The sequence below is a fragment of the Syngnathus leptorhynchus genome, chromosome 9 (assembly GCF_054491065.1).
Source record: "Syngnathus leptorhynchus isolate UIUO chromosome 9, UIUO_Slep, whole genome shotgun sequence".
Classification (NCBI taxonomy): domain Eukaryota; kingdom Metazoa; phylum Chordata; class Actinopteri; order Syngnathiformes; family Syngnathidae; genus Syngnathus; species Syngnathus leptorhynchus.
The window spans coordinates 1,910,825-1,982,913 of NC_141203.1; the positions used below are offsets into that span (position 1 = coordinate 1,910,825).

General features: G+C 42.8%; 1 long non-coding RNA gene across 1 annotated transcript; it reads right to left on the minus strand.

Moving 5' to 3' along the window:
• Positions 1–12,169: 12,169 nt before the first annotated feature.
• LOC147050584 (uncharacterized) lies at positions 12,170–20,559 on the minus strand. The gene is made up of 3 exons (XR_015067289.1): positions 19,907–20,559; positions 15,933–16,005; positions 12,170–12,485 (listed from the first exon to the last, which is right to left on the minus strand). It is a non-coding gene; the product is annotated as an uncharacterized LOC147050584 (long non-coding RNA).
• Between the last annotated feature and the right edge of the window lie 51,530 nt (positions 20,560–72,089).

A 72,089-nucleotide genomic window follows, 5' to 3' on the forward strand; every position in this document is an offset into this window, starting at 1 on the left:
ATAATGCCCAAGTCCCTAGGGTCCACTAAATCTGCGGGTTGACACTCCAGCTGACATGCCAAGCACACTTCCCAGTGTTGAAGATCCCATGAGGAAACCCTGGAATTAAACTTAAAAGGACTAAAAGAGCTTAGGATAGGAAAAATAAACTCAAGAACAATATCAAATTCAGTAAAATAGGATAGAAATCAACAAACAATTGAGTAGATAAATAAGGGTAAGAATTTAATAAATTGAAAAATTATTGAGTAGTTGAGGATGCAGAAAAATACTTAAGTAGATAACGAATAAATAAGTATATATCTAAATAGATAATAAAAAAATTGGTTCAAAGCAAAGCTAAACAGTTGAGTCTTGAGCCTCTTTTTAAAAGTATCAATGGACGCTAGCTTTAATAATCAAAAGGCCAGTACCAGAGAAGCTCAGATATGATTAAAGCATTTGTGTTAGAAAGTTTGTCAAATGATTAGAAGAAGTGGTTTTAAGGAAACAAAACTTGCTGATTTAAATTCTGGGTATTCTTCATTCTTTAAAAAGCAAAGCCCAAGACCACAATAGCTCTTTTTTCTAAATAAGAAGAAACAAATGCTTAAGATAAAACAGATCATCAAAATGCCCTCTGCGAAGAAAATGTGTCTGACTGACGATCAAATAGCTTATAGTGCTATGGTTTGGGAAAGGCAACACTAAACCAATTTCAAGCCACATGGTTTCAGGCTATTAACACACTCAGGCCTTTAGGGTGGGTCACAATATAGCCTCTCACAAACTGTCACCAAATCTGATTAATGTGTTTGACCTTTTGAACTAACTGTCAGGCCCCTCCTTATGCATTCACCCATCCATTAAAGTAATTTATCCTCCAAGACATCCAACAAATTAATTGTTTTATGCTCATTTTGTCACCTCATTCAATCCATTCCATCTCTATCCATGCAGTATTTCTTCAGCTATGCTCTCCGACATTTCTAATACTCCCATTTATTTTCTTGTCAAGCTGATACAGACATTTTGTTCCATTCAACCTAAAACTCTAACAGTATTGTAGTAAAATAAGAGTGCAGCACAGGGTTTGGTTAGATTAGGTATCCATCCATTTCCTATAGCGCTTGTCCCCACAGGGGTCGCCGACGTGCTGGAGCCAATCCCAGCAGTCATGATAATGTAAATTGTTTAATTTTAATTCCCGACAGAAAAATCTTAAAATGATGGTGTAAAATGAACCCCAACATTTAGGGCAGGAGCAGAATCAACAGGAGTTAGCTTTAAGATAGATAATTTACCATATGTTTGACAAAAATAATCTCCAAAATAATTTGCTATCAATATTACGAATAGTAACGAAAGAGTAAAAATCAAGGGACAGAGATACACACTGACTTTTTAGGTTAAAACAACTACAATACACACAAGGACAATATGCTGAAATAGGCTCGTACACACTGTAACTAATTTCTGTAAATTTACGGTGATTTTACAACAGTATCTTACTTGTTTTAACGTAGATTCAAGAATTTTTACTGGCCATGTTTGAGCATGCCAAACAAGGAATTTGACTTCCGTACATCTCAGCCTCTGGACAATATTTAGATTCAAGATTCAAGAAGATTCAAGAATTTTTATTGGCCATGTTTGAGCATGCCAAACAAGGAATTTGACTTGGGTACATCTCAGCCTCTGTTCAACATTTAGGTGACTAACAACACTCAGGAAATGTGTGAAATTGACAAATATTCTCAAACATCCCCTGATCTTAAACTCCCAGGAGGGCAAGGAAAAACTCAAAACACTTACTAGGGGAAATGAGAAACCTTGAGAAGAGACCAAAGATGGGAGGATCCCTCTTCCAGGATGACCAGGCTGCAATGGATGCAGAGTGGACACATAATATAGACAATTCAAAAATTAAGCGTCGAGAGCAGGATGTTATTGCACAGAAATGTCTCTGAGACTCTAAGAGTGGTGTGACTTCATCAGAGCGACAGCCTGGGGGAGGAAGCTGTCTCTGTGTCTGCTGGTTTTGGCGTGCAGTGCTCTGTAACGCCGTCCAGAGGGGAGTAGTTCGAACAGACTACAACCTGGGTAAGAAAGGTCTGTAGAGATGTTACTTGCATGTTTCCTGGTCCTGGACAGGTACAAGTCCTCGATAGATGGGAGGTTGGTTCTGATTATCTTTTCTCCAGTCCTGATTGTCCGTTGCAGTCTGTGCTTGTCTTGTTTGGTGGCCGATCCAAACCAGACAGTGATGGAGGTGCAGAGGATAGACTGGATGATGGCAGTATAGAAGGTCTTGAGCAGCTCCTGTGGCAGGTTTAACCTCCAGAGATGTCTCAGAAAGTACAGCCTCTGCTGGGCCTTCTTCAGGACAGAGTCAATGTGGCTGGTCCATTTCAGGTCCCGAGAGATTGTGGATCCCAGGAACTTGAAGGTGTCTGTGGAGAGAATAGTATTACTGTGGATAGTCAAGGGTGAAAGTGGTGAAGGGTCTCGCCAGAAGTCTACTGTCATCTCCACGATTTTGAATGGGTTCAGCTCCAGGTGGTTTAGGCTACACCAGTGGACCAGCCGCCCCACCTCCTGGCTGGACACAATCTCGTCACCATCCCGGATAAGTCCGATGACAGTGGTGTCGTAGTATACTTTAGGAGCTTCACAGAAGAGTCGCCTGAGGAGCAATTGTTAGTGTAGAGCAGTGCTTCTCAAATAGTGGGGCAGTGCGATACACGCGTGTGACACCAAGGAACATGCTTTTCTTTTGGCTGTACTAGATTAGACATCCTCTGCAGTAGGTGGGAGTGGCGGTATCACTGGAAGAGTGTGCGCAAGGAGTAGTCGCTCTACAGCAGGGGTGTCCAAACGTTTTGCAAGGAGGGCCAGATTTGATAAAGTGAAGGGGCCCGGGGGCCAGTAGTTTTTTCGGACATTTTTTTAACTACAATTTCATCCAAATAAACACTGTTATAAAACAAATTTCATTCTCCCAATTGTCTTTATTTTTTAAATGACAAAATAACCAAATATAAGCCACTCAGGCAGATGTGAACAACTCTAAAAACACAAATTCTGCCTTTCATTCATATCTGAAGAGTCCGATAACATTGAACAAACTGTATGAAATACCTTAAATTTACATGAGTTTAAAATTATTTTCGCCTCATGAACATTTTAAACAGGAGTTATAAGTAATACATAAAATACGATAACATTGAACAAACTGTATGAAATACCTTAAATTTACATGAGTTTAAAATTATTTTCGCCTCATGAACATTTCCCACAGGGTTCACGCAGCCGGTTCGCGCGTACCCTTTTTACAACGGGTTTATTTCCGCATTTGACTTGCGCATGCTCCGCATAGCAGGACAGCTGGAGTCATGTTCTCGCTGTGAAATCACGCCGGGTCGCGCGAGATTACATTTCTGCGGCATAAATATAAAATAGCTTTGGTACGTGTGTATTAAAGTGCTGGTCAACAATGGCGGCGGGCCACATACTAAAGATTTTATCACAGAGGCTGCGGGCCTGATGAAATTTGACCACGGGCCGCAATTGGCCCGCGGGCCGGACTTTGGACATAGCTGCTCTACAGTGTAGAGCGCACGGAACGTACGCACACAGCACAGAGCAGGCAATAAAAAGTGCAGCGGGGCACCATGGAAAATATTGAACAGGGTTGAAAAGAATGGCGGAGAGAGACGGAGATAAGAGAATTGAGAGTCACACGAAAGCTAAGACAAGGAAATATGACGAAGCGTACGTCGTGCTCCACTTCAGTATCACTACAGTGGGAGACGAGGAAAGACCGGTGTGTTTACTGTGCCTTACAATTTTGGCAGCAGAAAGTATGAAGCCAAATAAATTAAGGCGGCACTTATGAAGTCATTGCACCCCAATCACGCTGATATCTGCTTCAGGTTTTTCAGCGAAAACGGGCTGAATATTGCCAACAATCATCCCACTTTGTGAATGGTACTTCAGTGAATCAGCAAGCACTGTAAGCATCATATAAAGCAGCGTACCATATTGCTCAGTGCAAAAAAAAAACAAAAAAAACCCCACCATTGCAGATGAGCTGATCTGCAGCCGTGGAATGCTGCCTCATTTTGATTGAACAGCACAAATTGTTTTATTCATTTTTGTTTTGTAGGTTAAAATGTTTTATATATTGTGCTCCTGAGTTAATGTTGCTGATTAGTTTGAATTGAATATTATTTATTGCTGTTATTTAATATTATGTATGTTTATTATTATTTTATTGTATTCTTTTCAGCATAAAATGGTAGTTGGTCAAGAATGTTTGTAAGTTCAAAAAATTATAATTTATTTTTTATTTTAAGGAAAAGTGGTGCACTTTGAGGGGCGGCTCGGTGGAGCACTGGGTAGCACGTCCGTCTCACAGTTAGGAGGGTGCGGGTTCGATTCCACCTCCGGCCCTCCCTGTGTGGAGTTTGCATGTTCTCCCCGTGTCCGCGTGGGTTATCTCCGGGCACTCCGGTTTCCTCCCACATCCCAAAAACATGCTTGATAGGCCGATTGAGCACTCCAAATTGTCCCTAGGTATGAGTGCGAGTGCGAATGGTTGTTCGTCTCTGTGTGGCCTGCGATTGGTTAGCAACCAGTTCAGGGTGTCCTCCGCCTACTGCCCGATGACGGCTGGGATAGGCTCCAGCACGCCCGCGACCCCCGTGGAGACTAAGCGGTTCAGAAAATGGATGGATGGATGGATGGATGGATGGATGGTGCACTTTGAATCTGTTCTGTTACAGACTAAAAACACAATGTTATTTATAAAGTTATACTTTATTGTAAGTTGATCTTTCTTTTTCATTTATTTTTATGTTTCTTTTATTGTTAATAACATGGGGGGGCGCGAAATGTTTTCTTCTCCCTAGGGGGGTATCACAAAAATTCATTAAGAACTGGTGTAGAGAGAGAAGAGCAGTGGGGAGAGGACGGACCCCTGGGGGGGCCCCAGTATTGGTGGTCCAGGTATCGGATGTGATGGTCCCCAAACTCACACCCTATCTCCTGTTGGTCAGGAAGCTGGTGATCCACTGACAAGTGGAGGCAGGCACCGCAAGCTGGATGAGCTTCTGGTGGAGGATGTCAGGAGCGATGGTGTTGAACGCCGAGCTGAAGTCCACAAGCAGGATCCTGGCATACATTCCTGCGGTGTCCAGGTGGTGTAGGATGTAGTGCAGTCCCATGTTGACCGCATCATCCACCGACCTGTTTGCCCCTTAGGCAAACTACAGGGGGTCAAGCAGGGGACCCGTGACGTCCTTCAGATGGTTCAACACTAACCTCTCGAAAGATTTCATGACCACAGATGTCAGGGCGACAGGTCTAGTCATTCAAACCTGTGATGGCAGGCGTCTTGGCCACAGGTACGATGATGGAGCTCTTGAAGCACGAGGGCACCTCACACAGCTCCAGGGAATGGTTGAAGATCCGTGCAAAGGTGGGTGCCAGTTATTCAGCACAGACTTTCAAGCAGGAGGAGGACACGCTGTCTGGGCCTCGTGCCTTCCTGACCTTTTGTCTCCGGAACATCTGACACACCTCCTCCTCGCGGATCTGGAGTGCGGGCGCGTTTTCTGTAGGAGAGAGAGTAGGTGATAACGATGATGGAGGTGTGGACATATCGGTTGTGGGGGGAGGTGTGTATGTTGATAGTGCTGCAGGAGGTCCTGTTGTGTGGGTGGACTGTTCAAACCTACAGTAGAACCTGTTTAGCTGGTTTGCAAGTCTTGGGCTCTCCACAGGACTGGTTTCTTGAAGCCCATGATGCTCTGCAGACCTTTTCACACTGTTGAGGGATCAGGATTGGCAGAGAGGTGTCTCTCCAGGCTCTCCCCTTAACACCTTTCCTGATTTCTCGCTTCAGTGTGTTCCTGGTCTGCTTGAACAGGTCCTGGTCACCACTCCTGTAGGCCTCCTCCTTGGCTTTGCACAGCATCCTGAGGTTTGGTGTAAACCAAGGTTTGTTATTGTTGTAGGTAAAGAGGGTTTTAGTCTGCACACACAAATCCTCACAAAAACTGATGTATGATGTGACAGTATCAGTGAGTTTGTGCACGTCTGAAGTTGCAGCTTCAAAACCTCCCCAATAGGTGCAATCAAAGCAGGCTTGGAGGTCCTGCTTTGACTCCACTGTCCACTTCCTCACAGTCCTCACCACAGGCTTAGAAGATTTTAATCAGATCAGATGAACTAGACAGTGGTCCGAGAGTCCTAAAGCTGCACGAGGCACAGAGCAGTATGCATCCTTTATTACGGTTTAGCAGTGGTCCAGTGTCTGTGCCCCTCTGGTGGGACAGTTATGTGCTGTCTGTATTCAGGGAGTTCGTGTGCGAGGTTCGCTCTGTTACAATCACCCAGAACAATGATTCGTGAGTTTGGTAGTATTTTCTCCATGTCTATTACCTGATCAGCCAGCAGCTGCGTGACTTCGCTCGCACATGCGTGTGGTTGAATGTAAACAGCCGCCATGACGATCGAGGAGAACTCCAGTGGTGAATAAAACGGCCAGTAGTGATGTGAATTCCAGTTGTTTTAGGTGAACTGAATCTTTAGAATCAGTTCACTCAAAAGATTCGTTCAAACTAATCGTTCAACGAATCCAATTATTTGATAGGTGTTGACAATATTGTTAAATTTCTAGTTAATACTTCAGGTAATCAGGAGTGTTTTTGAAGTAAATCTCATGTGTTTAAGATGTGTGTTTTGCCATGCGTTTTAGGGCTTAATGCGTTAATAAATATCAATACACAGATTTTGACCATTTGCGAGCTAGCCCAGTCTCAATACCCCGCAAATAATGGGGGTTCATTGAATACAAATCTATATTTTATCAATGATTTTATTTTTCATCATTAGCATATTTAGTGGGAGTGACCCACAAGTAATCAAGTTACATTAGTTTAAAATTATAGTACTTCCTACGAACCGTATCGGGATACAGTTCAAAGCAACCCTTCCCAACCCTGTAAATGATGGAGCTGTGCAATATCTAAGGTTTTGGTATTGATCAATACCAAGTAGTAAATACAGACTACAGTATCGCAGATACTAAAACTGAAACGAAGTACTTTTTGATTAAAAGAATGTTACGCCATTTTAAATTGCTTGTCCTATTAAAGAGCATGTTTTGTGCAAATTAAACGTTCTTGTTGTTCTTAACCGTGCCATACTATCTTCAATGGAAACATAGCTGGATTTTTGTTTTAAATTGCAATGTAAAAAGTATTAATTTGTATATTCTTAGTCTCTGCCTCTCTTAAATTCATTTTTGTCCAGACACCATCAACTATCTTGTTTTGATTGGATTCATTAAATAAGATAATCAGTGCAATCTTATTCACCATTGTTTTGGTTTCCTTTCTGCTGGCCTTCAACTGCCAATCAGAGAGAACACATGAGGGAAAACTGTGGACTGTGCTTGGGATAGCTTGCTTGCAGTTAACGTCAAACTAATGTCACTTAAACAATAATAAACAGCTACCATGCTACTTGGATTGAGCTAAACAGCCCTAGTTGGCGATCAAGCGTCACTTCGCATCGTTGCCCTCGTTGCTCCATTCTGCGGTCCCGCTGCTGTTTTTATGAATCAAGTGGTGCTTTTTACTTTCTACATAATCACAACATCCTGTATAAGCTGCGGTTGTTAAGGTGATAAGTCATCTGATTCTGAAGCGTAGGGGAGGAAAATAAAGAAAAAAGATCAAGTAAAAAACCCAAAATAAATCGAACTTGTGAAGCAAAAAGTACATTATGTTTATGCTGTGTGAGATAAAGAATAACTGAGCCAACCAAAGGAATATGTTAAAAATTGTGTTCAAAAAAACAAATTATCCATGAACTGAGATTTCACTGTACGGGGCTTTTTTTCCTCCTGCTTCCAAGAAGAAAAATACCTTTTTCTCGCAGCCAGATGCTGGGGTTCTTAAAGCTCGCTCTTAACTCAACACCTCTCGGCGACACGACTCACTCGGCAGCAGAATTTACTTTGTTTACACCAGTACCATAGACTTGAATTTGCTATTTGGAACCACAATAAATTCATTGATTAATTTCAAACAAGTTTATCTTCAAAATATTTAAATTTAATTATAATTAAATTATATTATTATTTACTACATAATAAAGTGTCTTTTCTACGACATAAAGTGTACAGAGTGTAAATTTTAACGTAATACAAAAACTACTGATAAAATATAGTGTTGCCTTTTAAAAATACTATTTGTCACAGTCATAACATAGGTTATAACAGTTATAAGGATATATAAGACCATGACAATTATTGTTCTGCAATCAGGCATCAGCCACCAGAAACCACTCTCCATTTAAAGAATTTTTTTTTTAAAATGCTATATTGTCATCTCTTTAGTCACTAAAGTTTAGTGTCAATAAATATATAAGGAACAAGATTAAAGCAGAGAGAATATTAAAAGTAATGTGAATAATTAATAAGCCCTAAAATTGACTGACATAGAGATGTATGTATATTAGTGAAGAAAAGAATGACTGCATACACTGCTGAAGTCACTGTGTGTGTGTGTGTGTGTGTGTGTGTGTGTGTGTGCGTGCGTGCGTGCGTGCACGTTCGTGCGGGTAAGAGCTTTTATAGATGCAGACAGACAGAGACAGATGAAGACTCAGACTGAGCTGACAGGTGTAATTGGAATCCAAATAGCTCAGATTGACATTGACTGACAGCATCTTCAACCTTCGTGGTGACACCCCTCATGCCAAGTCTGTTACTTACCAAGATACATAGCACTGTCAGTTTCTACCACTAACATAGCAGTAAAGTCAGACAATACAACGCATGCTTCCAGAATTTGAACCTAGCCTGAAGCTATGAACTTACGTTTGTATGTGAACCTTGAGCATGTTTTAAAGGTTGTGTAAGTATGTATACAGAATTCTTCTGTATTTGGTAACTCACATTTTACAGAGAGATGACTAGAGTAAGTCATACATTTGCCAGCATGTTGTGAGCGTATAAAAGGTGACAAGTAGTTAGCGTTCTGTTAGCGGGGTACTGGAGGGAGGCTATTGCTATGGCAACTGGGATAGCACAGACACAGGCACTGTAGTCATCGAACCTAATAAGCCCGAAAGCTGACAAGGATGTTGATGCCGATAATATCTGGATGTCAAAGAAACAGAAAGTTTGAAAATGGTAACCTTGATCATTTATTTTTATTAAATTTCCTTTTCAATAAAATATTGAAAAAAAGGAAAAACTATAATAAAAACTCATTATTTTTATAATTAAGTCTTTACTTAATTATTAAGACTTAATAATTAAGTAAATTATGCAAATAGTTTTAGCCTCACACCCACTTTTTATCCTTCTACAATTACAACTGCAATCTTATAGTGTAATAATGAAAAAGATTAAATAAATAATCCATCACACAGAGAGAGCAGCACCTGGAGAGTAGTTTTTCCTTTTTTTTTTTCAATGTGCCTCATCTTCCTCACACATCTACATTCTTCATACCTGTCGGTGCAGGCCCAACACAACACTAAACATGGATGTTATAAAATACAGTCTAGCCTCGGTTTCCGAACACAATCCGTTCCAAAAGGCTGTTCGAGAAGTGACTCGGATTTGGAGATGCTGACCCTCATCCCGAACCGCTCCAGTGAGAGCTGTAGATCATGGGCTGAAGAAGCCAACAACACCACGTCATCTGCAAAAAGCAGAGATGCGATGCTAAGGTCCCCAAACCGGACCCCCTCAATGCCTCGGCTGCGTCTAGAAATTCTGTCTATAAAAATTATGAACAGAATCGGTGACAAAGGTTAGCCTTGGCGGAGTCCAACCCTCACTGGGAACGAATCCGACTTACTGCCGGAAATGCGGACCAAATTCTGGCATCGGTGATACAGGGACCGAACCGCCCTTATCAGTTGGCTCGGCACCCCGTACTCCCGAAGCACCCTCCACAGAACCTCCCGAGGGACACAGTCGAACGCCTTCTCCAAGTCCACAAAACACAAGTGGACTAGGCGAACTCCCATGCACCATCGAGGATCATGCTGAGGGTGTAGAGCTGGTCCACTGTTCCACGACCAGGACAAAAGCCACACTGCTCCTCTTGAATCCGAGGTTCGACCTCCCAACGGACCTTCCTCTTCAGCACCCCTGAATAGACCTTACCAGGGAGGCTGAGGAGTGTGATTGCTCTGTAATTGGAACACACCCTCTGATCCCCCTTCTTAAAGAGGGGAACCACCACCCCAGTCTGCCAATCCAGAGGCATCGTCCCCGGTGTCCACGCAATGCTGTAGAGGCGTGTCAGCCATGACAGCCCCACAACATCCAGAGCCTTTAAGAACTCCGGGCAGCTCTCATCCACCCCGGGGCCCTGCCACCGAGAAGTTTTTTTAACTACCTCAGTGACTTTGACCCCAGAGATTGGAGAGTCCGCCTCAGAGTCTCCAGGCCCTGCTTCCATAATGGAAGGCATGTCGGTGGAATTGAGGAGGTCTTCAAAGTATTCTCCTCACCGACTCACGATGTCCCGAGTCAAGGTCAGCAGCACGCCATCCCCACTGTAAACAGTGTTGACTGTGCACAGCTTTCCCCTCCTGAGACGCCGGATCATGAACCAGAATTTCCTCGAAGCCGTCCGAAGTGTTTCTCCATGGCCTCGCCAAACTCCTCCCACGCGGGTTTTTATCTCAGCAACCGCCAAAGCCCCGTTCTGCTTGGCCATCTGGTACCCGTCAGCTGCCTCCGGAGTCCCACAGGCCAAAACTGCCCGTTAGGACTCCTTCTTACCAGTTTCCATCAGCGGGTTCGGTGATTGCCGCCACGACAGGCACCAACGACCTTACAGCCACACCTCCGGTCGGCTGCCTCAACAATGGAGGCGCGAAACATGGTCCACTCGGACTCAATGTCCCCCGCCTCCCCCGGGACGTGGGAAAAGCTCTTCCGGAGGTGGGAGCTGAAGCTCTTCCTGACAGGGGATTCTGCTAGACGTTCGCAGCAGACCCTCACAGAGCGTTTGGGTCTGCCAGGTCAGACCGGCATCTTCCCCCACCATCGGAGCCAACCCACCACCAGATGGTGATCAGTTGACAGCTCCGCCCCTCTCTTCACCCAAGAGTCCAAAACATGTGGCCGCAAATCCGATGACACGACTACAAAGTCTATCATCGAACCGCGGCCTAGGGTGTCCTGGTGCCAAGTGCACACATGGGCACCCTTATGTTTGAACATGGTGTTCATTATAGAAAATCTGTGTCGAGCACAGAAGTCCAACAATAGAACACCGGTCGGGTTCAGATCGCGGGTGCCGTTCCTCCCAATCACGCCCTTCCAGGTCTCACTGTCATTGCCCACGTGAGCATTGAAGTCACCCAGTGGAACGATGGAGTCCCCAGAAAGAGCGCTCTCCAGTAATTCCTCCAGGGACTCCAAGAAGGGTGGGTACTCTGAGATGCCGTTTGGTGCATCGACACGAACAACAGTCAGAACTGCAGCGGATTACCCTCCTCGAAGACACTGCCAGGACAATCGAGGGCACCTCCGACAGCTCTTCGCTTTGGCCTGGACATCCACTTTTTGATTTCCATATTATGTATTTTATGTGCCCTCTTTGCATCCATTGCAGCCTGGTGATCCTGAAAGGTGATCCTTCCATCTGTGGTTCCTTCTCAAGGTTTCTCATTTTTCCCCTGGTAGGGTTTTTTTGAATTTTTCCTTGCCCTTTTTGGAGCTCAAGATCTGGGGATGTCAATTGTTTTTCTTTGTGAAGCCCTTTGAGACTGCTTGTGATTTAGGGCTATACAAATAAACTTGACTTCACTTGAAATAAAAAAAAATCAATAAAAAAATTATATTGCCTTTGACTTTTTCAATGCTATAATCATGTCATGTGAGATTAAAATTAGATTTTTGTTTTACTTCCTGCCAACGCGCACGGGCTGGCCAACTGTTTCCTGGAGGGAAAGACCAAGTTCCAGCTCTGGTCCAACCGACTTGACGTATGGTGTCGCGGTACAATCGTAGATTCCCTTCCTTAATATGTGTGTATATATATATATATATATATATATATATATATATATATATATATATATATATATATATATATAATTTACAATTTACAAATTTACCAATTGTTTATTCCTAACAAAGGGCACTAATACAGGCCTGGGTCCCGGGTCCCTCACACTAAAACTCGTGTGTTTTTGTGACCACCAAAAGACGACACATTCTTCCGGGTTGCCTAGTTTTAAAGATACACAATATGAATATTAAAACATGCAAAACATTGTGCGATGATTGGTCAATGGCCATCTCCTCCCCGTCGAGGTGTTATCACTGTAGTCAGGCGGTTGGTTTTTTTCCTCTCGAAGCCCAACCACCTGGACGTAGTGTTGTTCTTTGTTCTCGTCTCTCACCAACCTTGAGGGGTTATCGTCCGGTACTCCCTTCGTCCGGTACTCCCTGTCTGGGCCTGTTCCACAACACAGTTCATGAACAATTAGCCGCAACGTCACTAATGGCGTTCCAAAATAGAATTGCGTTGGACCTGCTAAGGAACATGGTGTGTGTGGAATGTTTGGTGATGCATGTTGTACTTTCATCCCAAACAACACGGCACCAGGGGGCCGACTGACCAAGGCGTTGGAAGGACTAAGGACACTGAACAAAAAAATCTAGTGTGTGGATTGGGACATAGCAACTTGTGTTAAGTGTTGATCGCAAATTGGAGTCAGATCAATAGCTAAAATCCGTATCCTAACACTTAGAAAACAACAAATTTCATTACTAAATGTTGTCTGAAGAATTGATTTTAATTTTAGCCTATACCAAAATGTAGTTTTACATTTACATATGAAACTGTTTTATTACAATGGTCAAACATTTTAAACACAGAATAAAACCAAAGAATAACAAAAAAAATATCAAAGTGTCGTGTTATTTAATTTGAGGTCAAATTTTTAATTATTTTTTTATGTATTCGTCATTGACTGTTTTGACTTCTGAGACCTTGCTTTCTCTCATTTTTCTCTTTTCACACATTGTATTTTAGGGGGAATATTCCTGGGTTTCCCCAATGAGGACATTCGGCTTTGCCTTAAGATTCAAAATTATTCCGTTTTCCCAAAGATGTCACACATGTATGTATCTCTGACATATTTAAGGTAGGCTGCTTAATATTAGAAAACATTCACTAAGAATATTGCATATTGCAATATCGATATTATTGCCATATTTAACATGCATGAAGAAATGACATCTTTATTAGGTGCAAGAAATATATTTATATTTATTAAATAAGACGGCTCTATCTGTTCTTATCCGATTAAGTTATTTAGTGTTAGTGATGACGCTGGATACTGTTCTCTTTCAACATGGAGATTTCACATAGTATTTCAGGTTTCACATGACTGGTCAGTTAGATTAATGCATGCAAACCCATGTGAACTTATTACACATCTTTTACGTTCTGCATTGCATGTATCGGTCTCACAATTTTTTTATGTACATTATGCAACCCCAATTAAAGTCTTTCCTCTGTAGTAGTAGTAATTACTTGATAAATACATGAATACATGACAATGTAAATAGTACCTCTTTTGTAGAATTTTTTTCTCAAAGAAAATATTTGTTAATGTCTTTTTAATGTGACAATGTAAATAATAAAACAGGATTAAGGATATTAAGGCAACAAAGAAAAAAAAAACTTCAGTCTTAATTTTCTTCATTGTCATTGTTTTCTTCTCCATACTGTGTTCTCGGATCCAACAATTAATAAACTCAGCCACATTCGCAAGTGAACTCTGTCATCATACAACGTTTTGGTGTTTAACTGTGTCCATATGAGCTTTGAGTTTGTCAACCAGTACCTTTATTATGAGACACTGAAACATGTACATGTGAACTTTCCACAACAGTTAACTTTTCCGTGTGTCGTCACTGTCCTCAGCTCCAAATTGTAGAACGGGGCGAAGTGACTGCAGTTGTCTTTGGTTTGTTTAACTGGTAAACCTACAGCACATTTTCAGCGGTGAAACACAGAAGAATGAACGGAATATCGTATTGATCGCTTATTCAACTTGGGCTTAATTCCATGCCATTTTGGCACCAAACACTCATCCCAATTTCCACGACAGTAGCAACTTGCGTTCTCTTCTGGGTTCTCCCCCTGCAGTGTCCACATCACACACGCCGGTAGCATCTAGGTGCACTCCACCTTTCATTTGCCAGTCAAATTAAACACGTGCATATTGATCCAGTGAACAACAAAGCCGGACATTTTCAGGAACATTTCACCCCCCAAGAACTAACCCCCCCATCCCCCGGGCACCCAGATTGGGTGTAAAAAAGAGGACATGTCTGGGCTAAAGAGGACGTTTGGTCACTCTCGCTGGCACATTGACTGCAATCAGGAGTGACTTTGTGGCCTCCGATATACTAGTCAAAATCAAAACTTTGTAGACAAAATAGATGAGGTTTGCATTCATTTTCTATTTATGAGGTATGCAGTCTGATGAGAACAGTCTTAAGTCTTAGAAAGTCACAGAACCTACATTAACTATTTAAGTGATGTGCACAAGAGGAATGGCACCAGTGTAAACCTGTGTGCTCTTGGACACACGCTTCTCGGCCAGTCAGTCGGCATAAGTGTCAACCAACCCATGCTATCAAGTATTTGGTACAGAAAATGGATGGATGTTTGCCAGATTGAAAACTTAAAAGAAAATTATATTATTAATATATGAAATTACCTCAGGATATTGTTCAATTATTGTTGCTCCAGTATAAATCCAGCCTTTGCTCTTGCTGTATAATCTATGTTGTCCTAGTGTTTGTATTTATTTTTCTTCCTGCTTTTTTCATATACTTCTGCCTGGTTCTCTACATTTGATTCCTGCTTCATAAACCCTGTGGGACAGTGATTTGGGTCTAAATCTAGACATAATAGCAAACAGAAGTGGTGAAAAGCATTAGATGGATATGGTAGAACGTGAGTTGAGGTACGAACTTGTGTTATAAATATTGAACAAAAATGTTCCTGCTGTATAGTGGGTCCGAATGGGTTCATCCGAATTCACCTAATCAAAGCCCTCCTTAAATTCCCTGCTGATTGGTCGAAAAGGGGATTGAAGGAATTAGACTTTTTGAATACAAAAATGTGGCAATTTATGATGAGTGCAATATGCCTTTTTTTTTTTTCATTCCTTTTCTTTGTTTCTAAGACAATGCTTAATGTATCAATATTGTTCTCTGCCAAAATCCTCTGACAATCAATCATAATCCTGCATACCTTTGCAAAAGACAAAACAAAATATATAATACCCATTATATTTCTTTCACATGCATTGTGTATGCAAATCCCCACTGTTGCACACACTGGCTAAGTCATTATGGTGGTGTGTGCTGGCAAGGAATCAAACGTACACGCAAGCACATACAGACTCACACAGAGACAGACAGACAGACAGACAGACAGACAGACAGACAGACAGACACACACACACACACACACACACACACACACACACACATACTGTCTTGCATGCTCACACCTCTTAATAAGCTGTCTGCTTTCTCATCGAGTTTGTTTCCTCGCTCGTCATGCTAATTCAGGTGTCATCATTGGAGAAAATCATGTGCCCTATTTTTTCTACAAATTATCACATCTATCTTTTAGTTTAATGGCAAAAAATAGGGTCTAAATTTTTGTTTTTGCTGACAATTTTAAACATGTTTCATCTCCAGTGTACTGCATCAAGTTTGTCAGTTGATAATGGATTGCAAAGGCCTATTTACACAGGCATTTTCGAACAATACATCCATCAATACATTATCTACTGCTTATCTGGAGTTGGGAAGCAACAGCTTTCACAGGGAATAGCAAATTTCCCTCTCCCCAGCCTCTTCTTCCAGTTCTTACAGAAGGTATTCTCAGGCCAGCCAGACGACATAGTCCCTCCAGCACGTCCTGGGTCGTTCCCGGAGTCTTCTGCCTGTAGGATATACCATAATATTTTTCCATTGAAATATAGAAAACTCCGTGACATCTAGGCCTTTACTTCCCCTCGGCAGGTCAAGAGTGTTCTCAGGGAAAACCTATTCTTTTTGCTCAGTGGAAGATAGATCTGACATCACCCCTATACAGTAACTAGCTGCCATTTAAAGTTTAAATATCAAAAACAAAACACTTCACGAGACTATTCAGACCCAATATAGTATAATTTCAATTTCTTTTCATCAGCCACTTGAGTTTTAATGACAAACTGACCCACAGTTGTTTGCAATTAATCGCCAATAGTTATTTACTTTGAAAATTCATAAATCCATAACTTGCTAAGAGTACCAGTGCTGTTTTTCTTTTTCCATTTTCTCTTGCCTAAGCAGGCACTCGTTTAGATTACTGAAACAAGGCTTCTTCCAGGACCAATGGCGTTGTTGGTGTTCCTTTATAGACAGCTTTTTGCCCATAAAATTAAAGCAGAACAAGTACATTTACGGGTTCTTTTCAAGTTAAGCTTACATTTTAATTTCATCCATGTTCCTCATTATTTCTTCTGTTTTTCTCATTTTCAGGTAGACGGTGGAAATTTTGGATTCCCACAACAGTCTTTTTTTGTCTTTGTTCACAACATTGTTCTTTTAGCCGCAGATTCAACATCTTCTGCTTCTTAGGACAACCGCAAAAAGCACAACCAATTCCCAAGTTGCACAAGAAATTTTTAAATATTTTAGGGGTGTACGATCACATAGAAATAACAAAAAGCATTCAAAAAAACTGCTCTGGGAAATTATAACTGCTAATAACAAATTGTTCACTGCTACGTCCATTAATGTTCTTGTTCAAATGATCTGATCAATGGATTGAGATTTGGACAAATATCAAATCAATCAAAAACTTTCTCCAAAGCATTTTCAGGTGATACGAGAGTTGTTCCACCAGGTACTCTTTCTTTCTCAACTGAATTGGAATCCAATCAACTCAATGGATGTCAAGTGAAACAAAACTTTCTCAAGTCTCAAGCTCATGCATGGCGACAATGGAAAAAGGCCACCATATAATTATTTGGAAGTACAGTGGAGCCTCGATTTTCGAACACAATCCATTCCAGAAGGCTGTTCGAGAAGTGAATCGTACGAACTCCGAATCATGTTTTCCCGTTACAAATAATGATTTTTTTTAATCCGTTCCAAGCAACAACAAAAAAAGGAAAAAACTTCTTTTTTTTTCATTTGCGTATTTTTGTCCGATCACGCAACTGCAGCGCACCGCCGAACGCTCAACCATAGCGTGTCACCTACCGCCCAACTGCACCACGCTGGTCGCATTATTGTGACAGAGCGGCCGCTGAAATTTAGAGAATATTTCAAAAGTCCTGATGTACTTTCTAAAATTTAAGTGGACCTCAGTGCGCAGGAAGTTTAATTTTGTCCGATCGCGCAACTGCAGCGCGCCGCCAAACGAGCAACCGTAACGCGTCACCGACCGCGCAACTGCACCGCGCTGGTCACATTATTGTGACAGAGTGGCCGCTGAAATTTAGAAAAGATTTTTAAAGTCCTGATGTACTTTCCAAAATTTAAGTGGACCTCAATTTGCAGGAAGTTTAATTTTGTCCATCGCGCAACTGCAGCGCACCGCCGAACGCGCAACCCTAGTGCGTCACCGACCGCTGCACTGCACCGCGCTGGTTGCATTATTGTGACAAAGCCGTCGCTGAAATTTAGAAAATGTTTTTAAAGTCCTGATGTACTTTCTGAAATTTAAGTGGACCTCAGTGCGCAAGGAACTTAATTTTGTCCGATTGCGCAACCGTAGCGCGCCGCCAACCGCGCAACTGCACTGCGCCGGCCGGGCGCTCACTGTCGCATTACTTTAGGAGCGTCTTTGTGTTTTAGGATGACTTTACTGCTCCCACTTGCTTCATTTGGAGGCATGATTAGAGTTGATGCAATCCTCAGAGTAACGACAATGTAATAACGAACGGAGTCAGTCGGCTCATCTCGCGAGGTACGACAACCGAATTTCGTCCGACATTCGAAGCAAAAAAATCTCAAATTTTTTGTTCGAATACCGAATTGTTTGAGAACTGGGACATTAGAAAACCGAGGCTCCACTGTAGCTGTTAAAAAAAGAGGGTATAGCAAAGCAGAAGCAATTGAAATTAGTTGACTTGAAATGAGGGACTTCCTGAACACACACACACACCATGCGGGATATGAGTTTAGCCTCGCAACTTCATTTAGGCTGAGACAAGGTGATAATTAAAGTCACAGCCTTGGTTCTACTTGCATCTGTTGTGTGTGAGTGTGTATACATACTTATGCATGTGCGCTTTGGTGTGCATGCGAGTGTGATGCTTTGTGAGAGAAATGTGTCATCCATCTGGTGTGTGTGGACAGGAAGCCACAGTTACACACTTGAAATATCCCCATGTTAACAAATTATTGAAATCATGCAACATTTATAAGTTCCGTACTCATACTTATCGATCCATTGTTTTACGGCAATATTAGAATACTCATGTAGAGCATTTTTTAGCTGCTCCTGATACACACTTCCTGGAGTGTGATCCTCAGAATGCAGCTATTTGCCCTGAAACAGGCAGTCATCCTGATTCGATACTCCTCAAATGATTCATTATCTCTCTGTTTTTCTTGAGCAATGGCAGTATAATTTGCTTCTCGTCTAAATTTGTCTCTGGTGCGTTCCATCAAGCCCTGAACACGATGTTGTAATTCCCGACTATCATGTTCCAAAACATGTTTTTGTTCTTTTGGATTCCAATCCCCCCTGATGCTATGCCAATCTCCTTTGATAGCGGTCATCCATACTTGTTGAACCTCTATCCCATTAAGATGGTAAGATCTTCTGAGATCCTCCCCATCTGTTGTAAAAATTCCTCAACATCTATCTTGTGTGATGTGATGCCTTCAACGGCTTTTTTCACGTCTTCCTGAGTCCATGTTCTATGTGGATAAAATTGTGGATAACTCATCATTTGTATTTGGATTAGCTACTTCAATCATGGGGTATATATTGTATTCATCTTCCCCTTCCTCCTTGATCTCTATCTGTCACAGGAGAAAACACTTTCCCCATGGCTTTTGAAAACTCCACTCCCTGCTTTCCTCTTCCCCTCGTGGCCTTAGAATTTTTTTGTGGTTATTTTTTCTTTTATTTCTTATCTTATCCTGTAACACAGTTATCACTTGAGTATTTAATCGGCCGTTAAACTCATATTTGGTTTCCATGAGTTAAGGTGTTTTGTTTTACCAGGATGATTTAACTCAACAAATTTCCAATCTTTACACGGTAGCGCTTGTTTAAGATCCTTTTTGTTTATTTTTTTGTTTGATAGTTTACTCTTATTTTGACCCATCTTAAAGTCAGTGATTCACCTAGGGTGACTATACTGACTTCTACCTGAACAGGGTGACAATTACACTCTGCTGGAGGTAATTTCCAAGCTTCTACCACAGAGTGGCGGGAAATTCTTGCCTCTGCTTCCTCAACCAGTTGCCACTTCAACAAGCCTGTTCCAATGAGATACCTAATCTCCAATCACTCTTTTATGCACACACACACATACACACACACACTCACTCACTGGGGACTTTAAATGCGTATGGGACGCCGCTGTAACCCCAGTTTTTTTAGAATAGACTACTCTGTCTCTCTTCACTTGATAGTGACGAGTATTCTCATGGTTTTTACGGAATTTAAGTGTACCAAACACAGGACCTTGTCCCTTACTACGGAGTTTAAGTGTATTAATATAAAATGTATTAATAAACAGGACACCATCGCCCTTCTTTCGCTTGTCACGCAACTCACTTTAAGTCGCGCAACACTCACACAAGCACACACAACAAGAGCGTGCTCCACACACTCACCGAAAACGGTATCACGTCAACCGTCAGCTATCCAGACGCGGAACCGAGGCCCAATAACACACTAATATTGAAGAGAGAAGATGTTTTCAGTTTCTTGCAAGGAGAATCGGAGAGCTGTATGGTTCGCTCACAATTCCCTCTGCAAGGAGAAATAGGAGAGACGTACGCTGGTCTCAACTACATCCAATTAGCTCTCCCATCAACCCCACTTTTATTTGGTTTGAGGTCCCTAAATTACACAACTCTAAGGGGTGGGGAAATCAGCACTTGTTTACATGTTTTCCTTGCAGACTCTCTGCAAGCAGACATTAGCAGATTAGTTCTTTTGCACGTCATTTCATCATATCATCTAACAGCAGAAAGGTCTTCTTCTGTGTTTTCCTCTTGTCGTCGGCTTGAGATCAGCTGGGGCCAAGCAGAGGCAACAAGTTTTGGCTCCTCTGCTCCTGTTTCGTTTTCACAACACACTTTCCACAGCGATCACAAATGTATAATAACACATAATAAATCATAATGAAATATTACTCTGATACCCGGTGTCAACGAGGTTGCCCTCAGCCCCGGAGTCCACCAGGGCCGTCAAGGTCTTGAATCCCCCCCAGAGAGGAGGAGCGGGGCCTGCAGCGTGAGGGTACTGCTTCTAGGAGAGCCGGTTTGGGTCGAGCTCACACGGATCCCCCCACACCGTGTAAGCTCTGGCCTTTTACTGGGCAGGTGTTGATTCTGTGGCCTCTCTCCCCGCAGTACAGACATAGGTTCTGTGTGATCCGTCGCACTCGTTCCTCTCGGGATAGGCGGGCGCGTCCTAGCTCAGTGGGCTCCCCGACTCCGGCCCCTGCCGAAGCCGGCGACGTACAGGATGGCGAATGGGATCGATCGTTGCCAGCTGGAGATGGCTCCCGTTCCCGGTGTCGGGTACGCAACCGCCGATGCGCGCTGCTAGGTCCATCGCCTCCCCAAGGGTCTTTGGGCGCTCATAAAAGATCATGGTGTCCCGGATCTCTTCTGCCAGGCCATGGAGATAGGCGCCCACTAGAACGTGGTTGCAAGCAAGTGATTGGTCAGGACAGGTGGCGAGCAGAACGTGGTCAACAGCGGGCAGATGATCAGGGCAGGCGGCGGGCTAGACGAGATGAGTCAGCGGACGGAACAGGTCAGCATCGGCAGTCAGACGGTTGAGAGCAGTGAGCGTACGGGTAGCATCACGGGACAGACTGACAAGGAGAGTCCTGCTAGTAGAATAGCCCAGTCACCAAGCCAGTCGCAGGTGTACGTGATTTGGCTCGATTGGCGGGGTGTGGATGTGTGTGTGACAGGTGGAGTTACCAGAAGGCTGGACGTGACAGTATGTCCTCGTAATTTTCCTGTAATGCAATGGGTGTGTGGACTTTAAACCCTACAAGAGACACACTGTTGTGGCTCCAGAATTTGCAAAACTGACAGCTGTTTAATTGTTGTGACTATTAAGTGTATTGATGCACGTGGTACCTCAAGATGACCTCAAGTGGAAAAACACCCTCTGCCACCCCTCTGCCTCTTATTTAAAAGAATAACATGCAAATTCTCCTATGTATTTTTAGTTTTTATATTTTTTTGCATACATGGCCAATAGCCATGGTGAGCCAGCTGACATGGCAAATGTTGTCCGATGTCCAATCTGGGCATGCACCTCGCTGACTGGCATCCAGAGTTATACCACCAGTTTAACAAATACCTATAGATATACAGTAATCCCTCGCTACTTTGCGGTTCACCTATCGTGGCCTCAATCTATCGCAGATTATTTTTCTAAACAAGTATTGTAGATAGATTCGCAGCATCACAGATTTTTTTTTTCTTATTTTTATGCCTCACTCACACACATCCACGTTGTCATATGCAGGAATGAAGCACACAAGACAGGCAACAAGACAGGCAAGTGCACCCCTACACCTTCAGTAACATCGGGTGTCACTTGGAGCACGGGGCTTTCTCTGCCCATTTGACACTAATGGCCACTGGAAACATGTTGATCTCTGTCCTTGCAGCTGATTGGCTTAGCAATTCTAACTCAACTTTATCTCAGCCCCCCGCACTGTATCCACTCCGTCAGCGTCAACATATTGGCAGCACCTCTTGCACTTCATGATGCGCGCGCGCGCGCGCGCACACACACACACACACACACACACACACACACACACACACACACACACACACACACACACACACAGCACTATCCCAGAGTGACCTGTACATCAACAAGACATTTGAAGTCAAGGGCTATCTGGGGAAAGACCAGACACTTGACCTTTTCCACCGGATGTGTATTGCTGAATACAAAGCTTGGATATCCACATTTTTAAGTGCTTATAGATTGGCGATTGTGATGAATATTCTTTCTTCCTTTGGAGAGATGCAATGTGAACACAGAGTAAGAATAATTGGAGAGATGATCACGAGATTTAACAAAGAAATACACATTTCTTGCATACGCATTAGCTGTTGTAATTCTTCTTTCGCTTTACAGTGCAACCAATAACTTAGGTCAGCCTTGCCAAGAAAGGATTGACAAGTGCCACCTCCCAGAGAACTTAGACCTGCATACGGTCAACACCACCATGGCTGGTTTGATGGTCAACTGTACAATCTCAAAAAAAGTGCATTGTTTATTTTACAAAATGAGCAAGCTGTTCTGAAGCTGAATTGTTAAGTTTCATAGCAGTTGACAGTTTACAGCATTTTGGCATAGAATATATCACACAGCGTTTGGCATTCAAAAAAATAAACAATCTGAAATTACTGGTTCTGCTCTGACCTGCTGGTGAAACATTGGGTTTTTGTATTTGTTCATCTCAACTTCCCTGTCCAGCTCCTATACATTGATTGTAGGATTGTATTATACTGTTAGCTTCTGTTCTGTACCTGATTTCAGTTTTGTTTTTTTAGGCATTCACTTTTCCACTTCATTCATCCCTGTTTCTTGTTCAAAGAAGTCTGGTTAAACCACATATAATAATGTGGTGGAACATTTACATTGTACGTTGTTGACTTATCAAAACTTGTTTTGTGGTAACTACTGTATCTGTGTTTTTAAACATTCACCAAACAGTATAAAACAGTCTCCTTGAAAATAAACCGAGAAGACAGGGGGGTGAAGAAAGTCCAAAGCAACCGCCTCAAAAACTGACTAAAGACAATACGGCAACAACGGCCTGCAGCACGGACGAGAACTGACTAAAATAACTGAACAGAATAGACTAGAATGACTGAACAAAAAGACAGAGACAAGACTTTTTTTTACACTCTTGATCGAGCTCAGTCATTTATTTCATGTTCAAAAATTATCTTTGTAGAGCTATCATAAGTAACAACGGATGCCTGGACAACATCCCCCCCAAGACTGTTGCACATGCTTGGCCCTATCGCAATACACACCCTGACTGACGTCTTCAACCGCTCCTGGTCCTCAGGGAAAGTCCCACAAGCATGGCGAGAAGCCGATATCCGCCCAGTACCGAAGGTAGGCAAAGACCTGCAGAGACTGGATAGCTATAGACCGATTGCCCCTCACATCAATGATCGGGAATGTCCTAGAAAGAGTCATCACCAACTGACTCTGCTACCTTCTGGAAAGCCAGGGGAAACTAACACCTGTCTAGTTGGGGTTTCATAACAAAAGAAGCACGGTAGACCAACTATTAAGATGATCGCAGACAATCTCCGATGGTTTCCAAGCCTCGCCAATGAAAAGAACGGTATTCACTTTGCTAGTCTACTCCAGAGCTTATGACACGGTGTTAGGGTTGAATAGATTAGGTTGATCATATTATTATGTTGGAATGTAATCTGTAATAATTAACCTAAACTTGTCCTGTCTTAACAAAGTAGTCGAACAAAGTGCTAAGATCCTTTCCACTGATTGACCAACTGTAGAAGACGCAATCAAAGTTGTTCTGTCTACTCAACATCGTAAAACAACCCCTGCTATGATGTGATCAGAGGCCAGGGGTTTCACCCCCATCCTGCCCACTCACACCCCCATCCTGCCCACTCACACCCCCACCCTGTTTCTCTCAATAAAAAGGCTCTTGCAAGAGGCCCGAGTCAGACCTCATTCGATCATCGCTGTATGCACAGCGACGAATGACTCTCCACTTGCAAGTGTTTAAAAAGGGCATACTGTCTCCCGTTGTGGTTCTTGCAAAAATAAGTTAGACTCAGAACATCTCTAACACACAGTATGGCGAGAAGCCCTGCTACTCAAGATGACTGACAAGGCGATCTCAGTGAGGTTCCTAAGATGGATACAGGCGTGGCGCTGCTCTTGTGTCTCTGTCTATTCTGTGTCTTGTCTATGCTGTGTTTTGCAGCCTGAAGGAATTGCGTGTCACCTCATCCAATGAACAGGCACGCATGAGGATAAATTCACATGCTAATCAGAGTTCTCTTCTGACATGCTCCGGTGTAGGTACCACATCTACTCGGGTGTTCAGATCAGCTTGGAGTCCTGACACTTTTGATGACGTCACGCTATATGATTGGCTGGAAGGAAAGTACGTTGGTGTTTAAGATTGTCTGGTTGGTCTGTTTTGCGGGAATGGGATTGTAGTTCAAACATGGACGATTTTTGCGAAAAAAAACCTTCTAAAACCTATGTGCACTTTTTAAAGTTGGTGATTATCTAACTTATTGATGCTTTTGATGTTTTAAAAGGAAAATGTAAAATTTGCAGCCACAGCTCTTAGTGCCATGTTGTAATGGGGTTCTTTAATGCGGCATGGGTTGTATGGTCGATGTTTTGAATCGGTGGTAGGAGACTGCCTGATTAAAAAATAACATCACAATAACGATGTATGTTTTTCAAAAATAATGGAACTAACTTGGTCCAAAAGATTTGTATTTATTTCCCAGACTGTGAATAAGAATGGTTCTAGCATAGTTTTTTTTGAAGTTTTCTTTGCAAAAATTGTGATGTCATCAAAAGTGTTAGAACCTCGAGCCAATCGGAACACCCGAGTAGATGTGGTACCTACACCGGCAGTGCAATACTCTATGTGTAAACATGGCCATATTCAGGGCTTTCATGTGTGTGGCCACCCAGGCCACCACTCTGGCTCCACCAGTGCCACACAGCCCTTCAATGTCCCCCAAAAGTGCTAACATAATTATTTCAAGGTTTTATCTGTAAATCATAATGGTGATTGGTCTAAATTGAGGAATTATGGCACACACCAGCAGGAGGCAGGGAGTGCCCACACAATTGCAGTACGTACACTTGTACCTTGTTATAAAAAAAAGTTGTTATAATAATATGAGTTCTAAAAACACATTGACAGTATTGTACCTTGTTATATTTTTTTTATAATAATAAGAGTTCTAAAAACACAGTTACAGCATGTACACTTGTGCGTTGTTATAAAAAAGTTGTTATAATAATAAAAGAGTTCTAAAACTGTATTTACAGCATGTATACTTTAGCTACATCTACATATTGAAAGTTCAGTCCAATTTAACCAATCAAATTTACACTAAACTTTCTTACATAGGAGGTAGTGGGCCGGTGGAGGGGTGCCCTCACCTGACTTGTGTGCGGGCAGCATTGGATCGAGTCTCGCTCAGTGACAGTGTACATGCGGGTGTGATTGGTTGATCGTCTCTATATGTGCCCTGTGACTGGCTGGCAACCAGTTCAGAGTGCAGTCTGCCTTTCATCCGATGTCATTTGACAAAGGCTCCAGCACTCACCGTGATCTTGAACAGGATGAGTTGTGTTATTAATGGCTAGACCAGTGGTTCTTAACCTTGTTGTAGGTACCGAACCACACCAGTTTCATATGCGCATTCACCGAACCCCTCTTTAGAGAAAAAATCTATAATTTTTATTTAAATTCAAGACATAAATGTATTTTACTGGTGCACAAAATGAGCCATGCATGATCATCACCTTGTTCAAAGAACAAAACCAACACAATTCATGAACTCACAACAACTTACAGACCTGCAAATCAGTGTGACTTCTGCCGTTGCCTTTGTGAGACCAGTTCAGATATGCGTCATTGCATTTACATGATAAATCAAGTGTGTTTGGACCTACAGAGTGGAGGCTATGCTGAACCCCTGAGACCGACTCGCCAAACCCTTAGGGTTCGACCGAACCCATGTTAAGAACCACTGTACTAGACAAAGGAGGTAAACATTGGCACATATGTAAATATGGTCTATATGTAAAAATGATGCCAGCACTAAAATTCACACCACTACATGACTTTTTAGTGATTTGGGGACTTTTTGGGGATTGGATTTACAACCAACTGGCACATTCATTCATTTCTGAGCTCGCTTTTTTTATTTTTCATCGCAGCCCTTCAACATCACAGAGTACCGACTCATGACGTCCGAAGTTGAGGTCAGCAGCACCCTATTTTCAATGTACATAGTAATAACTGCTCCCCCCTCTTGAGATGTTGGATGGTGGACCGGAATTTCTTCAAAGCCGTTCGGAAGTCATTCTCCATGGCCTAGCCAAACTCCTCCCACACCCTAGTTTTTGCTACAGCAACCGCCGAACCTGCATTTCGTCCGGCCATGTCAGCTGCCTCCGGAGTCCCACGGGCCAAAAGGGCCCATAGGATTCTTTCTTCAGCTTGCCAGCATTTCTTTGCACCAGTGTTTGTTGGAGTAATCTCGGGAAAGCCTTGGCCTGCCAGACCAAGGGGCCTTATCCTTTACGCCTTTAAACTAAATGCTTTCTATTTAATTCAAGGAATGTCTTTTGATCCCCGTCAGCCTTATGTTTCCTTCCTGTCCTTATGTTACTTTTGTGTTTGTTTTGTAAGAAGTCTTCACTAACAATGAGCAGGGCTCCTTTGTATAGGCAAGATGTTCTTTGTTTAGTTTAAAGGGACTTCATTCCTTTTAGTTAACTGTAGCTTTGATTGATAGATTGTTGTTGATCGGAACTGTTTTTCTTTGTTAAATGTTATATACAGTTTGAAGCAGTCACATATAAGCTATCCCATATTTACTCAATGTTTGGTTAAGGAACTGTATACCAGTTACCTCACATTTACGTAACGTGTTGAAATGTTGAGGTAGGACTAGTTACTCATTATTATTATGTGTTGTGTTAGTTTACTAAGAAGATAAACTTAGCAAGGACCACTTTTTGGTTCTTTTATCACAAACAGGGTATTTTAGGTTGCATTACCTGACATGTTTCGGCATGAACTTCCGCCTTCATCAGAGTGTCATTGCTGTAGTTGTGACGCGTCTTTATCAGCTGATCGATGAATGAAGGCGTGACTCACCTGTCAGATTTGACAGATGAGTCACGCCCTCTGCTCTCCCTTCACCTCTCCAAAATGCTGCTCCAGGTGGTGGAGAGCATGTAGGCTCCCTCGTCTCTGTTGATGGTCCTCGGGCCTCGTTTACGGATCTCAATGGCCTCCCTGATCCAACGCTGATGTTTATTTTCTTCGGTGCGGATGACTCTGGCCTTTTCCCAGTCCATGATGTGGTTTTCTCTTTTACAGTGGTCAGTGATGGCTGATTTGTAGTGTTCATGTTCATCTTGCTGTTTTATTGCTCTTGTTTGTCTTATTGCTGTCTCCTTCTCACACTCCTTTTTGTGTTCCATTTTCCTGGTGATGAAATTTCTCCCTGTCTCCCCGATGTATGATTTATTGCATGATTTGCATGGTATCTCGTATATGGAGTTGCATTTATTTTCCGGGTTGATTCTGTCTTTTGGGTGGACCAGTATCTGAAAAGAGTAAAAGAGAAAACCACATCATGGACTGGGAAAAGGCCAGAGTCATCCGCACCGAAGAAAATAAACATCAGCGTTGGATCAGGGAGGCCATTGAGATCCGTAAACGAGGCCCGAGGACCATCAACAGAGACGAGGTCAGGTAATGCAACCAAAAATACCCTATTTGTGATAAAAGAACCAACAAGTGATTGAAAAAGGAAACAGAATGAACTTAGTAAACTAAACTTAGCAAGGGTTTAGTTGCATTGTTCCACAGGTAAACGGCATTCAACGTGCTTCAAGTTATCTGATCACAGTCGAGAAGGAGTCAGCCACCCATGGAGAAGACAACTGGTTGAGGGAAGAGAACAGACTCTGCAATCCCGAGGGCCGACAAGTGCTAAATCACACTACACTATATTCCTTAGCTAATCAGCATTGCTACAACCACTATCTCCCCTCCCTTTAGTGTAGCAACGCCTCTGTAACCAGGGCAACCAAAACATTAAAAAGAGGAGCACGTGGAGGAGGAACTCAGAACTGATGGAGATTGTAACTGAGCTTCCTTTCTCTATCGTTCTCCTCGCGAGTAAACTCATCCTGGTTGTCTTCTCCTCTTCGTTCCAGCATGTGATTTAATGTCTGATCATATTTAGACCTGACAGTGTTCACAAGCAGGTTCGAGGGTTGCCACCACGACAGACCCTTACAGCCATAGCTCCATTCAGCCGCCAACAATGGAGGCACGGAACATGGTTCACTCATACTTAATGTCTCCCGCCTCCCCCGGGATGTGGGAAAAACTGTGCTAGAGTTGAAGCTTTTTCTGACGGGAATCTGACGGACGTTCCCAGCAAACCCTCACAATACATTTGGATCTGCCAGGTCAGACCAGCATCTTCCCCCACCATCGGAGCCAACCCACCACCAGGTGCTGATCAGTTGACAGCGCCGCCCCTCTCTTCACCAGAGTGTTCAAAACATGCGGCCACAAATCCAATGACATGACTACTAAATTGATCATCAAAATGCGGCCTAGGTGTGTCCTGGTGCCAAGTGCACCCATAGACATCCTTATGTTTGAACATGGGCTGAACCGAGCCATTTTGCTGAAACGATCAACTACCATGAGGACCACCGTGTTGCCCTCGGACGGTGGGAGACCCGTGAAAAAGTCTATGGAAAGGTGAGATCATGGCTGGTGAGGTACGTGCAGTGGCTGGAGGAGGCCGGCCAGAGATCAGTTGGACCTCTTACACCGATTGGAGATGGGACAGGCTTTGATGTACTCCCAGATGTCGTCTGTCATCATTGCCCATCAGAAGCATTGCGCTACCAAGAACAGGCGAGATGGGATTTGTGCACCCACTGTGGATTAGTCAAGCTAAATCAGAGAGTATGGACCAACAGTAAACTGATGACGCGCACCGAGATATTCATCTACAGTGCATACATCATCAACAATGAATCTTGGATCACATACTCAAGATAAGAGATTTGCCGCCACACATTCCACATGTGAAACCTCAGACGTATCCTCAACATCAAATGGCAAACTCAAGTGCCCAGCCCTTACACACAACGATATAATTGGAGAGGACGCTCTCAACAGTGCCACGGTAGAATGTGGTCATGATGGCAGGAGGAGCACTTGCTCGCCTGAGTTTCCGCAGAAAGTACAGGCGGCGCTAAGCTTTCTTCGCCAGTGACGCAGCGTTGGTGGTCCAGGAGAGGTCTTCACTGATGTGCACCCCCAGGAATTTGGTGCTACTCACTCTCTCCACCACAGCACCGTCTGTATTGAGTCTCATCGCCACCGGTGATGAGACCCACCACAGTCGTGTCATCGGCATATTTCAGCACGCGATTGCTGCTGTAGGTCGCAGTGCAGTCATGCGCCAGCAGGGTGAAGAGCAGCGGACTGAGTACGCAACCTTGAGGGGCCCCCGTGCTCAGCGTGATGCTGTCGGAGACACTGTCGCCTATACGCACTACTTGAGGCCTTTGACAGAGGAAGTCCAGAAGCCAGTTGCAAAGGGAGGTACTGAGGTCCAGCTCGTCGAGTTTGCAAATGAGACGCTGTGGAACAATGGTGTTGAATGCAGAACTGAAGTCCACAAACAGCAATCTCACATACGAGTCCCTGTTCTCCAGGTGGGTGAGGGCAGAGTGGAGGGCAGAGCAGATGGCATCCTCAGAGGACCGATTGGGTCGGAAGGCAAACTGGAAGGGGTCCACGGTGGGGGGAAGAACAGATCTGACGTGCGCCAAGACAAGCCGCTCAAAGCACTTCATGACGATGGGGGTCAGTGCCACAGGGCGGTAGTCATTGAAGCAGGAAGGAGCAGGATTTTTCGGCACAGGTATGATGGTGGCAGCCTTGACGCATGACGGGACGACTTTTGAGACTGATGGCCGCTTCATCTAATCGAATTCCATTAAAATTTAAGAGAAACAATAAGTGGGAATGAATCGCCAATAACCATTTTCCACAAAAAAAAGAGGGTTACTGATCCCCCCCCCCCCCCCCCCTTTTTAAGGTGGACTAAGAGAAACTGGACTCAATTGTTTATTTTTCACATGCAAATTCATTGGACAGTCTGAAGGGGAAAGGAAAACCAAACTTGACTAATTACTTTCACTTTTGCTGACTGAAACGTGTGTTGAATAGCTTTATAATCAAAAGTTGTATTTTATTATTTTTTAAGCGCTTTTTGTTCAAGTGTTGTCATCATTTCTCTCTGACTGTAACTGTATGGAACCTCAGTTGTCAAGAGAGACTAAAAGCCTTTGGCTTGAATATTATTGAGGCCTCCATCTGTCACGGGTCATTAATTTGATCTTCCCACCATAATAAGGTCAGTGACACCTCAGCCTTTCATAATTGTCTAATTACTCTGTGTCTTGGACTGCTCTCATTCAAATGAGCCAGGGAGGTAAGGATGTATAAACTAGGATCTTGGTGTGTATTTCTTTAAAACATGCTTGAACAGTAAGAGGCCAGAGCCAAAGCAGTTGAGAGCCTCAAAGTTTACTCTCGTGATTTTGCATTTTAAAGTCAATTTAACTGTGTCAAACTGAAGTGACAATTGTAGTGTCCTCTCCTGATCAGTTTTCTACTTTGATAACGGATGGATGGATGGATGGATGGATGGATGGATGGATGGATGGATGGATGGATGGATGGATGGATGGATGGATGATGGGTGGATGATTGGATGGACGGACGGACAGGGTTGGTTAGGTGGCTGGATGGATGGAGTTTAAATGTCACGTAAGTCAGTGCAGTAAGAAAATGTGCCCATATTGTCATTGCCAATACCCCACTCCCCTCCCCTTCACTGATTCTCCAAACCTTATGGATTATTTTTCCCACTCGCTCTCTTTCTTTTGAGCAGAGTATCTTTCCCTTGGGAGGGGGATGCCATGAGTTTAATTGCCGCCAGGTGACAAGGAGCAAGGAAAAACAGAATTAACCTTGTCAGCTCAGAAGCGTCCCTTAGTTCGTTCCTTATCCCTTGCTTTAGCCAATGCATCAATTAAAGTTAAACCACTGCAGCTTCTGGTTTGAGCAGGCTCAGGTGCAGGTACACAAAGAGACAGAGCAATATGCTGGATTTAAAGAGACCAAAATGGTGAGACTGACAGCAGAGATGATGGAGAGATCAAAACAAGACAATGATCCAAAGGAAGATAGACTGACATGCATGGCAGTTACAATGGACAGGGGGATCAAGTGGGATAGACCCATTGCAGGATTACGCTGAGAGTATAACGGTTGAGACAGATGCAGCAATAGATTTGCAACAACCACCAATGTGGAATGTGGGAATTGGATTTAAAAGGATATAAGTATAATGGAAAAGTGGGGAAAAAGTTAGTATTTTCTCGTTTAGAACGTGTAAAACAGAATGAAATACAAATACAGCGAACCCCCGACAGTTTGTGGTTTGCTCATCACAGTTCGGCCAGGGGTGTGATTTATACTCAGGAGCGAATTATGTGTGAAATTATGAACACATCTATATGTAACTTCACGTTATCTTCACACTAAACCGCAAGAAGGCACTCTAGGCCTGTTTTAATAATTTCAACATTGGCGGTAACTTATAAAAACAACTGAGAAGGGCTTAACAAGAATGGCACAGAAAAGAAAATCATATTCTGCAGATTACAAGCTGCACGTAGTAAAATATGCAGCCGAAAACAGTAATCAAGTAGCAGAAAGAAAGTTTGAAGTTATAGAGAAAATTGTAAGGGACTGGCAAAAAGCGGAGGTTACTCTCACTGAAATGAAAAAAAACAACAAAAAAGCCAATCGCAGGCTAAAAGCTAAGTGGCCACAGCTAGAGGAACGTGTTCGCACATGGGTCCTTGAACAACATGCTGCCGGGAGAGGCTTGCCAACAGTGCAGTTGCGTCTCCACGCTCGGGTATTTGCCATCGAAATTGATATAAATGACCTGAAACTCGGTTTTATGAATATTAGATCGCTTCATACGAAAGCAGTTCTCGTTAATGACCTCATCACGGAACATAATCTAAATGTATTTGGTCTTTGCGAGACCTGGTTAAAACCTAATGAACTGCTACTACTTAATGAGGCCTTGCCTCCAAATTTTGTGAGCACACATGTGGCGCGTCCTCGAAAAAAGGGTGGGGGTAATTGCCCTCATCTCAGATTCCGATCTTAGATTTACTTAAGGTATCAATTAAGGTATTTAAAACATTTGAAGTTCTCACTGTCCGATCCACCACTTTACCGTCATTTTATCTTGCTGTTATTTACCGTCCACCAGAGGCTTACTCTGGCTTCCTGGATGAATTTTCTGAATTTGTGGCTGATTTAGTGACAAATGCGGATAATATACCGTAATTTTCGGACTATAAGTCGCTCCCGAGTTTAAGTCGCACCAGCCATAAAATGCACAATAACGTGAAAAAAAAAAAGATATATAAGTCGCTCCGGAGTATAAATCGCACTTTTGGGGCACATTTATTTGCCAAAATCCAACACCAAGAACAGACATGAACCAGCAACAACAGGCTAAACGATACGGTATGCTAACGTGACATACACAAACAAGGAGCTGAGAACGGGCCTAACGTAACATTCAGAGTTATTCAAATGAGTATTACATTAATAACACGTTTATCAAACCATCTGTGTCACTCCAATTCATTAAATCCATCGATCATCCACAATGCCGCGTACACGCGCCGTTGGACTCGTCGTGATTTGCATTTCTAATTATTCCACAGGCCCATATAATGATATATAAAGTATATTTCAAATAACTATCATATAGCAACAATATTATCAAACCATCTGTGTCACTCCAAATCATTAAATCCATCGATCAAATTCCTCGTCTTTTGTCAACAAAGCCGCGCGTGCAACCTGACGTCAGCTTCGTCGTTATTCCACAGATCTAGTATATAACTATATTGTAGCGTTAACAAAGTACAAGCAAAGACGTGGGTTTGGTAAACGGCTCTTTATTTAACAAAACAACAGTTCAACAAGCCAACAACTACTGAACTGTAACGATAAAAACATATACAAGTTGCTACACGAAATTAAATACATCAAATAACTATAACATAAACAACAACTTTTTCAAACCTTCTGTGTCTTCTGTCTAATCATTAAATCCTTCAAACTCTTCATCCTCCATGTCACTGACAAACAACCCCGCTACTGGTGCCTGTAGTACGTGGGGCCCTTCGTCATCTCCATCGCTGACGTCAGACTCCTCGTCAGTTTCAGTTGCACTTATTCCATCTTTTCTCAATCCTGACAGAATGGTTTTGAGTGTAACCGAAGCCCATGCTTCCAATGACGTCCAGGAATGTTGCATGTCGCATTCTCCCGGTTGCCGTGAAGCTGTGCTCTCCGTCCATCATCCACTGCTCCCACAGGTTACGCAGAACTGCTTTAAAGCTCCTATTCACAGAGACATCAAGTGGCTGGAGTATTTTAGTGCAGCCTTCAGGGATGATGGCAGGTATGGAGTTGAGGTTTTTTAATTTTTTTTTTTTAACTGTGGCATGATCGGCGCTCCATTGCTGTCTATCACAAAAAAGTACAAAAGCGGTCATCCAGTTTCCCATTTTCAGGCTTGTTGGTGTTGATGGAGTTCAAAGGTCACAGCTCTGCAATCCTTCTGGGTGGGCGGAGCTTGACATGAACTCACAGGTGTGACTCCACTGGCTCTCACTGCTCAAGTTCAGTGCTTTGCGTGCACTAAAGAAGCCATCCGGATGCTTAGTGTAGCATTTTTTAAGCCAATAATTCTTTTCTTGATTCATCCACCCTTTCTCATCCACGGCGACTGCAACAGAGGGGGATTGGATTTTTGGCATCATTTTTCGTTTCAAAATGACCATTGGTGGCAATTTTGAGCCGTCTCCGCAACATGCCAGCATCACTGTCAAGTGTGATTTTTTCATGACCAGTTGTTAGTATATTAACACTCCTCTGCCCTTTTTCTGCAACACGTGAGGGGGATCTCATCCATGTTAATAATATGATCCGGTGTCACGTTGTGCTCACTTACATGCTTCTTAATGAACTCACGGAAACAGTCAATCCTTACTTGGAAGTTTGCCGGGAGTGATTGGGACTCCGATGTTCTTGCTCTGATAGAGAGGTGATTGCGTTGCATGAAGCGATAACACCAAGCAGGTCCTCCTTGAAAATCTTTCAAATTCATCTCCTTGGCAAGCACCCGGGCATGGATTGAGAGGCATTTGCGTTGCATGAACCGATAACAAGATCCTCCCACTACAGAGTCATTTATATTCATGATTTTGGCAAATACTTGGGCGTGGAGACCCAATTGCACTGTTGATAAGCCTCTCCCAGCAGCACGTTGTTCAAGCACCCATGTACAAACTCGTTCTTCGAGCTGTGGCCACCTAGCTTTTAGCCTGCAATTAGCTTTTTTTTGTTTTCTTCATTTCGTTTAGAGTAACCTCCGCTTTTCGCCAACCCCTTACAAGTTTCTTACAAACTCCAAACTTTCTTTCTGCTGCTCGATTACTGTTTTCGGCTGCATATTTTACAACTTGTAACCTGCAGAATACGAGTTTCTTTTTGGTGCCATTTTTGTTAAGCCCTTCCCAGTTGTTGCGTCACGGCCAATGGTGAAATTTAAAGCGCCCTGATCCAGTTTAGTCTGAAAAGAACTATATTTCTTTTTTCAGTTGTTTTTTGTTTCATTTGTTTCATGAACTTGCATATTGCGCTTTAAAGTGTTAATTGCTTTATTAGTTTTTTCACTGTACTAAAAATTATATGTGAAGTAATCAGCTATACTCGTAAGTAATGTGTTAATGATCAAGTAAAAATTTTTGAAAAAAAAAAACATATATGTCGCTCCTGAGTATAAAGTCGCCCCCCCCCCCCCCACCCAAACTATGAAAAAAACGCGATTTATAGTCCGAAAATTACGGTAATAATCATGGGCGATTTTAATATCCACATGAATTTACAAAGAAAATAAACACGACTGAAAATAGTGATGTACATTCCAGTTCTTTTAGGTGAACTGAATCTTTAGAATCACTCAAAAGATTAGTTCAAACGAATCCTTCAATGAATCCACCCCCCACACACGCACACACTGATCACACACTTATTTTTATTGTATTTATTTTTCCAACATCCAGTGGAAACAACCCATACACATCAAACAATACACCTCCCCCTGCCCCGATACTATTAAAAGTAATCATAATTGGCTTGGGTAATTAACACATTTCTTTCTATAATACAAGACCTACACACTAATCCGTTGGTAACAGTCTCTCACCCGGTCGTGAATGGGAAATTGCGTCACTGACACGTTCGTGAACGGGAAATTACGTCACTGACACGAGAAAGTCCCTCCTCCATCTAACGCTCGCTGGCGCTGTTGATTGGTCGTTCGCGAAAATTCACGACTGAGTGACACACAGTATTGCCGCTATGCCAGCAGACACACGTTATGCCTGTTATGCCTGTTAGATTATGTTCTATTCCCGACTGTACTTTATGGAAGTTTAAAGCAATTGTTCTTGCTTGCTTAAACGTCTTTCTTTATTGCTCCCTCAACATGCTAAAGGTTACAGTCCGGTCACGTTTTGATAACGGACCGCGTCCTATTTAAAGTGGTCCCAACGGAACATAATGCTCACAAATAAACACTCCTATTGTTACAATGCCGACATTGATGTTTTAATTTTGTATTTGTTGGCTTGTAGTTGATGGTGTTATTATACCGAATGTGTTTGTGTTCGAATAAAAAGTTGAAAAAAAAACGTTATGCCGACATTTGTTATGTTTGGGGACACCAACTCGTATAACAACGTAAAACAAATATTGTCATATAAAGCAGTTAACCAAATGTCAGATTTTTATGTTTTGATTGGCGAATCAAACACCAGGAATAAAACACCAGACAAATTATAACAAATGTTTATAAAATAATAATAATAAAAGTAAATTTAAAACCAGCAATTTATTGTGAAACTGCAGTCGATATATTGGATAACAAAATTTAGGCATACATATGCATACACGTTATTTAAAAACTACTATAAGTAAATCATTAAGCTACATTGTGGTTTACATAGTTCACGCCAGGAGACGCAATATGTTCACTTACTGATCAGTTGATGCACGGGAAGGCAGTTCACTCATTGACTTGTTCGCGAACGAGAGTCAGGACTCGTTCCCTCACTGATCCGTTCTCGCGATGTACCGGACATGCAAATCACTCACTCACTCACTCACTCACTCACTCACTCACTCACTCACTCACTCACTCACTCACTCACTCACTCACTCACTCACTCATTCACTCATTCACTCACAGATCCGTTCGTTGGTGAACGGGAAATGCAATTCACGACTCGAGTGAGTAATTGACAGACAGCATTGCTGTTTTGCCATTGCCAGTCGACACACGTTATAACGACATTGATGTTTTAATTTTGTATTTGTTGGCTTGTCCTGAGTGTTGTTAGTCACCTAAATGTTGAGCAGAGGCTGTGACGTACCGAAGTAGAATTCCTTGTTTGGCACGCTCAAACACGGCGAATAAAAACTCTTGAATCTTGATGGTGTTATTATACCGAATGTGTTTGTGTTTGACTAAAAGATTGAAAAAAAAAAAAAAAACGTGCCGACATTTGTTATTTTTGGGGACACCAACTCTTATAACAACGTAAAACACATACATATTGGCATATAAAGCAGTTAACAAAATGTCTGATTTTTATGTTTTAATTGGCAAATATAAAAACAAGGAATAAAACACCAGACAAGTTTGAACAAATGTTTAATAAAATAATAATAATCATTAAAAGTAAATTTCAAACCAGCAATCTATGGGAAATTGCAGTAGATATATTGGATAACAATATTTAGCCGTATATATGCATACACGTTAATTAAAAACTACGATAAGTGTTATAAAATAAAGATTGATGAATTATAACAGTGCGAGTCTCTGGAAAAGCCTTACAAGTCAAAAGTCAAAGTCTGCTTTATTGTCAATTTCTTCACGTCAAGACACACACAGAGATCGAAATTACATTTCCCACCATTCCATGGTGACTAGACACATTACACAATACATACAAGCAAATAGCACAAAGAGTAAAAACAAGAAGGCACAAAAAACAAATAAATAAGAGCGATGAATAAGTAATAAACAAATAACCTAAATTAAATAGATAAATAAACAAGAGGAGCAAGCGTGCATACAGCAGACACACAGAATATAGCGCAAAAGTACAGGACGTTATGCAGCCGAGGGTGGAGGGGGGAGAGAGTTCAGGATCCTGACAGCCTGGAGTATGAAGCTGTTGGTGAGTCTGGTGGTGCGGAAGCGCAGGCTTCTGTACCTCTTCCCAGAGGGCAGAAGATCAAACAAAGAGTGAACGGGGTGACTCACATCACACAATCGCGGTCGCCTTGCGGGTGAGATGGGAGTTGTAAATGTCCTTCAGGGAGGGGAGTGGAGCACCAATAATCTTACTAGCTGTGTTCACTATGCACTGCAGGGCCTTCATGCGGTATTCAGAGCAGCTACCACCCCACACAGCAATACAACTGGAGAGGACGCTCTCAATGGTGCCACGGTAGAATGTGGTCATGATGGCAGGAGGAGCAATTGCTTGCCTGAGTTTCCGCAGAAAGTACAGGCGGTGCCGAGCTTTCTTCGCCAACGACGCAGTGTTGGTGGTTACAGTATCATGTAGGAATAAGCTGTGAGTAGTGGAGCAGTGAGGCCATTTTTTCAACCTACCTTCATGCCCCAAGGGTTTCAGTTTCACTCAGAGAAGTTTTAGACAAAAGAGCAAATTTATATTCAGAGAAAATAAGCATTGAACTGAATGTGGTATGATACAAGTATAGAAATTGTAAACTCATTGATTTACTTAAAATTGGAAAGCGATATGGGTTTATTATGAGTTTATTACTAAATTTGCAAAAAATATGTACAATTACATATACGTACATATAAAATAATAAATATATTGCTAAATTTCCCTGCATTACTATTATCTTTTAATTTAATTTAAATCTTTTTGACTTGATCTTTTAATACCATTAAACTGAGAAGTCACCTATGCTACATAGCATATATGTGTGTATATAAATATATGTATTGCCTGCATTACTATTGTTATCTTTTAATTGAATTTTACTTTTAATACCATTAAACTGAGAAGTCACCTATGCCACATAATATATATATATATATATATATATATATATATATATATATATATATATATATATATATATATATATATATATATATATATATATGTGTGTGTGTGTGTATATATATACATATAATCAGTGTGCCACCGAGCCAATATATATATATATATATATGTATTATATATATAACCAGTGCGCACGACCGCCTCACAGTTAGGAGGGTACGGGTTCAATTCCACCTCCGGCCCTCCCTGTGTGGAGTTTGCATGTTCTCCCCGAGCCCGTGTGGGTTTTCTCCGAGCACTCCGGTTTCCTCCTACATCCCAAACACATGCTTGGTAGGCCAAGTCAAGTCAAGTTTATTTGTATAGCCCTAATTCACAAGCAGTCTCAAAGGGCTTCACATAGACAAACAATTGACAATTATTCTCAAAGGATCCCCTGATCTCGAGCTCCCAAAAGGGCAAGGAAAAACTAAAAAAAAAAACCTACCAGGGGAAAAATGAGAAGCCTTGAGAAGGGACCACAGATGGAAGGATCCCCCTTTCAGGATCACCAGGCTGCAATGCATGCAAAGAGGGCACATAAAATACATAATATGGAAAACAAAAAGTGGATGTCCAGGCCAAAGCGAAGAGCTGTCGGCGGAGCCCTCGATCGTACTGGCAATGTCTTCGAAGAGGGTAATCCGCTGCAGTTCCCTCATCCTGAATTTGGTCCACGAGAATCTAGATAGCCGCTGTCAGCTTGGGTGTCACCTAACCACCTCCCCAGCTGGGGAGGGGTGGGGGAAGTGGTGTCGGGGAGAGGGAGCAAGAACAAACTCCAGCCGCATCGGCCACTACAGGTTAATTAAAGGCCATATTATAGAAATATGTCTTTAAACGTATCTTAAATGTTAATTTTTTTTTTTTTTATATATAAACTTTTGTTTTATCCACGTGTTATGTTCTTGAGAACTACCGTATTGGCCCGACTATGACTGATTATAACACGACCCCCTCTTTTTCAAGACTCAAGTTTGAAAAAAGAGATTTTTATACAGAAAATAATTGTAGTACATCTGAAATAAATGATTATCACAATATATTTGAGAGAAAAAGCGTGTTATTTTGCCTCATTCAAATCATGCAAAAACTGTCGATTACATCTTAGTATCTGAACATTTAAATATGTAAACTAAAGTGCAATCATATTTGTAAACAAATGGCTTCTGGTTTTTGAGATATAAATAAACCAATCTACTGTAATAAAACAACAAAATTGCAATAACTGCATTAACCACCAAAGTGAAGTCTAGCTGTAACTGTAGTCTTGAAACAAATCTGAATAAGGAAAAACATTGCAATAAAATAATGCAAACTGCTGTCCACTTCCGAGTACTAGCTTAGATCTGTCATGCCATAACATTACTCCTCACAAACATCCTCTGCATCGCTGTGCTCAGTGTCAGCTCTCACATTTTCTGTTTTCTCTTATCTTATTTTCTTCTCTTTTCTTTCTTACGGCTATTTTTTATTTTTGTTCTTCGTGCTACCGCTATTTTTCTTCTTCTTCGTGACGGGTTCACCTTGGCCTGCGAAGTGAAGTTCAACATTCGCTTTAAAGATATTTGGCGCCATCTAGCGTTGTGAATGGGTATAATGTCTAGACCCTGAATGTAACACAAACCCCACTTTTTCAGTCTTATTTCAATGCAAAAAACAGTCTTATATTCGCGCCAATACGGTAGATCAAATTGAGCATAATAAACCTGCCTGTGAAAAAACTGTTGTTTATTTACTATTTATTTTATGACAATAAATGATTTATCGGACACAATTTTTGTATTGAAGCAAAATTTTGGCCCAAGCATAAATCCTCTGATACTCATCTAATTTCCATCACTTATTTAATTTCTCATAACTCATTCAGACAATTTATTTCTGAGACCCTAATGCCAAGGAGACTTTGCAGCTATTTAAAATTGAATGTTCCCTAAAGCCAAAGAATGGTAATTTATGTAGCCTGCTACCAATTGTCACAATTGTTTCCATTTTGCCATCACTCCAAAATTACAAAACGGTTGTCCCCATGGCCCTATTTATCTCCAGTGAAACAGCTGGGTACAATTAAGCACAGGAAACTCACTGGGAGGTGACAGGAAGTGAGGGGGAATCCCTTCCTCAAGAAAGGGCAAAGAAGACTGCGGGAGGTAAAATCAGAGTCCTTCTGTTGTCTCCATCAAAAACCTCAACCTGGTCACCAACACCATCATAGCGTGTGAAGATTTGCCAAAGCAAGACATAATAGTAGGTGGGGCATATGTAGAACAACAAATTAAAGTCCTTTGTCCTTTTCTTGCAAAGCACTGCACAGAATAATATTTTTCAGTGATTGAAGTCATTAAATATCCAGAAGGTATGCAAAGTAAAAAATTGCTGCAGACTTGAAAATTCTATCGCTCTTTATATACATTATCTGTTTCAATGTAAATTGAATGGAAAGACACATTCATCTTCTATCAAAGATTAAAGTCACATTAGTTTAAAGTTTCCATCCATCCATCCATTTTCTGAACCGCTTAGTCCCCACGGGGGTCGCGGGCATGCTGGAGCCTATCCCAGCCGTCATCGGGCAGTAGGCGGGGGACACCCTGAACTGGTTGCCAACCAATCGCAGGGCACACAGAGACGAACAACCATTCGCACTCGCACTCACACCTAGGGACAATTTGGAGTGCTCAATCGGCCTATCAAGCATGTTTTTGGGATGTGGGAGGAAACCGGAGTGCCCGGAGAAAACCCACGCGGACACGGGGAGAACATGCAAACTCCACACAGGGAGGGCCGGAGGTGGAATTGAACCCGCACCCTCCTAACTGCGAGGCGGACGTGCTACCCAGTGCACCACCGAGCCGCCTAGTTTAAACTTTCCAGGCAATTTAATTTTTTTCACTAGGTGTTCAGGTTTTGATTTCTAAAGTACAATTAGTTAATATCATTAAAGTTAAAAAAAATATAACTATCACACAAGGAAATGTGTAATATTCAAAGGTTGCTGACATTTATGAATTGAACCTTATTTATTTCATTATTCATTTAACCTTATTTATTTGATTATTTATTTATTATCATTATTGTTTTCACATATTTGATCATCTCTTTTCTAAGCATGGCTTGCGTTCATCCGGATTGCAGGGGAGAGAGATGACTGACATAAATCCCAAAGGAGTAAGGTCAAGGTGGCATTTATCTAAGCCGCTCTTATATACTTGGCTCTTTATTCTTTTCCCTGTGCCTTCAATAATTCAACAGCCTTTTCTTCTCCTTACTTCCCATTGACATTGTGCCAATATTTTAACCTCGGGTAAATATTCTGTCTTCATGCAACACAATGAACATATAGAGAAGCTATATGACAAAAGTGTAAAGATTGTACCTGTCACATTCACTTGATTCTGGACACCTGCATGTAATTAACTTGCCTATACATTTTAATAAAATTTCCTTCATAACACCATGGTTTGGCCAATTCATTTTTTTGCTGTAAAAAAGGATGAAAATGAGCCAAGATCAACATTTTAGGTTCCTGACAGTACGTACTGAAAGTATTGCACTGACATCGGCCTTAGAAAGGCACGTCAGCTTGCAGATGATAATGTCTCACAAACACTGACCAAAAAGTCTGTATTTTTCGAGCACATTAAACATCTCAGCAAGGTCAATTTTGCGCCCTGCAGTTGTGTGGCCCGGATACTTGTCTTTGTGCACAGCAGCACAACAATCTGCCACCTGCATCTTTCAGGGAAGTTGCCATTTCAATATAATTCGTATGACATTGTTGTCAGAGGAAATAAAGTTGTGAATTAGGAGCTAATTGAGTGTGCCAGTAAAGAGCCCATATCCCGGCTGCCAGCTTGACAAATCGATAACTGACCAACTATAATTCTTCAATTAATTGACAGCCATTAAAATAGCACTTATTTTTAAACCCATAGTAAGCAGTATATATATATATATATATATATACCTTATTTTTCGGACTAAAAATCGCTCCGGAATATAGGTCGCATTAGCCATAGAATGCACAATAACGTGAAAAAAAACATATATAAGTCGCTCCGGAGTATGGGTCGCATTTTGGGGGAAATTTATTTGACAAAATCCAACAGCAAGAACAGACATGAACGAGCAACAACAGGCTAAACGATAGGTATGCTAACGTGACATAAGCACAAACGAAGAGCTGAGACCGGGCCTGACGTAACATTCAGAGTTATTCTAATAACTATTACATAAATAACACATTTATAAAACCATCTTTATAAAACCGGCGCTCGGCCGGGTGGCTGTCCGTGGACGGTGGATGGGGCTCGGACATGGCTTTTACGCACGCCCGGTCCTACTCTAAGGAGCTCTCTTCCACCTCCGTGGCTGGAAATGCCACCTCCGGGGATGGAAGTCCACGCCGCCGCACGCCTGGAAGTCGACTTTGTTAATGCTACAATATAGTTATATACTAGATCTGCGGAATAACGACGAGGCTGACGTCAGGGCGCACGCGCGGCGTTGTTTGAATTTGATCGATGGATTTAATCATTTGGAGTGACACAGATCGTTTGATAATATTGTTGTAATATGATAGTTAGGGATAGTTGTCATTATATGGGTCTGTGGAATAATTAGAAATGCAACTTACGAGTCCGACGTCAGCGGCGCGGCGGATATGCGGCGCATACACGGCATTGTTTACATAAAGGACGATAGATGGATTTAATGAATTGGTGTGACACAGATGGTTTTATAAATGTGTTATTTATGTAATAGTTATTAGAATAACTCTGAATGTTACGTCAGGCCCGGTCTCAGCTTTTCGTTTGTGAGCGCCGGCCTCCGACTTCCATCCACGGAGGTGAAAGAGAGCTCCGTAAAGTAGGACCGGGCGTGCGTAAAAGCCATAATAGTTTTTCAAACCTTCTGTTTCACTCCAAATCATTACTTCCTTCAAACTCTTCGCCCTCCGTGTCACTTACAAATAAAGCTGCTAATGATGCCGGTAGTACGTGGGGCCCTTCGTCATCTTTGTCACGGGGGGGGGGCTTCGTCATCTTCGTCATCCTGTGATTGAATCTTTGTCCTTTCTGTAAACAACTGCCGCGCCACTGACGTCACTTGAAATTCAAATTACAGCAATCTCTTGCTACATCGTGGTTTGTTTATCGCGGTTTAGGTCGCCCCCCCAACCCAAACTAAGAAAAAAAATGTGACTTATAGTCCAAAGATTACGGTACTATTTAATAGCCAAATATATTGGTCAAATATAATAGCCAAATATATTGGCTATTATCCATCCATTTTCTGAACCGCTTTGTCCCCACGGGGGTCGCGGGCGTGCTGGAGCCTATCCCAGCCGTCATCGGGTAGCAGGCGGGGGACACCCTGAACCGGTTGCCAGCCAATCGCAGGGCACACAGAGATGAACAACCATCCGCACTTGCACTCACACCTAGGGACAATTTAGAGTCTTCAATCGGCCTACCAAGCATGTTTTTGGGATGTGGGAGGAAACCGGAGTGCTCGGAGAAAACCCACGCGGACACGGGGAGAACATGCAAACTCCACACAGGGAGGGCCGGAGGTGGAATCGAACCCACACCCTCCTAACTGTGAGGCGGACGTGCTACCCAGTGCTCCACCGAGCCGCATTATATTGGCTATTATATAAATTATATATATATATACAGACAGAAAGACAGAGAGACACACTTGCACGGTTGTGATGAAACGACAAAGAAAAAAATACCCTTGCAGGAAGTCTATAGGCGAAATGTAATTGCTGCTTTGAAGTGCTGAAATTACTATTCAAATGTCATGCTGCACACAATGATTGTCTTCCCTCCCCTCCTACCATTTGCCCTCTTTCAATGCTTTCCCCATCATTCAAAACACAAGGAGGTCTTTTTAGAAGCTTGGAATAGTTTGCATGGCAGAATAGCAAGCTAATTAGAGCTCCTCTGACTGTGAGGTTATGAAATGTGAGCATAAGGGCAATATGACACACCAATCGCATCACAACCATCTGCCAAACCAAGATGTCTTAATTGAAAGAGCGATGGGGATGATTTGGGATTCAGCCTAATGACCCAGTGTAGATGGGCTAATTTCATTTTGTTCAGAATTGCAGACCATGAATCAGACCCAACCTTTGTTTTAGTTCTCTAGGTGTGATTGGATTGTTGAGGTCAACAGGGGTCAATTGTTTGCCCAAGGGAACCACCTTGGTGTCTGTCTTAAAAGCAGGGTAAGGTGAGTTTGAAGTTGTCTCTGAATTCACACTTTAAAACTCAAATGCCAAGTTAGTCAGTTGGTGTCTTTGAGTAAATGCAAGCTTACTTTTCTTTTCTTTACAGAGGATAGTGAACAAAAAACAAAAAATAAATAACTATAGTGCCTTATACTGTAAAATCAAGGTAAATATGGCTCAAATTCTTTCATAGACTGTTTAAATGCAGTCAATAACTGTTAGGACCCGCCTCTCTAAGCCTCCTTCCAGGACCAGAGGTGCTTCATCTCGCACCTGAGGCCAATCAGCAATTAACCACCTGCAGCTCATCAGCTCAGCAGGGCTGGTATATAGCTGCCTGCTTCCCAGTCACAGGTTCGTGTTGTCAGCTCCAGTGTGAGGATCTCTCTCTAGCTGCTGCTGCTGCTGGATTCCTTCTCGATTTGGATTACAAGCCTCCTCTCACCTGTGGTAATTCCTGACTTTCTGTGGATTTCTTTTTGTGAATTACAAGTCTAGTTTTTTTCCCCCCCGAGTTTTTCCTGTGTGGATTTTTCAAGAGACTAAAGAGAATTACCTTTGTTGCCTTTATTTCCTGAGTTCTCCTAGATTGACTTGTCTTGTACTCTGAGAAATAAACACGCCTTTGAAGGCTAAGTCTCACTTCCGTTGCGTCGTGCGTTTGGGGTCGAAGACAAACCTTAACAATAACGCTTTTAAAAAAAAAAAAAAATGGTAATCTTCTGTTTTTTAAAGTCCATGTAAACACACTCAGAAACGCAGAATATGCTCTTAAATGGGTTTTTTAAATTCCAAATAAGACCCCTAGGTTTACCTCTCTTCTAACTAATATCTTGTCTTGCAAACGGTGTCGTGTTACCTCTGCTGATCTATTCACAAAGAGTTTTGGTCTTTTTATTACAGGAATTACTTGTATGCGTGTCATCCTCGCCGTAGGGAATACATAGATTTCTCTGCGACATTTTCACATTATTTTCTATCGCTACAGCAAAAATCACGCACTGTGTATAGACCAGGGGTGGGCAAACTTTTTGACTTGCGGGCCAAATTGGGTTCTAAATTTTCACCGGGGGGCTGAACCAGGACCAGATGGATGTAGTGTTTGTGTGAAGTAATAGAAATGACATATTAAAGTCATTGCACCAAACGTTTTTTGAAAACAAATGCATTTAACAGCATTAAAAAAAATATTTCACCAAAAAACTATCAGTGATTTTCATTAAATACGACAGTTATTATGAATAACAGTTTCCATCACTTCAGCGCCTGTAGGTCAGATTTATGAAATATGATTATCTAATGAGGCGAAATCACGGCAAAACAAACGGCAAACATTCTGACCAAATACATCATCTTGAAGAATCAGTGAAAGAATACATCAAAATAAAGTAATTAAGAAATCAATAGTATTGTTGGTCTCCCTTTTTTACTAGTGCATCATGGTCTGGAGTAAAATTTTGTTGTGGTAATTCTTAGGAGAGAGCTGAGGTGTTGTCGGTCCAAGATCTGTGATGGGCTTTGTTGACGTTCATGTGGCTGAACGTCTGCTCACACGTAGGTCGAGCCAACTTGTCCAGTCTTTTTTAACATTCGGCACTCAGTGACTTATACTCAGGAGCGACTTATGTGGTTTTTTTTTTCAAAAAAATTTACTTGATCATTAACACATTACTTACTAGTACAGTTGATCACCTCACATATTATTTTTAATACACTGAAAAAACGAATAAAGCAATTCACACTTTAAAGCACAATATTCTAGTTCATGAAATAAATAAACAAAACAAAAAAACTGAAAAAGAAATAGTTATTTTCAAACTAAACTGAACGAGGGTGATTTAAATTTCACCATTGGCCGTGACGCAACAACTGGGAGGGGAAAGCGCTGTCTTTTTGAGTTTTTAAAAAGCACCGGTCTGGTGAAGAGAATTTAGTGTGGTGATGTAAAAAAAAAAAAATCAGTAGGGGCAGCAATGCAATTTAGGATGCAAGCTCTGCTTGTGATGGACAGCATGCGAGCACACATCACGCCAGACATCCAAATCACGAGTCCGACGACGCGCGTACGCAGCATTGTTTACACGATCGATGATCGATGTATTTTATGATTTGGAGTGACAGTTGGTTTCGTAATATTGTTGCTATATGATAGTTATGTGAAATATACTCTATATATCGTTATATGGGTCTGTGGAATAATTAGACATGCAAATCACGAGTCCGACGGCGCGCATACGCGGCATTGTTTACACGATCGATGATCGACGTATTTTATGATTTGGATTGACACAGATGGTTTGATAAACGTGTTATTTATGTAATAATCATTTGAATAACTCTGAATGTTACGTTAGGCCCGTTCTCAACCTCTCGTTTGTGTATGTCACGTTAGTATATCGTATCGTTTAGCTTGTTGTTGCTGGTTTGTGTCTGTTTTTGGTGTTGGATTTTGACAAATAGATTTGCCCCAAAAGTGCGACTTATACTCCGAGCGACTTATATGTTTTTTTTCACGTTATTGTGCATTTTATGGGTGGTGCGATTTATACTCTGGAGTGACTAATAGTCCGAAAATTACGGTAGTTCGATTTTAGTTGGGATATTTAAATGCGCGAGTTGCTCTGTCCAGTGTGTTAAGGTTTGTCTTCGACCCCAAACGCACGACACAACGGAAGTGAGACTTAGCCTTCAAAGGCGTGTTTATTTCTCAGAGTACAAGACAAGTCAATCTAGGAGAACTCAGGAAATAAAGGCAACAAAGGTAATTATCTTTAGTCTCTTGAAAAATCCACACAGGAAAAACTCGGGGGGGGAAAAAAACTAGACTTGTAATTCACAAAAAGAAATCCACAGAAAGTCAGGAATTACCACAGGTGAGAGGAGGCTTGTAATCCAAATCGATTAGGAATCCAGCAGCAGCAGCTAGAGAGAGATCCTCACACTGGAGCTGACAACACGAACCTGCAACTGGTGACTGGGAAGCAGGCAGCTATATACCAGCCCTGCTGAGCTGATGAGCTACAGGTGGTTAATTGCTGATTGGCCTCAGGTGCGAGATGAAGCACCTCTGGTCCTGGAAGGAGGCTTAGAGAGGCGGGTCCTAACACAGTGAGGGTTATTCCGATTTTTTTTCACATCCCGAATTCAAACCTTAATCTGATTACTGACTATATGTAAACATAGTCATTGACTGATACTCTTAAATATGTAACCAATTGAATTCTGCAAAATAAAAATAGTAAAATAGTAGTTGTTCAGAGAATTATACATGATTATTCTCTTATTCATGAAATTTGCAGTAGGAGTTGACGTTTCAGGAGCATTGTGATAGACACCTCCATCTACCTACATTTACCATTTTTTTAAAGAAATGCCCAAATAAACCTGAAATAAAATGCTACAAAATTCAAAAATAAGGCTGAACGCTTGAATGGGTGGGATTTCAAAGCAAAAAAATAAAATGCATATTCTGACCATGGAAACAGATTTGGGGAATACATTTGGTTTTGCAAATAATTGATGATAAGACAAGATATCACGCCTGTTTTGTTTAGAAATTCAGCCACATGAACATATTGCAGTCACAAAAGTGGAAGCTGATGAGAAATAAGGTATGTCAAAGTCTGCTTTATTGTCAATTTCTTCACGTTAAGACACACAAAGAGATCGAAACTACGTTTCCCACGGTGACTAGACACATTACAGAACACATACAGCAAATAGCACAAAGAGTAAAAACGAATAGACAAGAGCGATGAATAAGTAATAAGCAAATAACCCAATAAATAAACAATAAATAAATAGACAAATAAGAGGATCAAAATGGAGCAAGCGTACATACAGCAGCCAGCCAGAATATAGCGCAAAAGAACAGGACGTTATGCAGCCGAGGGTGGAAGGGGGAGAGAATTCAGAATCCTGACAGCTTGGAGTATGAAGCTGTTGGTGAGTCTGGTGGTGCGGAAGCGCAGGCATCTGTACCTCTTCCCAGAAGGCAGAAGATCAAACAAAGAGTGAGCGGGGTGACTCACATCACACAATCGCGGTCGCCTTGCGGGTGAGATGGGAGTTGTAAATGTCCTTCAGGGAGGGGAGTGGAGCACCAATAATCTTACTAGCTGTGTTCACTATGCACTGCAGGGCCTTCATGCGGTATTCAGAGCAGCTACCACCCCACACAGCAATACAACTGGAGAGGACGCTCTCAATGGTGCCACGGTAGAATGTGGTCATGATGGCAGGAGGAGCAATTGCTTGCCTGAGTTTCCGCAGAAAGTACAGGCGGTGCCGAGCTTTCTTCGCCAACGACGCAGTGTTGGTGGTTACAGTATCATGTAGGAATAAGCTGTGAGTAGTGGGGCAGTGAGGCCATTTTTTCAACCTACCTTCATGCCCCAAGGGTTTCAGTTTCACTTGCTTGCCTGAGTTTCTGCAGAAAGTACAGGCGGCGCTGAGCTTTCTTTGCCAGCGACGCAGCGTTGGTGGTCCAGGAGAGGTCCTCACTTATGTGCACCCTCAGGAAAAAAAAAAAAAACTTTTGAGGGGATGAATTAATTGAAATATCTCTAAAGTTAAAACGTCATTGGTTGTGTGCAGTAGGGAGGCAGTAAGGAGACAAATTTAAAAATAAACTACTGCGTTCCAAAGTGTACGTTGTTGCCTTTGTTTGCTTTTTAAAAAAATAAGATTTCCACAGCAGCACGTGCTAATGTGGCGGCTGTCTTGACTCGTAGTTCAAGCCAGTTTATATCGTTGCCATCGATAATCATAATGCCATCCCCAAATCATCCATCCATTTTCTGTACCGCTATGTCCCCATGGGGGTCACGTGCGTGCTGGAGCTTATCCCAGTGGTCATCGGGCAGTAGGTGGGAGACACCCTGAACCGGTTGCCACCCAATCGCAGGGCGCACAGAGACAAACAACCTCCAGCAACACACACCTAGGTGGAATTTGGAGTGCTCAATCGGCCTACCAAGCATGTTTTTGGTATGTGGGAGGAAACCGGAGTGTTCATAACATTTACCGTTTTTGCATAATTAGCAAATTTGTGCCTTAAAATCCCCCATTCATTCTTAATGGCGCATTCAACACGAGCGACGTTCACGAGGGAGTTTGAATTTTGACATCTGACAACTTTTATCATGATTTCTTTCCTTAACTCATTTATTTTTTTATTTTTCATTCATTCATTTAGTTATTCATTCAATTTCAATTTAAAAACATCATTTTACCGTTATAACGGAATTTACCATTTTTATTTCTCGTTTAATAGCATTATTCCACCACAGCAACACTAAGTCGCTGTTTAGCTCAGTAAGAAAATGGCGCTTTGAACACGAGCCACTTCCGCGAGGGAGTTCGAATCCCCCTTGGCCATAGTTTTCTTATTCATTAATTTTTCATTCATTCAATTTTAACACATCACTTTAATAATTATTTTCATCATCATCATTAATTTACCATTTTTATTTTATTTAATCATCATTATTAATTTACCATTTATATTTCATTTAATCATTATTTCGAGTCCCACAATAGTGTGAAGTGCCTTCGCCTTCACACGCAATTTCTCCAGAAATTGCCAATTCTAGTTGCTAAATAATAATCCAAAAATAATAATTTATAAAAAAAAAAATAGCAACAAATTAGGCTGATAGGCAGCTGACAGTTTTGTGGCAGAGAGATGCTGTCGTATGATGTCATCTCATGGTACCGTCTTCTCTCCTCCCAATATTTGTAAAATAACTACGTATGGAAATGGGGATGTTTTTGTTTTGCATATTTTCAATTTTTTTTGTCACGGTCACGCCTGCCCGTCAATCAGCTGCTAACTTCCACCTGTCACGCGCTCACAGTCACGCCCCGCCAACCACCTCAATCACCCACACCTGCCAGCTGCTTGTTAGATATCCTATTTAAACCCAGAGAGCCCCTCACTTTCCTGTCAGTCTGTCCCGTGATGCCACTCGCTAGCTCACTGTGCTTTGTTCGCCTGACTCCCGTTGCCGATCTGATACGTTTACTGACCCGTCTCGCTCTGCTCGCCGCCCGTCCTGACGCTTCACCCGTCCCTGACTACGAGTACCACATGCGCTTGCTCTGCTGCTCTCTCCACTAGGTCAGCTCCTGCCCGCTGGGTCCCCAGTGCGTCGTGAAGCGGGTGCTTCCATGTAGTCACTGGTTCCAGCCACCTTCCACACCATAAGGGGATCACCGCTCCATTTCAGCCCGAGCCCCAGCACTTCAATTCCCCTTTCCTCATCTTCAATAGTCTGTGTCATTCTGCGCTTGGCTGTCCAGTCCAATCTGTCACACTCTGCAGTATTGTGTGGTTGGAAACGTTCTCTTATTTTCCACTAAATCAGTTAGTCATCTACTAAATAAATGAGTCTGTTGCATAAATTGAAAATGTTGCGGCAGTTAATTTCATCTTCAAGAGAAGAAAACAGCCAAATGGGCTGAATGTCCAAATATTAAATTCAGTCACATAAATCAAAAGTCCATAAGTGAGAAAAACAAAAACAAATAAACAGCCTTTGTCATTAGGGAATACAATTCTGTATGGTATAAATGTTACATTTATTGCTATGAAGTTGTCATAAAACAACCTTTTACACATAAGAATCAAATGAAAACTGAATCGATTTCCATGTTTGTTGCAGGAGTGCGAAAGTTTGTCAGGGGTTTTCCCTCACTATAACATTTGGTTTCCATGTCGGATTCTTGAGCGCCACACTGTATTCGACTAATACTCCTAAAGAAATACCCTTTCTAAGTATTTAATTTTAATGTCCAATTTGTCCTGGCTGGAGCTACAATACTTAATAGTTGCTGAGTCATCAAGTCTCCCTGTCACTGTCTCACCTTTTAAAAGCGACAGCATTTGTTCCCTCATGTTTTGTCCTTTTTAGATTACACATCTCACATAGGTGAGCCCTGAATGAGATGGAACATGTCTTTTAAAACCTATTAAACATCACTGCAAGAGAAGTCTTGTATAAAATAGATATTCAACATTTTGATTTGGGACCTGTTGGAATTTATTTCTAATTTAATATAAACTCAAGTTACTAATCTGACTCCAATTTGTGACCTTTCCCAACTGCCACTCATCCAACAATATGCGCGCTCGTTCTGCAATAGAAAGGTATCAGGAAGCCGGCATTTTCACACACGAGTGGATTTATTCCTAACACAGATCTAATACAGCACCTGGGTCTCGGGTCCCTCTCAATACACCTCTGTACGCCTCTGTTGCCACCAGCAGACGTACTCTACTTCCGAGTTGCCCAGCCATGAGTTATACTACACAATATGCAAATGGCACATCAACAAAGGCATTCTGTCATTATTCTATTGGGTATGTGTATACTGCAGTTAACTTTAGCTTGCTCTCATTGGTCTTTCTTCTCCTGCAGAATCACTTGCTCGCTCTTCCTGGTTGTAGTTTTCCTTACAGGGTCACCAGATGTTATCCACCAGCTGGCCCTGGGTTATCTTGTCCTCCTTGCTGCTCCTGGGTTATCGTTTGTTCTGGAACATTCTATTCGTGCACATCCTTGCACCACATATCTTGTTTTGTTCCCACCCCCGTCACACGCTCAGCACTTTACAGTTTTATACTCTCATACACAGGATGTCTAATGAACTACTTTAAGATCAAACTCTTATGTTCCTTTATTCCCTCTCATGACCTCAGACTACTGAGGTCATCACTCGAATACCTTGTTTTATTGTTAAACACGAGCTAAAAATCAATAGCCATAAGCTAAAAATCAGTAAACAATTAAAAATTAGTAGAAAATTAAAAATCAGTAAAAAATGTCATTCTACTAGAAAATCAGTAGAAAATTTCATTCCCTCCTCATGGCCTCAGGTCCCTGAGGCCACCTTCACATACTGACATCCCGAACTCCCGGAGGGCAACAGCTGTCTCCGCCTCCTGGGGGTCCTTCTGAGGGATCATCATGTACTGGCCACCCGGAGGGAGTGGCCCCAACGTGCGTTCAATTGTCTTAACAGTTAATGATCTGATACATGGAATACAGCAACATCCGCATAACACCATAATAGCGGCAAACACAGCGATAGAAACCAGTACTGATGCAATCAAGCTTTTATATTTGCCAAAGAGGTTTAACCAGTCAGAGTACCAACTGGTGTCCACACCTGAGTGCTCCTTCATTTTGTTACTTAGCGTGCGCAGACCCTCCAATGCCTTAGTAAGGCTACCGTCAGGAGACGTATTGTTGGGAATCAGAGTACAGCACTGATCCCCAAAAATACCACACACTTCTTCTCTTTCCGCTAACACCATATCTAAACCCATTCTATTTTGGAATGCCATAAGAGACGTGGCTGCTAATTGCTCATGCACTGCCTGGAGTGCCGAGGTGGTGAAGTTCGCCAATCGTTGGACATTGTAGTGGACATAAATAATCCGGTCCACATTTTTGTTTACTGTATTCCTGCCGCCACTTGATCCACCAATTTGTATTCATCAGGGACCCCTCTCGGAACTCCAATTGCATCTATGTACGTGGGGTCTCCTGCATTCAACCATTCTTGCATGTCCCTTTTCTTACTCACAAGGAAGGGGATTCTTCCCCACCGTCCAACGCCTTCCCAATTTATTCTGGACACGTCTAATGCTGTCACACTAATTGGCATGATCAGCGTTACTAGGGCGCACTTACCCGAGGCATTGGTGGGAAGCCTATTGTACAACACTTTTGCTCCACACCACAGCCAAACATCAGCCCGAGCGAGAGGGATTCCTGCTGGCAAAGACACATTTTCATTACACCATGACTCCTGGATATTTCCAATCCCAGGGCCAGTCCCATTTAACTTTAGGCAGGTGAAATTTTGTTGTGGAACATGGGCGTCAAAAATGGGCTGTTTCTTTCCTGTGGGCGTATCAAGGGCCAGTCCTGGTACCGTGGTTGATAATTGTCCAATTTATCTAACAAATCAAGCCATTGTTGCGTCCAGTTGAAAATTGTCACCCAAGCTTTCACCTGTGTCGGTTGTTTACACTTCATATTTAGCAGTAGTTGTTGTGTCTGTGTCAGCGTCTTACCACCATCTTGCTCTGCTTCATACCATACCGTTCCATTACAGGAATGATACACCATCACTCGTTCTCCTTTCGCTCCATCACTTCTGTCATCCCGCACCATATGTTCAAACGCCAACATAGTCCACACAAAGCACAAGCCAGCAAGCAAAATAGTCAATAAAGTTCAATATTTGCTTCGTCGTCGTCTTTGTTCAGACACTTTTGAGTCCGACTTTGATCCAATTCTCGCCATCGTCACATTCCCTCTCTTGACCTGCCTGTCCGGGCGGTCAACCTTTAAGCCCACCATTGGCAGGCACTGTGCCACTGTGTCCTCCATACCTTTGTCTGCTTCCTTCGGCCATCGATATTGAGGACGGCGGACCGGACTGGAGCAATCAACTTCCAATTGGATTGGCTAAACTGTATGACAAAAACCAACATCAAATGGACCCTGTGACCACAAGGTCTGTGGCATTTGATCCAGCATCGCCTGTGCAGACTCATGGTCCGTCTGTTCCCGCCCATGATGGCGGTCCAGGAAGACCAATTCAAGGTCTGACTCATCTACCATTTTTGCCATTATCCTGTAACTTTTGGTTGCGGCCGAATGCCACACATCTGGAATCTCAGTCATCATCCAGTCATGTTGTTGTGTTAATCGTTTCACCATGGGCCCCAATTGGCGGGGCTCATGGCCTGGCGACACAGCCAGTGACAGGCAAACCTTCCTCACTCATTCGATACCATTGCTCTTGCTCCGGCGACAACTATACATATGCTGCCACCCCCTCGGGGCCCACAAAGATGCATGGTGATTGTAATGTCCAATCCTCTCCCTCAATTTCTTCAAACGCATCTCTATATATCTCATCTGATTCTCTATCATAATATAGAGTGCAATGCAATGGATCCACTGGGGGGTCGTACGGTGCCAATGCCTGGATCCACGGTTTCCACAAGAGGTACGTGGAGTAGACACCTCCCCCAAATGGAGTCTCAGGATTCAATCTCGCCCAGTAGATTCGTGAAGTTTCTGGTACTGTGGGGAGTGGTGCCATCAACCACTGACCCTGAGGTGTCACAGGCTGGGAGCATTCCAGAACCTGTCCGTCAGGAAATGTCACTGTAAGTCCCTTCTCGCCGCACAAAATCTGGGCTCTCAATGCTGACAACATGTCTCTGCCCATCAAATTGATGGGTGTGTCCATTGCATGAACATATGAATGATATAGTTTCTGTCCGGTGTTTGTGATTTCCGTTTTCAATGGCCGAGTAAAGGGCAGAGTCTGAGGACGTCCCGAGAAGCCGACCAACGTTGTAACTCGTTTCGACAACGCTGTACTTGGCAGTGGCATGTTGATCGATGAATGTGTTGCTCCAGTGTCCACCAACATCTGGACCGGAGTGTCTGCCACTGTCAACCGAAGCATTGGCCCTGCCTGGCCAGTGCTTCCCGAGCTTCCCAGGCCCCCCTATTTGTCCGGGCCGTACCACGGGTCGGCTTGGTAATACTGCCCCTGTGGATTTGGCTGTGGCCACGGGCGGGGCTGCTGCGGTCCCCTTTGGGGTGGTGGCCCTGCTTGCTGGTTCTGCTGCTCCGCCCCCGGTGGTGGTGGTGGGTTGCCATTACAATCTCGTGCCCAGTGATCAGGGGACCCGCAGTTGAAGCAAGTCCCTGGAGCGAACCAATTCCGCCCCCGTGCCAGGGGGCGCCACGACCACGCCCTCTGTATCCACCACGGAACCCTTGGCCTCGGCCCCGTCCAGCCCCCACTGGAGTCTGATACATCTGTTTTTGTTTAACCTTTTCTTGTTTTGCCTCACCATGCAACTTCACCAACTGTAGTTTAACCAAACTAGTCGCCAGAGTGTCAGTTTCCTTTTGATCTTTATTTGCTTTTTCCATGTAGATGCGGCAATGGTGTATCAAATGCCTCTTGAATCTCGGTTCCGGACAGACCAAAATGTCCGGATCAATTCTCATAATCGCTTGCACCTCATTTGGGAGGCCGTTCAGCATCGCCGTCCTGAACATCATCTCAGCTTCAGGGTAGCTGCCTGGGTGTTTACCTGTGGTCTCAATCCACATTCATTTTAAAGATATTAATTTAATTCGTTAACATCTACATCGGTTGTTGACAAAGTACACAAATAAACATCATACTTTCTCCATGACCAGATGCAACACAGCGGATCACACTGCAAAGGCCAAATTGATCTTTTTTAAATCAACACAATGCAGCATAATTTTGGGAGTGTTCTATATAAATTGCCAACTCATCTCTCCCCTATTCATTATGACTCTTAGTTCCCACAAATACCATATTGTTAAAGTTAACAAAACGTCAACCAAGATGGCCTCCTAACATGCAATAACGTCATTGTTTCTTTACATAACGTTTTTGCCACTGTTAAGGCATTCAGTGTTAATTTTGAAACAATTCAATCCATTTTGAGAATGCATCTATTATGATCAGGCATTATAACCCTATGGATTCTCTTTAGCACATGTCAAACAAGCTCTACAAAATGTATGTTTATATAACTTAGAGAACCCATATAAGGTGTGGTATTACTACATACGATTACATTATCATTTAATATGACACATCTTTCAAAATTGCTTTTGTTTTGCGGTGCAAATCAGATAGACTACAGTCTAATAAATTATTTTTATTTACCTATTTTAGCCAATTTCATCCTTTTAACACATAACACTGACAGCACACAGACAACACAAAAAACAGCAGAGACACAGCTCACAAACAATACCAACAAATAACGCTGCGCAAACGTCATAGAGGATGACGTTTTGGTTATACTTTTTTTTTTTCATCAGCGCCTTTTATCCTTCATGCAAAAGTGCATCACTCTTCTTCAAACATTCTCTGAAAACCTCACACTTTCTCTGCCTCACCCGCAGCCATAGCACCCCCGTGCGAGGGGGGACGCGGCATCAATGTTGATTGCTCACAGGCTGGCCATTTCCTGCAACAATCATGATGCCGGCCCACCACCCACACGAGCATAGCACAGACCCACGACTACGCGCATGCACAGGCACGCTCCTCAATCTCACCCTCTCAAAGGGCAGGCCTACTTTACTGTTCCCCCTTCATCATGTTCACATTCAACATCTTTCACTGTCTTCTACACAACATTTGTTGTCTCTTATTCTCATCCTATCAAGCCACCTTTCTAGTCACTTTCTGTCACACACTTTATAGTCTCTACTGCCACACACCTTATTTTCTCTACTGCCACACCTCGATCATCTTAGTTTCTCCAACCAACTTAAACATACTCATCGTCTACTTCTCAACTTCCCTATTATCGCTCAACAGGCTCCTGAACATTCTCCTTGACTAATTTCTTCCATAGGACACACATCTCACTCACACACATACACCCACACACTCTTTCATGAGGATCCTCTGCGCGCACACGCACGCACACACACGCTACACACACGTTTGGCGCACAACATAAAAGACCAAAAAGAGCACAATAAGAACACCTTTTTGATCATCTTACTTGTCTGATTTATTCTCTATTTTACTTTTAGAAGCTGTTTGTAATTCTTTTCCTTTTATTTTGCAAATTTTAACTTCAGTGTTTCTCTCTTACTTTTCCTTTTAACGCGAATATTTCCTGTACATTTAAGCTAATTTCCGTTTCTTTTTTTTTTTTTTTTCCCTCAGCCAGGTTTCCACTCTGTTACATGGGTTTGATCCGTTCATCTAGATTTTTAATTCGATCAGGATCCTGCCTTTCACTTATTTTCCAATCTTTACATTTGAGACTATCTCGGATATTAATTTTGCTCTTTCTCCGTGAAACAATTCATCCTTCTTTAATTTTAGAAACAACTTCTGACACCGTTCTTTTTCCTTCTTAATTTTCTTACTTTCTATTCCACTAATCAACTGCGATTCCAGTTTATCATAATGACCTATAATCTCCGACCAGACTTCAGTCCGTTCGTCTGAAGTGCCACAGAGGGACCCTGAGGGACCCTTAATTTGAAGGGACCCTGAGGGACCCTTAATTTGAAGGGACCCTTAATTTTAAGGGACCCTTAATTTGAAGGGACCCTTAATTTGAAGGGACCCGAGACCACTATCACACTTCCTCTTATTCGCCATCTTTAAATCCACTCGTGCGTCTCCCAACCACTTTTTACGCAGAACAATTTTAGTTTTCACACTCACACCGCTTCCACACTGATACGTAAATCCCAGATTTTAAACCGTATCGTAACCACGAATAGTTCCAAACTATTCTAGTAGGTAAATCCCAGATTTTATACCCTACTATGTCCACACTATTACACTGATACGTAAATCCCAAATTTTAAACCGTATTGTAACCACGAATAGTTCCAAACTATTCTAGTAGGTAAATCCCAGATTTTATACCCTACTATTACACTTTCGCTGTTCCGCTCATCCTTCCTCTTATAATTTAGCGTTGCCAATGTGCAGAATTTGAAAAGGAATCTGCTTACCTTGTCTCACTGTGGGCCCAAGAGGAAAGACGGTCGGACATGTGGCTTCTTTATCAGGTCGTCACCTGGTGTGGACGTGGGTCCCAGACCCCGAGTCCCAGACTCTTGTGGTTTTTATCGAAGTCCCAGACTTCTTTTAGAGTCCCAGACTCTTTTACCTCTCTTGCATCACGTCGGGGTCACCATAAATTGTTGGAATTTATTTCTAATTTAACATAAACTCAAGTTACTAATCTGACTCCAATTTGTGACCTTTCCCAACTGCCACTCATCCAACAATATGCGCGCTCGTTCTGCAATAGAAAGGTATCAGGAAGCCGGTATTTTCACACACACGAGTGGATTTATTCCTAACACACAGATCTAATACAGCACCTGGGTCTCGGGTCCCTCTCAATACACCTCTGTACGCCTCTGTTGCCACCAGCAGACGTACTCTACTTCCGAGTTGCCCAGCCATGAGTTATACTACACAATATGCAAATGGAACATCAACAAAGGCATTCTGTCATTATTCTATTAGCTATGTGTATACTGCAGTTAACTTTAGCTTGCTCTCATTGGTCTTTCTTCTCCTGCAGAATCACTTGCTCGCTCCTCCTGGTTGTAGTTTTCCTTACAGGGTCACCAGTTGTTATCCACCAGCTGGCCCTGGGTTATCTTGTCCTCCTTGCTGCTCCTGGGTTATCGTTTGTTCTGGAACATTCTATGTGTCCCCCCCCGTCACACGCTCAGCACTTTACAGTTTCATATTCTCATACACAGGATGTCTAATGAACTACTTTAAGATCAAACTCTTATGTTCCTTTAGACCCAACAGAGCATTTGGCCTCTGAAAATATGTTTTCTCTTTGTTTCATTTTATCATGCTCTGATAGATTAAGAGCAGATATATCCATCCATCCATCCATTTTCTGACCCGCTTATCCTCACAAGGGTCATGAATGTGCTAGAGCAGCAGTCTCTGGGCAGTAGGCGGGGAACACAGCTGCATGGCCCATTTAGACAAACAACCATTCACACTCAAAAATACACCTAAGGAAAAATTTGAGTGCTCAATTCATCAAATGCATGTCTTGGAATGTGGCAGGAAACCGGAGAAAAACCACACAACAAGCATCAATCCATCCATCCATTTTCTGTACCGCCTATCCCAGTCCATCATCGGCCAGTAGGTGGGGGACAACACCCTGAACTGGTTGCCAGCCAATCGCAGGGCACACAGAGACAAACAACATTCCCATCTATGGCCAATTGGGCGTGCTCAATCGACCTACCAAGGATGTTTTGGGGTTGTGGGAGGAAACCGATGTGCCCAGAGAAAACCCTCGCGGGATCGAGGAGAACATGCAAACTCCACACAGGGGGGGCCGGAGGTGGAATCGAACCCACACCCTCCTAACTGTGAGGTGGACGTGCTAACCAGTGGGCCACAGAGCCGACGGCCATCATAGCCTGATGTCTCAAGTCATTAAGGACAAACTCTTCAATTATAACATCTAATTACTTTGTAGTAGTATGGCTTACGTATGGCAACCTTTCTATGTGACACTACATGGACTACAAACGGTCATGACTCGTCCCCGGTTGCTGTATTGTGTCTTTGTTTCTTTGTTTCTGAAATGGTCAAATTTGCCACCAAGATTCATATACACATTCCTACCTTTCAACTCACATTCAACCTGTGAAAATATGTAGGAATGATGTCTGCTGGTCAGTTAGTCGGATGGTTTCTTATTGGTTGAGCAGGATGGATGGACGGATAGATGGATACTTTATTGATCCCAGAAGAAATTCAGAAGCCAGTAGTTAGATACAAAAACACACAGATAGATAAACAGATAGACAATACTAACATTGATAATAGAAGATAACTTACTATTAATAAATAATAAATAGATCAAATAAATAAAATAACCAGATTAAACCATGATTATGGGTGCGGGGTGGATACAAAAAATAACATAAATAATAATAATACAGTGGAGGCTCGGTTTTCGAACGTCCCAGTTCTCGAACGAATGGGTATTCGAACAATAAATTCGAGATATTTTTGCTTCGGATGTCGGACGAAATTTCGGTTGTCGAACCTCGCAAGATGAGCCAAAAGGACCTGAGAAAACCCAACCGTGCGGCCCGGTTGACGACTGACTCCATTTGTTTTTGGGTTTTTGTTACTTTGAGGATTGTATTAACCTCTAATCATGTCTCCAAAGAAAGTGTAGTGTATTTTCATTTAGGTCTCTTGCAATGTATGCTAAGCTTAGGGGTGACCCGGTCACGCGCACTTGGGATTTTATGGGGCCTGGGCCAGGAAGGCAGACTTCCTGGCACTAGAATACAACAATCGTCCAGTAGCATAGAATCAACAAGGCACGCTGGGGGGTCAGAGGACATCCAGCAGCCTTGTGTGCGTGCGCCCGAGTGAGGTGGTGGCGCGGAGTATAAGAGTCAAGGCGAGAGAAGACAAGGGGGCTCGATATTTTGCTGGGGCGAGAGACACTTCACTGACATCGATTGAATAAAATCTTAACCCAATCAGCCGTGTGCCACTGAAGGTTTCCTTCCCTGAGCCAGCCACCTTGCCACCATTTGCTCACAGAGACCAGCTGACCACCGAAGAGAATTCACCACATTTTTGGCATCACAAACAGTTCTCTTGTTCCCCGGGGAGCCCTTGTCCACTTGGGTGTGAGCACCAAGCATCCGGCCGGCTGGCTGAGATTGAGGTGAGGAGCTTTCACTCACGGTTTTTGTGGTATGCTCGTGCCTGGTGTGGGGGGAGAGAGAGGGGCTCCTCGGGGGGATAGTTAATGGATCTGATGTGCATGTGGCTGGCTCCTGGGGAGGGGTAGGGGGGAATTTGTCTCCCCTAGTCAAAAGTTGTCAAAATTTGAATTTTGAAAGGGGGGAGTGGCCCCAATATGAAACTTTTCAGTGAAAATAGAAAAAAGAACTTGGAAAATAAAAATGGAGAAATAACATGAAACTTAATGGGGAAACGTACACAGTTGAGCGAGTGACATGTCTGGTGTGAATGAGAAATTGAGGAAGAAGAAATGTCCCGAGAGTGAGGACACGTGAAACAGGATAGGATGTCTGGGACATCACTGATCGGCTGTCACGAGAGAATAATAATAGAAAAGTCCCATAAAACGTGGACTTTATTTTGGCGACAGATCCGAATGAGGATGTAAATTTTAGCTGTGTGAATGGGGCGGAAGCACAGATACGATTGAACACTGCTTGCGACGAGACGGGTGCCACCTAGCCCTCGAAGGGAAAATTCCCGGGACGTGCTGGGATGTTGCGATCGCACCCAATGACCGTACACGCCGAGTGCGATTGTTGAGATGTTCGGTGGCGGCATTTGTTTCTGTCAAGGTCGCACAAAAAAAGGGAGGCTTGCTGCAGACCATGTTTGGAAAATAGAAGTGTGCAGCCTTGACATCCGTAGCTGTGTGAATGAATGTGGAAGAAATACCGGCAAGGTCTGGGACCTAGGACTGCCGAAGAGAATGAAGCGCGCAGACCACGTTGTTTGGGCACTGATTAGATTAGGAGTATGTGTACATTTGCAAAGTTTCCCCGCCGAACATCTGGAGCGTTAGCCTTTTAGCGATACTCTTTAGGCAAAATTACTGGGGTGAACTGATGCGTTGCGGTCGTACCCAAGTCGACACGGTTCAATCCCGATTTTCGAGACGCACTGTGATAGCATACACGCCTGTCAAATTCTGATGAAATTTACGGCTTGCAGCAGACCGCAATTGGCGGATAGGAGAAGTGTGCAGCCGGTAGAAAATGGAAAACGTGGAAAAAGAGGCCTCAGAGGGTTTAATATTGGTATACCATGTAAGAAAAGTAATTTGTGTGCAAGTTAAAAATCTGCAGTATAAGGGGGGAAAAAACAAAGCGCTTTTAGAGAAACAAAGACAAGAAGTGCACAGGGCATGTTTGTAAGTGCGCCTGCGCACGGGAAACAGACGCTATAATGACCAAATTGCATAGAAGCGGTTTGAAAGAATTTAAACGGGGGTCAGATTTGGATACCTTTTTGTGCTGTTTCCTATGTGTTTGTGCTAATCTCTGTGAGATATGTATGTCAGTCTGTTGTTGTTCTTTTGTGTGTGCTCAGGGGATCCCTATGTGTGTGTGCGTGTGTGTGGAATAAATTGGAAGAGGCGAATTTTTGAGGGGGGAGGGAATCGAGTAGGGATCCCACGCTCACCAAGGTGCGTGCCTGTGGGGCGGAAGTGCTGGGTTCGCGCGGGGAAGGGCCAGCAGAATGATAACGTGGGCCTCGCCAGCCCGCGTAGTCAACATTGATGAGCCGGGCCCCCCCCTTCATTTGTTCAGGCTGCCTGCCCCGGGGATACGCACTGAGGAATTCAAAGAGGCGGGGACGGGTCCCCCGGAATAGGTCAAAATCGTGTGAGACTAACACAAATGGTGGATGACCAAATGCTGCTGGGCAAATAATGCATGAACCACATTGAATGGGTATTTTTGAAACTGCAAAAGTACTAATGGTTAACAGTTTGACAATAAGTGGGAGAGGGGCACGCTTGCACGAACCGTTACAATACTAATAATATACGTCTATTTGTGTGTGTCTTAAGTCGAAAGTTAGACCACGACACCAATAATTTATGGCAGGAAGCCATAAACACGGCCTGGGACAGCGAACTTTGTGACACAAAATAGAGGAAGGAAGTTGTTAGGATACGTATTTTAGCTATTGATCTGACTCCAAATTGCGATCAACACTTAACACAAGTTTCTATGTCCCAATCCACACACTGGCGCACCTAACAATTTTGCGAGTTCGTTCTGTCAAAGAGAAGACCAGTAAATCAATCAGACCAAATTTACCAATTATTTATTCCTGACAAAGCACACTAATACAGGCCTGGGTCCCGGGTCCCTCACACTAAAACTCGTGCGTTTTTGTGACCACCAAAAGACGACACATTCTTCCGGGTTGCCCAGTTTTAAAGAAACACAATATGAATATTAAAGCATGCAAAATATTGTGTGATGATTGGTCGATGGCCGTCTTCTCCCCGTCGAGGTGTCATCACTCTGGTCAGGGGGTTGGTTTTTTCCTCTCGAAGCCCAACCACCTGGACGTGAAGTTGTTCCTTGTTCCTCACCGACCTCGAGGGGTTATCGTCCGGTACTCCCTTCGTCCCGTACCATCCCGTACTCCCTTCATCCGGTACTCCCTGTCTGGGCCTGTTTTACAACACTTTGGAGAAAACAAGTTCATGCAGTGTGCCTGCACATTCCTCACCCCCCACCAATCCACACGAGCACTCCAATACTAGATATTATATTGATATGATTATATGTTTCACACAACCTTAAAAAATATGTTTCCAAACTGCTGAAAGCACATTTCCCTTTAAAGTGAAGAAAGGGGGGCTAACTCGTAAATGATGAGGGACCCTGTCAGGGGCGGCGAGCGCCCCACTAGGCCAACTGGCAACTATGAGGGAAATGACAAATTACATTTATAGAAGAGTTCCAACAATCAAATAGACAGAGACAGACGCGTTAAAGAAATTAAACCAGTTAGCGTTTGATCACGACAAAATAAGTGAGAAGGAAGAAGTATTTGTTGATGGGAATAAATTAGGGTTGACAGTAGGTCAATAGTTCATGATCAACAATGCATTGCATAGAAGAAGAGCAGAGGAGATTTCAATGAAGTGATATTGGAAGTAATCTGTTGGTCCTTTTTTAAGACCCTTTAAATGGTTTCCTGGTGAAGATAGGTGAGCAACACGAGAGATTTAGAGGTTTAAAAGAAAGAGATTTAAAAGAAAATAACATTGTTGCTGAGAAGCGGCATCCAATGGGATTGAGGAGATTGGAAATTCACAGCACAATATTCTAAGTCACATTTTTGAGCAAGCATGACACGGGTAATAACGTTTGAGAGGTCGAGACATAGATCAGGGCTAGATTTGGAACGCAGACCTTGATGAGTTAATTTGGAATAATGATACTGCAGACAAGCTACTGTCTCATTAAACTGAAACTATCGACAAAATGTAGCTTGAAAACAGGATGAGTTTTCAGGACTTACAATATACAAATAAGAACAATGTTACTAGGAGAATTAGAAGTTTGATAATCACACGTTACTAGTGAATTGATGGCAGCAGCTACATTTGGAGAAAATCTTACAAGTTTGATGTCCCAGTCTGTCACTCTCAGTGCCAGGTGACCTGAAACTCAATCCAGAGGCTTCGCCTGCAGCCGTGGATGCCAAGAGAACGGTGCCTGGCTTTGAGGCACCTTTGACAAGAACAAAGAAAGACTATTTTTGTGCTTGGAGGGGGCAAGCACGGCTCTCCGGAGGAAACACCACATCCTCGGAGATGAGAAAAGACATTGAAATACTATCAAAAGCAGCTGTGAAGGTAACAGGAGGACGTAGATTTTCAAAAGTTTGATAAGGGCAGACTCCATTGTTAAGGATAGTATTAGAGCGAGTGTGAATGGGGACAGTTGGGCATTTCAACAGGGATTGACATTAGGGTCACCTTCGGGTTGCTATTGTTTGGTGGCCGTTTGTCTACCGTCGATCATCGGACACGCAAGTATGGCTGCAGATCAAGAGGTTTGTACGGCTTCGTGCACCAACTGCGCCCTTCTTTTAGAGAGGTTGTCCGTGCTAGAGGGACGTGTCCGCCAGCTAGAGCAGAATAGTGCGATAACAGTAGATGGGGCGGACACAGACGCGGACTGTAGTCAGCCCGCTAGCCCAGTTAGCATTAGCCCCAAGCGGCTTGCTAATCGCGATGAGCCAGGTAAGACGCATAGCCGTCCAAAGTCATCTCGGTCCTGGCCCTCGCACCTTGGTCCTCCATTACCCGAAATATCACGCTTAAAAATCCAGCCACGGTAATGTGTATTCCTGGGGGCAGAGCACCCGACATAGAAGCTAATCTTAGGGCGCTGACTCGCAATAGGCCTACTCAACAGCGTAGTTCCAACAACACTAGCTACTCGGAGATAGTGATACACATCGGTGCCAACGATGTTAGGATGAGGCAATCAGAGATCACAAAGAAAAACATAGCGAAGACTTGTGATCTCGTAAGAAAGATGAGTCGGCATCGAGTATTTGTCTCTGGCCCCCTGCCTGGGAGAGGCACTGATGAGAAGTTTAGTAGATTAGTCTCCCTTAATTGATGGATCTCTGGGTTCTGTAAAAAGCAGGGACTGTATTTCACAGATAACTGGTCCTCCTTCTGGGTCCACCCCGACCTGCTGAGGAAGGACGCCCTTTATCCTAACCGTGAAGGCGCCTTCACTCTTTCTAGGAATATAGCTTACTGTTTGAGCCACTCATGACAGGTCACTTTAGAGCAGACCGCGGCACAGGTGACTAGACCAACTGTTAGGATGGGTTTGGAGTCAATTAAGTTAAAGTTAACTAACGCTAGGCTAGACTTCCAGCATGCACATAGCTCCTTGTGTAGACTAGAGCGTCAGTTTGAATAGTGTTACAGTACACATGAACACACTTTCTACTGAGGTAGTAGACAAATCCAATCACTCCACCCCGACCGGTATCGCTGATAAAACGGTGCCTGTTTTAGATAATATTACATGTGTACCAAATATTTACTATCAAATTCCTACGATCGTATCGTCCCACCGCGCTAATAAACATTTGAAAGGTGATGTCAGCCCTAGAAAAAACAATCTTACTCTTATTTCGTTTAAAAATCCTACGATAGATACAAACCCTGATCGACCGATTACACTTAAACTTTTTTTAACGTTTTATGAATATCGCTTCATACAAAAGCAGTTCTCGTTAATGACCTCATCACGGAACATAATCTAAATGTATTTGGTCTTTGCGGGATCTGGTCAAAACCTAATGAACTGCTGCCACTTAATGAGGCCTCACCTCCAAATTTTTAGAGCTCACATGTGGCGCGTCCTTGAAAAAGGTGTGGGGGTGTTGCCCTCATCTCAAATTCCGATCTTAGGTTTAGGCCTCGTTTGATTAACGTATTTAAAACATTTGAAGTTCTCACTGTCCGATCCACCACTTTACCGTCATTTTATCTTGCTGTTATTTACCGTTCACCCGGTGCTTACTCTGACTACCTGGATGAATTTTCAGAATTTGTCGGTGATCTAGTGACAAATGCGGATAATATAATAATCATGGGCGATATCAATATCCACATGAATTTACCGTCGGAGCCACCTACTTCGGCGTTTCAGACTTAAACTGATACGTTTGGTTTTACGCAAGCCGTACAGGCAGCAACGCATAAGAATGGAAATACCTTAGATCTGGTTTTATCCCGAGGACTGGCAACCTCAAAGATAACAGTACTGCCATACACTACTGTTTTGTCTGAACATTATTTAATAAAATTTGAAATTTTAGTTCTTAGTCAAAGACAAGAGAGCAATCAGAATTATAGCAGCCGTAATATTAACTCCATGACTGCAACTGCGCTATCTGAGCTATTTCCCGCATATACTGGCTCTATTGATAATCTTGCAAATGAATTCAATGCGACATTGTTAAATGCCATCGACTCTGTAGCGCCGCTACGTCTGAAAACTCGCCGTAGATTGCCTACTCCATGGTTCAAAGATGAAACACGTACACTTTAGCAATTATGTAGAAAGCATGAGCGCAAAAGGCAAGACATTACAGCCTCCTGAAAGATAAAGATGCGCTTATCTTAGCAAAAACTCGATATTTTTTGCAAGTCATTAATCTCAATAAAAACAATCCTAAATACCTATTTGATACAGTAGCAAAGGTAACACTACGCCAGCCGACCCCCAACAGCTCCTTTCACTCAGCTGACGAGTTCATGAAATTTTTTGCTCGAAAGATTGAATCCATTAGGGATGAGATCAAGATGACCATTCCGATCACTCAGTTGAGACCGCCGATTACCGGTCTCTCTCAAATTTTAAAAGCGTGTCCCTTGAAAGGCTTACACAATTGGTTAGTGCGGCTGAACAAACAACATGTTTACTCGACCCGCTTCCAGCCAAACTATTTAGAGAATGATTTCAAATTTTAGGACCGTCCGTCTGACTAATGATCTCCTCATAGCTATAGATTCAAACACTCTATCGGTATTGTTACTACTCAATCTTAGTGCTGCCTTCGACAATGTAGACTTCGATATTTTATTAGAGCGTCTTAAAGGTTGCGTTGCTATTTCAGGGTCAGCACTATGCTGGTTTGATTCCTATCTATCAGACAGGACGCACCGAGTGGTCCATGGCAATACCCCCCCGGCTCTATAATGTTACATGTGGTGTCCCACAGGGATCGGTACTCGGACCAATTCTATTTAATATTTATACACAGCTCAAAAAAATGAAGGAACAGTTTTTTATCAGGGTATGGCATGAATTAAATTACACTTTTCTGATAAGGTTTTGGTCAGGCACGTGGCAGAGGGGGTTGTTAATCACTTTCAGCTGCATTGGTGTTGACGGAATTGACAACAGGTACACTAGAGGGGCAACAACGAGATGGTCCCCAAAACAGGACTGGTTTTGCAGGTGGAGGTCATTTCAAGCTCCTCCCTCTTGATCTTTTTTAACTGTTTTTCCACAAGTGTTGGCTTTAGCAAGAGTCATTATCACGACTGGAAGCATGAGGCGATTTCTTAACCATCCTGAAGTTGCGCAGATTGTCCAACTCCAAGATGACACATCCATGCGTGCTGTTGCAAGAAAATTTGACGTGTCTTCCAGTACAATCTCCAGAGCATGGAGGAGATTCCAGGAAACAGGCAGTTACTCTAGGAGAGCTGCACAGGGCTGTAGACGGTCCTCATCCCATCAGCAGGACCGATATCCGCTGCTTTGTGCAAGGAGGAACAGGTTGAGCACTGCCCGAGCCCTACGGAATGACCTTCAGCAGGCTACTGGTGTGAATGTTTTTGCCCAAACAGTCAGAAACAGACTTCACGAGGGTGGCCTCAGGGCACGGCCTCAGGGCACGACCTCCTGTAGTGTGCCCTATGCTCACTATTCAGCACCTTGGAGCTCGATTGGCATTTGCCATAGAACACTAGAATTGGCAAGTCCTCCATTGGCGCCCTGTGCTTTTCACAGATGAGAGCAGGTTTACCCTGAGCACCTGTGATAGACGTGAAAGGGTCTGGAGAAGCCAAGGAGAGCGCTATGCTGCTTGCAACATCATTCAGCATGACCGGTTCGGTGGGGGGTCAGTGATGGTCTGGGGAGGCATTTCCATGGAGGGACGAACAGACCTCTACAGGCTAGAGAACGGCAGTCTGACTGCCATTAGGTATCGGGATGAAATCCTTGCACCCATGGTCAGACCATACGCTGGTACAGTAGGTCCTGGGTTCCTCCTGATCCTTGACATTCCCGGGCTCATGTGGCAAGAGTATGCAGACAGTATCTGGAGGATGAAGGAATTGACACAATTGAATGGCCCTCACTATCACCTGATCTAAACCAGACGTCGCCAGGTTGCTCATTAGACTTTGCAGGAGCTCACTGATGCCTTTAGACAGATCTGGGAGGACATCCCACAAGACACCATCCGTCGTCTCATTAGGAGCATGCCGTGACGTTGTCAAGCATGCATACAAGCATGTGGGGGCTACATAAGATATTGAAAATAGTTTTGAGTTGCAGAAATTGAATTTAGGCAAAATGAACGAGCCTGCCACATTATTTTTTTACTTTGATTTTTGGGGTGTCTATATACTGAGCCCTCTGTAGGCTGAAAACTTTTATTTCCATCAAAAGATGTGGCATCCTTTTGTTCCTGAGACATTAAACTGTCCATATCAGTATAGATATCCAACTTTTTTTTTTCACCATTGAAATCCGATGTGTTTTCAAAGTGTTCCTTTAATTTTTTTTTGAGCAGTGTATGATTCTGCTTGGGGACATAATACGTAAATATAATATTAGTTTTTAATGTTACGCGGATGACACCCAATTATATATGCCGTTATCGATGACAGATCCGCGGAACTGTTGTAATCTTGAGGCGTGCAGTGTGGAGATAAAGCAATGGATGTCTCTCAACTTCCTTTGTCTTAACCCAGATAAAACTGAGAAGTTGATAATTGGTCCAGTTCGTTATCAACACTTATTTAAGGAAACCACTATAACTATAGATAACAGTACTATCACTCAGAGTGATACTGTAACTAATCTCGGGGTAATATTTGACCAAACGCTCTCCTTTCAAAAGCACATTAAGAATATAACCAGAATTGCGTAGTCTGACCATTCTTTCTTAAATTTAATTAGGATAAGTAATTAGGATCGAGTTTTTAGGAGCAATATGAGGATACAGAGGCTCCCCCAAAACGCGGGCCCCACAGTTAGCCTCTCAGATAGACATATATGACAATTTGCGATGAATCTAATTGCCGGGTTTATGGAAAATTTAATTGGAGATTTTACAAAAGATCTGGTTGACGAGTATGTCCAAATGAGAAGTGTTACTTTTATGTTGGCCTGCTCACTAACATACTAACATTGCTTAGTGTGGGATGAGAGCTAAGTGATAGTGACGAATGAGTTAGTGCAGTTTGTCCGTGAGTGTGTAGATGGGTGCGTGCACGTGTCTATGACTGTGTGTGCGGAGTATGATTGGCCAGAGAGGTCTGAAGTTGGGGTGATGTGATCACAATTGAGGATAAAACTTCTCTCACCTGAAGGGGTGGTACAGATTGGAGTAACTGGAACTGGTAAGTGATGAGTTCTGACCGGAACCATGGTTCGATGATCAATCGGGCACCATTGACAAAATGGTTCGATGGAGAAGGCCCATTTCAGTGATATGGTCAGACAAGACAGAACTAGCATCGGACATCAAGACTTTGGACGATTTGACGTGTGACGACTTTGGGCTCACCCAACGGGGTGACGGGCTAGGTGGACAGTGACCAAATGTTTGACGCTTGAGCTTGCTTGTGACAAGAGCACGCTCTGCTTTGTTTTTCTGTGAGACTTGATTTTTTTGCAGCATCAGCCGCCAGCCAAGAAGCGGATTGCGCGTTGTCTGCGTAACTTGTTTTCATTTTTGCAGGTTGTTGATTGCGTTCTTGGAAGGTTTGTGTTGAATTTATGAGAATATGTTAACCCTTGCCCTTTTGGTTTTTATGATGAATTTGTTGATGACATGGTTTTCAGGACATGATCAGCGGGCGCCAGGATTCATTTTATGACTGTTTTTATTTTGATACTTGATGCCTGTGTAGTTTTTGTGTGTACAAATGTCCGCTGTCCGCAGGGGCTATATGCTCACTGACAGGAGTGCGATGATTTCTGTTTGTGTTGCCGAGTCAGTGGTGGACAGTCAATTTTCAGGGACTTGGGGTGACGGTCCCGGGGCCCGGATGGGAGCTAGTGGTTCCACGGGCCTGGCTACGATGAGTGTGGTGATGTGGGGGACACTTTGCAGGTTCCTTTTGATACGTAATGACACATTGGGTGAATGTGTCAAAGAGGGTGTGGGAAAATAGAAATGGGTGAGTAGATTTCAATTTTTAAATGTGAGAGATTCAATGTTTTTTTTCCAAATTCACTTGTTTTTAAAACTTTAACAGGACATGCCAGAATTCAACAAGCAGTGATGGAAGGAGCAGAAGAAGCATCTTGAAAGAAAAGGAGTTAATGGGAGACAACAACCTGGGATGGAAGCAAAGCGTGCTAACACTCTAGTGACAATAAGGTTGAAAGTTGTTCAATGACAAAGCACGAAAGACAAATCATACAGCTAATAGGGAATGGACAGTGGGAAAGTAAACAACAAATGTTTAGAAGGTCATTGCACTTTGGAAGAAAACGGGACCAGAAACAAGAAATAGGGAAAATTTCTGAACGCGTGAATGCATTGAGGCTGCTATTAAGGGCAGATGTTTCATTACACATTTTAGGTTGATTAATTTGCATGATGGATATTGAAGGGACTTGAGTAATTTTGGGAAGATTACAGGAGCGTTGTTTCAGAATGATGACTGATTCGAACGTGAAGTGACTCGAACATAAGACAAGGATACATAAAATTACAGATCAAGAGAACAACAGTGACGTGATTGGTACCAATTTGAGAATGCTACGCATCTTTAAACTGAAAATGAAATTTGGAACATCGTATTTGGATGGGGAAAGAGCGATTGAAGTGACATGATTGACAGGACTTCAGAGAGATGACAGTGTGATTGAGACAGTGACATCCGCGGCAGGAAAGGCTACCATGATCAGGTAGAATTTTCATTGTAACTGGGGGGGGGGGGATCTAGCCACGCTGTCAGCATGACGAGTAATGAGGGGAATGATTTATAAGTCCTGGGGTGTTTGGTTGTTTGTTTGTTTGTTTGTTTGTTTGTTTGTTTGTTTGTTTCAGGGACCGCGTGGACCTCTGGAAAAGAGTGGCAGGTGTCGGGAGCCCTCGGGGTTCCAATGAGCATTTCGACGAGACAGCTTTTTCCTCATTGCCCCATCATCGCCAAAGGATTATTTGTGTGGTGGCCGACGGGGCCGGAAGGACGTCCGGCCCGCGCTGCTGCCTTTGCCATTATGACTCCACATGTTTGCACTGTTAACGTTGCTTAATACAGACAGTAGCTATTGCTTGTTGTAGGTTGCTGGCTGCTGACCGTGGCCTTGCACGGGATTCAACAGCCGTCATGGGCAACAGAAGGACATTGATTGGACAGCCGGCCCGACAGTGCCGTCTAGTGCTACTCACCACTGACGGCTCAGTGGACTGGATTTCACATCTGCACGCACTTGTGCATGCGAGGGGGCAACACAGCGGGGGCTCTTAATTTCTTGCATGCTTTGATGGTTCGTTTTTATATACAT